This window comes from Hemibagrus wyckioides, linkage group LG09 (genome assembly GCF_019097595.1).
Source record: "Hemibagrus wyckioides isolate EC202008001 linkage group LG09, SWU_Hwy_1.0, whole genome shotgun sequence".
Taxonomy (NCBI): Eukaryota; Metazoa; Chordata; class Actinopteri; order Siluriformes; family Bagridae; genus Hemibagrus; species Hemibagrus wyckioides.
In genome coordinates this window covers 26,190,697-26,262,785 of record NC_080718.1, presented here as the reverse complement: position 1 = coordinate 26,262,785, position 72,089 = coordinate 26,190,697, and the positions used below count along the sequence as shown (strand labels likewise).

The following is a 72,089-nucleotide window of genomic DNA, read 5'->3' as shown; positions in this document are numbered from 1 at the left end:
AATTCCTTCAAACACCTCTGCCGCTAGCCGTGCCTCCTTTAACAACACATTCTCCACCACAAAGACATATCACAACAATTCACAATATCATATTAAAAATACATTAACACATTACCTCGGGTCCAACCCTGCACGGAAACTAAATATACTGTTTCCTGCAGTGACACTCCGAGCATCCCTACCATGCAGACTTGTTTTCCATATACAACAGCAGTATCTAGGGACAAATATTCCACCTGCGCAGGAATTTTCTCACATACCACCTGTCTCAACCGACAGGAATTTTCTCACCCACACTTATTAAAGCTTAAACTTCAAGACGTCTGTCTACCCATTCTGATCTGCTTTTTCGTTTTCACTTCCACCCTCTAGTTCTTGGCGTGAGGCCAACTGCCTACACCCTCCCCAGGACCGCTCTACCACAGACCACAGACAGAAATTTAATGCAGACTTTGAATATAACAGGTGTCCGCTTACCTATCTGTTCTGATGCCGGTGATCTGTAGTTCGTAACAGTCACGGTCCTAGTTCAGGCTTCGGACTCACGTCAGCCTTCCCATGCATGAATTCCCGGGTTCCGGCACCAATAAATATGTAGGAACTCAGAGTCCCCTCTGAGTGGACATATCACAGCGTGGAATCTTTAATTGTGCCTATTTCTATTATTTCAATAATCTTATCAAATTAAGTCAAATACTATCAAATACTTAAATACTTTGCCAAAAAGAAGGAGATCTCAGTCAGCAGATGAGAAGAAGCAAGAAAAAATATTTCTCGACACAACATATAGTGCTTATTTCATTTTACTGTGCTGTACAACAGGAAACACACATATTTACAATATTTTACAAGTTTCCGAAAGTAGACCAAATGCAGGGCTGGACAACGGGGGTGCTAAAGAAAAGAAACCAAGTAAAACAAAAAGATGCTTCCCTAAAGCCGCTTTGTAATATATGTGCTTGTTCCTACATGTTGCACAGTGTATGAGCATGCTCTTACACTATCTTACCTGTCCCAGCCCATTAGCACAAGACAACACAAACACACAGTCATACACAAACTTTGATACATGATACCCAAGAATACAAAAAAACAGCGATTGCACACGACAATAAAAAGCGTGCCCCAAATGTGGCAACAGACTCTCCCTTTTATAGTCTGAAACATCTTCCGGATGCTCTTTCGGGACGGTGTCCATGCAACTTGGCGAGGAGAGAAGGACTTGTACAGGTTAGCTAGGCAGAGGGATCGAGATGGGAAGGATGTGCAGCAAGTTAGAGTTATTAAGGATAGAGATGGAAAGGTGCTCACAAGTGAGGAGAGTGTACAGAGGAGATGGAAGGAGTACTTTGAAGAGCTGATGAATGAGGAAAATTAGAGGGAAAAAAGAGTAGAAGGGGTGAACTCTGGAACAGAATGTAGATAAGATTAGAAAAGATGAAGTCAGGAAGGCTTTGAAGAGGATGAAAAGTGGAAAGGCAGTTGGTCCTGATGACATCCCGGTGGAGGTCTGGAAGTGTCTAGGAGAGGCAGCAGTGGAATTTTTAACTAGTTTGTTTAACAGGGTTTTAGAGAGTGAGAAGATGCCTGAGGAATGGAGAAGAAGTGTATTAGTGCCGATCTTTAAGAATAAGGGTGATGTGCAGAGTTGCAGCAACTATAGGGGGATAAAGTTGATGAGCCATACAATGAAGCTATGGGGAAGAGTAGTGGAAGGAAGGTTCCCTAGGTTAAGGAAGGTAGTGGAAATTTGTGAGCAGCAGTATGGCTTCATCACAGATGCAATTTTTGCTCTGAGAATGTTGATGGAGAAGTATAGGGATGGTCAGAGAGAGTTGCACTGTGTGTTTGTAGACTTGGAGAAAGCGTATGACAGGGTGCCAAGAGAAGAGCTGTGGTACTGCATGAGGAAGTCAGGAGTAGCAGAGAAGTATGTCAGAGTGGTGCAGGACATGTATGAGAGGAGCAGGACAGTGGTGAGGTGTGCTGTAGGTCAGACAGAGGAGTTCAAAGTGGAGGTGGGACTGCATCAGGGATCGGCTCTGAGCCCCTTCCTGTTTGCTATGGTGATGGACCAGTTGTCAGAGGAGGTCAGACAGGAGTCTCCTTGGACAATGATGTTTGCAGATGACATTGTAATCTGTAGTGAGAGCAGGGAGCAGGTGGAGGAAAACCTGGAGAGGTGGAGATTTGCGCTGGAGAGAAGAGGAATGAAACTCAGTCGTAGTAAGACTGAGTACATGTGTGTGAATGAAAGGGAGGGAAGTGGAACAGTAAGATTACAGGGTGAAGAGGTGAAGAAGGTACAGGAGTTTAGGTACTTGGGGTCAACAGTCCAGAGTAATGGACAGTGTGGTAAAGAGGTAAAGAAGTGAGTGCAGGCCGGTTGAAATGGGTGGAGAAAGGTGTCGGGAGTTCTGTGTGAATCAAGGGGAAGGTGTACAGGACAGTGGTGAGACCAGTCATGCTGTATGGTTTAGAGACAGTGTCACTGAGGAAAAGACAGGAGTCAGAGCTGGAGGTAGCAGAGCTGAAGATGTTGAGGTTCTCTTTGGGAGTGAGACGGTTGGACAGGATTAGGAACATCAGAGGGACGGCTCATGTTAGATGTTTGGGAGACAAAGTTAGAGAGGCCAGGTTAAGATGGTTTAAGATGGGACATTTTCAGAGGAGGGAGAGTATATTGGTAGGAGAATGTTGGACATGGAGCTGCCAGGCAGGAGGAAAAGAGGAAGGCCAAAGAGGAGGTATATGGATGTAATAAATGAGGATATGAAGCTAGTGGCTGCAAGTGTTGAGGATGCAGAAGATAGGGATAGGTGGAGAGAGATAATTCGCTGTGGCCACCCCTGAAGGGAAAAGCTGAAAGAAGAAGAAGAAAGGCAATTTATTTATTATTATTAAAAACAAAGCCATCATAACAATAACTAAAATACATGCCATGTCAGCCAAATATAGTATAGAATTTTAACACTGTGCACAGTTTAAAAATATTAACTTGCACGTTCATTACACATGGCCAGTTCCAGTTTGAATCCGAATACAGAAACAGATATGAATATTTTGATGAGAGGCTACAAGGAGGCAAATGCAGATAAATGTTTTATTAAGACAAGCAGACCGACTAAAATGTTTAAAAGGCAAAAGCAGGGTCTAAAACAGGCTAAGGTCAACTGATTAGCAAAAAGTGGTATCCAGGCTAGGCAGAAATATAGAAATCAGGAAATGGAGCAAATGTCAAAGCCATGTTAGCATATATGGATAAACAAACACTTCACAGACAAAGGATAAACTGATTCTATCCTTCACAATGATTGAATGAAAGTGACTTGTGAGTGTATTGTAATTGTGAACAGGCGTGAGTGACCATAATAAAGGAGATTGTGAACATGAAAGCACATGTTGGTTGGGTGGGTGCTGAAGTCAGGTGCAGCCATTTTTGTAGGACATGATGAACTTTGTGAAATGGAGTTCATGACGTTAGTGGACCTGACACTAAACAGATACTGATGGCATTGCACTGTTTTGTAAACATTTTATTTAATACTGATGGCATTTCACAAATGTATTTTTATGAACATTTTACGTGACATTTTTTACGTTTCTGAATACTACTGTTTCATAATCTGTCCCAAATGAAGTGTTTTTAGCATTTATGTGTCTGTTTTCAGACATTATACTTTGAATAAAAACATGAAAGATGCATTTGTAATGTATTATATATAGTATATAGACTCATTCAAATATTTTTGTTCATTATCTGTTTTTTTATCTCTGCTTAATGCTTTACCCACATGCTTTCCTTCGTCTTGTGTGTTATTTGCTATGTGCGTTAACAAGTTATAAAATTTATAACTGAGCCTAGATAAACTGTTTTGTTATACTGCATACTTATGTACATAGGTAGATATGAATATATGATGAAAACACTGTTGAATGAATATGACAAACTATTCATTTATTATTTTTATTAGTTTATTTGTAAATTACTTTGCAAAGACATTTGTCCTTGCAACTAGTTCTGATTGACAGGTTGATATATTTATGGTATGAATTACTTTTTTAAGTACTTTATTCAATTTTTTTAATTTTTTGGTTACAATTGTAACCAAATGATTAATGAACAGAGTTGTAACACTTCAATTAACATCCCAGACAAAGAAATAATCCAACCATTGAAATGACTACATATTAACTAAACTTTTTTTTTTTTTTTCTCATTTTATTTCATTGTCTGTAACACTTATCCAGTCTATTCCCGGGTCACGGGGAGCCTCCAAATCCCTCCAAATCATAATTGTAATAAAACTGATTCTATGTGCATTTAGATAATAGTAAGTAAAAAGATCAACTTTCAGGCATAGCTAACATCCACTTTCTGCTTTACCTGAGCAATAACATTAGTGATGGAACTATGATTGATGAAGTTGTCTTCTTAACAAATGGCAATATTTTTTGACATTTTGCCAGTTATTCATTATTTAATATTAAACATGAGCTTAAGACTAATAAAAGCCTGATCTTTAGTGATTTGATTCCACACATCTGGATACACAGCTGGCAATGCTTTACAATTTTCAGCAAATTCCTTATTGAATTTCACCAGCACATACTTCCAGTAATCTGAGGCCTCTATAGACATGTCAGGTGCAATGTGCCAGTCTGGGTAGTATTTCCGGTAGTCTTTGTAGGGATGAGGTTGGAAATCCGTTTCATGGTTTTTAAATGTCCCATTGCCATGAACACTAGATGTACAAATCTCTTCACAAAGGATTTTAGTCTTAGAATTTCTGTACCTGCCAAGTCCTTGTGGTCTGTGAACAGTTGCATGGTGTAGCTGATGTTCCTTTCCTCCTGCCTCACATGGTGTTCTGCAAAATGGACACTGCACTCCACATCCAAACACCCTCTTGAAAAGCTCATCTTGTGGTTTTACTGACACATTTTTCAGTGTTTCAGTGATATCAGTTGTTTCTGAGATCTCCTTTGCTATTTGCTGTTTCAGGTCATCAATACATTCATAAAGACTTTTGGTGAATGGATCACAACAGCTTGTGTTCTGAAACAGGACCCTGTCCACTGTACTCATGGGTATTGAGAGGACATCACTCATAGTTTTACAAAGATTCTTGATCAAAATTGTGGTACTTTCTACAGTATTGGGCAAAGGAGACCCATTGGGTTCAAGCTTAGATGTTTCCACTGTTTCAGTCAGGTTTTTAATCATGATTTCCAGCTTCTTTATTTTTAATTTTTGCAGAGATATGTCTTTGGAAAAGCATTGAACAATGTGATTGTATATCCAGTCTTTGACATAATTCTTGTAATGTACAATGTATTCTGTAAATTCATGGAAGTTTGAATTTTCCAGCAGTTCCTTCTGAATTGTGTACTGAAACAGTGTTCGTGAACCATACTCAGTAGATTTACTCTCCAAAATTGCATCAACAATGTCAGGTCCAATGGACTGATCGATGTACTCAGTCACTGCTGGTTTCAGACAGAGCTGAGTAAATTCTTGAGCTTTTCTTTGGCACTGATCCCTCTCTCTGTATAAATCAATAAAATCAGAGAGATACCGATTCTTACATTTCTCTAAATGTTTTAATGGATCTTGCTCATTAAGATACTTCCTGTGCATCTCTGTGAATTTCCGAGAGGCAATGCCACAAATGTGCAATTTCAGATCAAATTCAAATTTGGTAGTGTATTTGGTGCCTGCTCTTTTGAGATGTTCATCAATTTCATCAAGCAGATCTTTTGTAAATGTAGTTTGGTAATCACCTTTGGATTGTGTGAACTGTTCAATCATCCTGTTGCAAATGGTAATGACATCAACTGCAATGATCTGTAGATCCTGCTTTGTACTACGGTGTGCATATAGTAAACCTTTTAATTTTCCCAATTTCACATGTTCTTTCTTGGCCTTGAACTGTTCTTGCCCATATTCTGTCAAATTCTTAATTGTCTGCAAATATTGTGTGACATTACGATGTCCAAAACTTGAACGAAACTTTATGAAAACATCATGAGGAACATCTTTTGCTGTAAGACCAGTGACATTTTCCACCTCACGACTCCACATGCTTTCAAAATCTGCTTTGAGATCCTCGTCAGACACCTCATCTTTGCGACCTTTGTAGTTCTGAGGTAGTTGCAGGATTTTGTGTTTAATTAGATCAGATTGCTTATTTTGTATGTCTTCTACTTTCTCCTTGTTTCTTCTCTTCTCATAAACAGCTTCAAATCTCTTTCTCACTTCATCTGTCATTTCAGTCTGCAGAGATTTAATGCTTTTAGTAAAATCAGTTTTGTACTTTTCCACCAAATGCACGTAATGGTCTCTCTGTTTATAGTAGTCTTTCAGTTTTTCAGTTATTAATCTGCTTTGAACTGCAAGCTCTTCATGTATGTTTTTCTTCAGTGTTTCAGCAATTTCTTGAATAGAATTTGTTTCAGCATTAGACAGTTGAACTTCTGCACTAGAAATCAAATTGAAGATATGTCTTCTGAAAGACCACTCCCAGTCTGAAAACTCTTTGCAAAGGTTCTCATAGGCATGGGCCACAAGAGTGTTTCTGAAAGTAAAGACGAAATTCTCAAACTTCACTGCCTTCCACAAGCTACTTGTCCATTGCAGGAACTCTGGGATCTGGACAGGTTGTTCATCCATTCTTTCTTTAAGCATCTCTGTTACGACCCCGAAGTAGGCCTAGGGGAGACTCACATAATAGTGAGTAAAAACTGATTTCCTGCTTTTGTTTTGGGCAAAGGACCTACACAGTCAACCAACACCTTTTCGAAAGGTTCTCCCATCACAGGAATAGGGTGCAAGGGAGCAGGAGGAATCACCTGGTTTGGTTTTCCTACCTTCTGACATGTCTCACATAAAGCACAATACTTAACTACGTCTTGGCGTAGCCGTGGCCAGAAAAAATGTTTCAACACTCGGTTGTATGTCTTGGTAACCCCCAAATGTCCAGACCAGGGATGATCATGGGCTACACTCAAAACCAAGTGTCGATACTTTAAAGGAACCACAATCTGAAAAACAGCATCTTTAGTTTCATCTACTCTAGAAGTCCACTTGCGCATCAACAAACCGTCATCTAGAAAGAAAGCCACTTGTTTCTTGTCCACATCATTAATGTCAGGTATCGCAGTAAAGAAGGAGTGTAAACTTTCATCACAATGTTGTTCCGAAATTAATTCATTTCTAGTAACACTTTTACTAGACAAGGGGCCTGTAAGCAGCTGGGTTTTAACATCTGGCTGAACTAATTCCCCAGAGTTTTCTTGTGTGAAAAATGAGTCAGAAAGATCCAAAACATCACCAGAATATTTTGCTTGGGACCGTGTTACCACACATGAAGAAAAAACCTCTGGAAGTTTCTCTGCCAGATCATCAGATTGGCAATCAGCACAAACCTCAGACACTTCCACTACTGGAACAACTTTCCCACCGGCTAGGTCATTACCTAGAATAAAATCTACACCAGTAACTGGTAAAACCGGCCGAACTCCAACTTTAACAGTACCAGTCACAACACCAGATTTCAAAGACACATAATGCAAGGGAACACAAACATACCCCATCTCTAAGCCCTGGCAAAGAGCATAAGATCCAGTAAATGTGTGTTCTGATAGGGCAAGTAAGCCTTCACGAATAAAAGACTGAGCTGCTCCAGTGTCACGTAGAATTACAATCTCTTGTTCCTTACCTTCTAAAATAGACACACTACCACGAGAAAGAAATGGTTTGTAGCATTCATCTGCACTTACCACAGACTGTTGAGAAATGGTTTTCACAAACCCCACACCTTTTGGTTGTTTGACATCAAGACCAGAACTCTTTTCCTGTCTCTCCTGCTTTTGTTTCAAGGCAAAACAATCAGCAGCCACATGACCAGGCCTGTGACAATAAAAACAATCAACATTTAATGATCTTGTCCTGTTGCGACCAGGGGAACTCACTGGTCCTGGCTGTTCTGGTTTTGGCTTCTGTTCACCTGGAATTGGTTGCTTAGGTTTAGATAAGAACAACATTTTGTGTGTTAGGATAAATTCATCAGCCAACACAGCAGCTTGGGACAGAGTGTTAACCTTGCACTCATTCAAATAAACTGAAACCCGTTCAGGCAGACAATTTTTAAAATCCTCTAGAAGCATTAGTTCCCTCATTGTCTCCTGACTGTTAACCTTACTTGCTGCAGTCCACTTATCAAAAAGGAGAGCTTTCTCCCTAGCAAACTCCACATAAGTTTGTGTCTGTGTCTTTCTGAAGTTCCGAAACCTCTGACGATAAGCTTCAGGTACAAGCTCATATGCTCGAAGAATTTCAGCTTTTACCGTGTCATAATCCATACTATCGGGTACAGACAGTGAAGAACAGACCTCCTGAGCTTTTCCAACCAGCTTACATTGGAATAATAATGTCCACAACTCTTTTGGCCACTTTAGAGAATTAGCAATTCTCTCAAACACACTAAAGTATGTGTCAATTTCAGTCTCTCTAAAAGGCGGCACGAGTGCAATGTGTTTTGTAATGGCAAAAGAAGGGCTCGAATCCACAACTCCTCCTGGAACGGGTACAACTGGAGGGGGAGCTGGAGGCTCAGGCTTAGGAACGGAGAGAGAAGGCAGACTCGGCTGGGTAGAAGACATGGGAGTAAACTCCTTTACCCTCAGATCTAATTCCCTGAACCGAATTTCCCTCTCCAAATCCAGCTCCATACGACGGATCGCGAGCTTTAATTCATATTCAGCCCTCCTTTGCTCCGCACGCTCCTCCTTTTCCAGTTCCAAGCGCCTTACGCGCACCTTTACACGGGCACCCTCTCGGGACCCAGAGGTCTGTGGAGAAAATGGTTCGAACCTAGGTAAAGTTGCCTTAGTCTTGGGGAGGTGCAATGTAGACTCCCGTTCAACAGCCTCAACAGGAGTACTTAAGCCAACAACAACTTCAGGGTCAACTGAAGGACCTAACAGATGCAACTCCACCAGTTTTTCCAATATAAGCCTTTTAATCTCTTTCTTTACGAGTTGCCTTGACACAGGAAGTTCAAAATGGGCTGCAATTTCTAACAAATTGTCCTTTCTACAATTATCCAAACACTCAAGAGAGGGAGCACTCACAAAGGCCTGCAGATCAAATGTAGCCATGTTTAAAGCGGTAGCAACTACAAGTCCACGTTACCCAGATAACCTAACCACACACCAAGCACGATAACCACCAAATACACGGGATAGACAAAAATATAAGGATATCCCGGACGAGCCCCCAATTGTTACGACCCCGAAGTAGGCCTAGGGGAGACTCAGGGTCAGCAACCGGTGGTTTATCAAGCCGATAGTGGGTGAAAGAGTCCAAACCGGGTCTAAACAATGACACACAGTGTAGACTGGCTGAATAAAAAAAAAACAAGGTTTCGCGACACAACCTGTAGTGCTTAATCAGTTTACTGTGCTGTACAACAGAAAACACGTATTTACAATATTTACAAATTTCACAAACAAGCCAAACATGGGGCTGGACAACGGCGGTGCTGAACAAAAGAAAACCAAGTAAAAGAAAAAAATGATACTTCCCTAACGCTGCTTTATTTTTAATACATCCTGGACTACAAACAAAAGTGAAACCAAAAACCTGCCTATACTGCGCTTCCCTTACAAACTTAAATACAGGGGGTGGCACCTGCCCCTTTCCTAAAGTGTCTAGACAGTGTGACGTCCTACGTGTTGCACAGTGTATGAGCGCGCTCTTTCTTACCTGTCCGAGCCCCGTCAGCACAACACTACACAAACACACACAGCTGTACATACACCTCAATACACCAAGTATTTAGACAGACAAACAAACCACGCGATTGCACACACAAGCAGAAACAAAACGCCGCGCCCGATGCGGTGTCAGTGTCTCGCTTTTATAGCCTGACTCTTCTTCCGGTTAATCATCCGGGGCGGCGATAGCGCGACTCGGCTCCTCCCATCAGTGGCAGGTATATGGCATGCGGCCAACTGCATCACGTTCCTCCCAATCGGTTACGCTGTAAACAAAGCCATCATAATAACCGAAATACGTGCCGTGGCACGTAACAATCTCCAAAAGGTTTTTCTTAAAATCAAGAACAGCCTCACTGTAGCCTGAATTAACTGGTGCCATTGGTGGAGTACCATGCCATAAACCTGGTATATACCAGCTATTCTTTTCCACATCATAATCCAAAACATCAGTGAATTTCTTCACATCAGGCTGCTTTTCCATCTCAGCTGCAATCACTGTCATCTCATTTAACTGGTCCAGGAGCTTTTTTCTGTCTGTCATGTTTTTCTCATGTGCTGAAACACCACCAACATTTTGGTGGACAAAGTGGCAGACTGTTTTTTTACCAACTTCCTTCATCCGTAAAAAAGCATGAACTGCTATCTGCAAGACGTCCTTCATCTCTGTGGAATTCTCCATTGCTATATTGATGATGGTTACATCACTAAGACCAATCACAAATGTGGCCAATTCATTGTCATGCTCATAACTGTCTTCCAGTTGTGCCAGTGCTGGTGATTTCAAACCCTCTGTATCAATCAGAAGGACAAAGTCACAAAGTAACTCTTCCTTCAAGTCTTTACCCACAGGTATGAGAATCATGAATGCTCCACGTGTGCATCGTCCACTACTTACTGCAAACTGAACTCCAAACATAGTGTTGAGCAGTGTTGATTTACCAGAACTCTGAACCCCTAACACAGTTATAACCATCAAACGGCTCTTCTCCCCAACCATCATGTGAAAATCCATGAGAACATCACTCACCCATTTCTCTGGGATATTTGATGCATCTCCATCAAGTAATTCAAGAGGAAACCCAGCTAGGAGCAGTTTGGCAGCCAGAGTAGGAAGACTGCTTATTTTATCAGATTTTTTTTTTAATCAAATGAAACAGCCTCATAGATTTGTCCCATTTCTCTCATGTAATGCTCTATGCCAAGAGAACAATCAAGAAGTTCCTGGTCTAATCGGGCTAAAGCATCTCTGTCTTTCTTTTGTTCACACTGTGTGTATTTATGTCGAAGTTCTGACATTTGTTTGCGTGATCGCATGTCCAGCTTTAATCCCAACCATCTGAGAAAAAAGGCTCGCTCAGTATCATCAGAGGTTGACAATGCCTTTATTAAGATGTCCATTGTTTCTGTGATTTTGTACTGGCTTTGTTTTTCTCGAATTTCATCTTTTTCTTTTTGAAGTTGGACTTTATACTCCTCCAAACTCAGTTCCCCTGAATGTTGTAATCGGCATTGCTCTTTCTCTATCTGTCCCAGTCTTTTCCAGTTTTCACTTTGCAGTGGCAGCTGTGTCTTTTTATATTCCACTATGCGGCAAACTCCAATATGTTTCACGATCTCCTCTGCTCTTTCTTTTGCTGACACAAAGGGTCTGCTTTCATTTTCATCAATTCCAAGACCTAATTCCTGAGCAGTTATCTTCATATACTCGAATTCATATGCTATGTGATGCTCAGCTAGTACTTTTTTAATGGCAGAATTGATCAACATTGAGAATGTAGATAAATTCATGTTTTGACTTTTCTGAATGATGTGATCTCTTTCCAATTGCAGAGTATTAACTGCTGATGTAATTGATGACTTCATTTTATCATTCATATATCCCTGATTGTTGACCATAAAAAAGAATCTGGAATTAATTTCTTGTAAAGCTTTTGCTCATTTTCATCAACACTGTCCAGGAACACAAAGACAGCTGTTGACACCTGAGTAAGGAAATTGAACTGGGTTTCAAATGTGCAAACATCTCCTCTTAAATTAGCAATAGCCACCGGCTCAGGAAAGACATCAATGTTTTTGTTTCCACATGGCAGACTCCAGCAGATTTCAACCATGCCATTAGCGATTAATCTTGGAGCAGATCCTCCAATCATTTCTCGATGGCAAAAAAATTCCTGGTGCTGCTGTGAATTGTTGAGCACTTGGTTCAAAACCTGTGACTTGGACAAGCTGCAGTTGCTTAGCCTCACAAATGAAATCATAGGAATTTTTGCATGAACAACACTGTCTTCAACAAACCCTTTAGATTCTGACATTGATTGCAGACGCCATTCTATCAAGATACCTCTAAGAGCCCATAACATAAGAGTGCATTGATTATGAACTCCTTGAGGTAACACAAATGGGACTGCAAACTGGCACATTGACATTTTAAGTGCCATTTCTTGCTGAAGGAAACTGTCAGAACAGGTGAAGAGTGCAGTAAGTACATCAAGAAGATCTGGAGTAGTATCGCAGCTCTGCTCAGCAAACAATTCATATTTTTCATTATTTTCACCGGGTACACATATTACAGATCTTGAATTTGAATTGACCATCAGCAGTTTGCGTAGGGAAGCTTGTGGTATTTCTTGCAGTGAGTGAAGTTCTTCATCAGATAAATTGGCACTGTTGATCTCCAGCAAAGACTTTAGAGTCAGCATGTTTGGGTAGTAATTTGAAGTCCAAGTGTTTTCAGAAATGCAAGAAAATCATCTGAAACTAGACATATTTTATATTAATATTAACACAACTATTATTTATATAATTTATATAATTTATTATCTCTATATTCGCTTCTTGATAGAGTTCTGCTTAACTCCCCTTTCTCTCCTTTTCCTCTGAGACAAAAGACTGAAGTATGTTTTTTCTTTAGTTTCAGGAGGAAGTTCATTGACAGCATGGAGTGGAGCTTATAGTATATTATGGCAGGTATGGCTACCTGGAAGGGAAATTTTCTATTTTCTTTTTTCCTATTGCTATTATTTGCTTTATTTTGTTTGTTATTTTGTTTTGCATTTTCTTTCATTTTTGTGCATGGGCTATTTAACCTTTGATGTTGGTTGCCCATGTGGTTATTATTCTGGCCGTATGTGTTTATGTGCCTTTTTTAGTTACAGTGGGCCAGTGCGGCTGCAGCCAGTTGACCAAGTGTTGGTTATTGAAGCTGGAGAAGATAAGTAGTTGCTGAATAATTTGCATGGAGTTGATATAAGCTAATTGTAGAGTTCTTACTAACAGTAATTTCTTGCTTTCTCTCCCTGGCTGAAAAAAAACCGTGGGCTAGTGTGGCGAGCAGACTTTACGGTGGTGGAACTTACTTCCCTTATCATGTGCTGTCACTCACCTAGGGTGTCTTCCAGTGTAAATTTAGTGTGCTCACTTGTGGTGTGCCATCCAGGAACCCCTTTCCTTTAGAGTAGCCTTTGGGCTGGGATACAGCCCAGTGGTCCCTGTGTGTGCATGTGAACCGAATGTTTGTGCTTAGCTGGTGTGTTTCTTCAGTTTTGCTTGTGATGATTTTGGTTGTGCATCTTTAATGTTTGGACTTTTTATTGTGTCAATAAAGATCAGTCTTCTTTTTTGGAGATCATATCACTGCTTTATCAGTGGGAACGAACCGTGTTGCCTATTTTGGGTAAAGTTGTTTTATTCATAAAAAAGTGTTTGCTGGGGCAAAATACCCAGAGTCTACTTTTTTCGTTCAAAGATATACACTACTCACAAAAAGTTAAGGACATTCGGCTTTCGGGTGAAATTTCAGGATGCACCAAAAATGCACTATAACCTTTCCAGGTGAACTTAATTTGACCTTCTCTACACTTTTGAATGCACATGTCCAACTGTTCAGTGTTTCAGTACTTTTTGCAGAACTTGCTGTTCTCTAACAAGGTGCTTAACGGCAAAATTCACAACTGGTGTTTGATCCATGAATCCACCAATAAATTTTCTGGTTCCATTAGAATTGGTATTTAAACAGTCCTCTTCATCATGCTGTTCACATTCTGACATCATGAGACCAAGACCACACCTAACAATTGATCAACAGTACCTCGCCATTGTGAGGCTTCAAACAGGATGTTCTCAGAGGGAAGGGGCCACTGAGCTTAGAGTGTCACAGAGTGTCATCAGCAGGTTGGGACAGAGATACAGAGAGACTGGAAGAGTCACAGAAAGGCATAGAAGTGGACATCCTTTGGCCACATCCCACATTGATGGCCGCTTCATTGTGAAGCGTGCCCTGCGGAACTGGGTGATGAATGCCACTCAAGTCCAGGCACATTTAAGGGAGATGAGAGGCACCCAAGGGTCATGTCAGACCATTCGAAACCATTTACATCAGCGTGGTCTGCATGCTAGACGACCTGCAAGGGTACCTGACCACACCACCAGGCACAGGCGTCATCATCTTGCACGGGCCAGGGAGCATTTACACTGGACGAGGGACCAGTGGGCCTCAGTTGTTGGAGATGTCAAGGAGAGCGCTATGCATCAGCCACTGTTGTGGTGGTGTTACAGTCTGGGCAGGTGTGTCTACTCAATACAGAACTGCCCTCCATCTTGTGAATGGTACAGTGACAAGCCAATACTACCTGAATAACATCATTAATCCAGTCATTGTGCCCCTGCATGAACAACACAGGCCTAATTTCATCTTCATGGACGACGATGCTCCAGCTCATCGAGGTCGCATCATTAGGGAACGGCTGCTGGAGGCTGGGGTACCTCAAATGGAGTGGCCTGCACTTTCTCCAGACCTGAATCCCATAGAAAACCTATGGGATCAGCTGAGACGCCGTGTAGAGGCTCGTAACCCCGCACCCCAGAACCTCAATGACCTGAAGGCCGCCTTTAAAGAAGAGTGGAATGCCATGCCTCAGCAGACAATAAGTCGACTCGTGAACAGCATGAGACGTGGTTGTCAAGCTGTAATTGATGGTCAAGGACACATGACAAATTATTGAGACATTGACATTTCTTGTTGTGGTATACCCACCACTGTTGTTGGCTTTTGTTTCAATAAATTGTTTGAGATGAGTAAAATCACCATTGCATGCTTCTACTTAAATGCCCCACTTTCATGATATAATATCACTGTAGCGTGAACTTTTTACGTTAACCATGAATTTCACCCAAAAGCCAAATATCCTTAACTTTTTGTGAGTAGTGTATATGTAGTGAGTCACACAGTTGGATTGTGCTTCAAAACCGAGCTGTAATGTTTTTGAAGTGGGGTGTGGTTTAATTGCAATATGATTTTTGAGCATATACTGTATATATTCCGTGGTATGGGGCGCCACCTGGTGTGCATCATAGCTTTGGGACAGCCCATTTCCAGTATCGCTCAGGGCCGCCTCTGTGTTTATGGTATGTGTAAAGTGGCTGCTTGGCTAATGCTAACTAGACTGCTTTATTTTCTTCTCTCTTGCCTTCGTAGTGAACGTGTTCCTCTTGGAGCACGGTAAATTTAGTTTTAGGTTCGATATTCGCCAGATATTCACCTAGGCTGCTTTAGGGACTGTCTGCAAATTTACCTCTCAGTACAAAACAAAGTTCAATAATTAATACAAATTATGTTTACAAAGCCATAGTAAATTACTTGTAGGCAAACTGACTGAAAATAGCTGAAAATAGCAAATATGTTACCTTAGACAATACCTCTCCTAATGTAAATACAGTACACAAATGTTTTTAGAGAAGAAAAATACAGAAATTCATCAAAAGGGATTTTCCATGTTTCAAAGGTTGTAGTACATTTGTAGTTACAAGACTGACTTACTACAGCTGAAATGTTTGCCAATATCACCCTTACTCTACACACAGTACACAATTATTCTTAGAAAAAATTTACTGTAATTCACCAATAGGGTTTTTTCATGTTCCAAGGGTTGTAGTACCTTCCTAGTGGCCAGAATGACTTACTACAGCTGAAACTTTGACAATATGACCCTTACTGTATGTACAGTAAACTAATATTTTCTTTAAAAAAATTACTGTAATTCACCAAAGGTTTTTTTTAATGTTCCAAAGGTTGTAGTACCTTCCTAGTGGCTAGACTGACTTACTACTTACTACAGGAACAAGTTTGCCAATATCTCACTTATTGTATGTACAGTAAGGGAGATATTGTCAAAATGTCAGCTGTAGTAAGTCATTCTGGCCACTAGGAAGGTACTACACCCCTTGGAACATTAAAAAAAAACCTTTTGGTGAATTACAGTAACTTTTATTATTGACAATATTTGTGTACTCTAAGTACAGTAAGAGTTATATTTGCAATATCTGACCTGCAGTAAATCAGTCTTGTATCTAGGAATGCACTACAACATTTGGGGTATGGTATTGGTAAATTAGAATTTTTTTTCATAAAATATTTGAATAATGTACATACAATAAAGGGGGTATCTCCACTTCTGGAGAATTACAGTATTTTTTCAGGAAAATATTTGTGTACTGTACATACAGTCAGGGAGATATCGGCAAATTTTTACCTGTAGTAAGTCAGTCTGGACACTAGGAATCAGTGGAGGACCGTGCATTTCACACCTAGGCCTTCACTGGTGTCCTTCCTGAATTAATCCATCTCTATACCATCATTATGACCCCCTGACATTTTCTACTCAGCCCTCCTAAAATTCTGCGATATATAGAAACACTGTATATGGGCGGGTCGCTGCCTCTGACTACTCCAACTATCCAATCAAAGGATGGGAAATTGCTGTCATAATCATATGCCTGCTAGATGGCCCCAGTGACACCAACTCGAAATCTGATTGGTTAATGAAAGTTTCATTGCCACTTATTTTAATCTTCGGGAGCCTGCATTTTTAATTCTGCAGGCCTTACGGCCGGGCAACACATGATGTCAGCCACTGGCTGAAATATGATTGGATAAATACTCTTATCATAAATATACACTACTGGAAGCGCAACCGAGAGAAAAGCTATGAAATGTAGAGAATAGACTATCGGAAATAATTTAATAAACATTCATGGAAAATATATTAAATATATTAAAATGCAAGTCAGTGATTGAGATCACTGCTGTTTAGGCCAGCAGAGAAGGCCTTGCTGGTCCTGACGGTCCACCACTGTTTGGAATGTACCACAATCTTTATGAACATAATTGTGTACTGCACATATATGAAATAAGTTATTGAAAAAATGTCACCTGTAGTACATCACTATGAGTAATACAAGCTTTACAGTTTGACAATGTGTTATTTTATATGGTAAAAGTGACTTTTATTAAAATACATCGGTCGTTTTAAACCCAGTCGGTGGAGTTTTCAGACGGTCCCTTACGCATAAATAGTCCGTCAAAGCTTTCTCTGGTTTAAATTTGCTGCTACAATACGCTTAGGCAGTTTTTATAAATTATTTTCATGTCGATATAAAGTTGTTGCATATTGTTAAAACTAATCGTGGTAAAGGTAAATTTGTAACAGTGTCGACTCTATAGAACAGTGGCAATCGAAAGCAAATGTCTGGCGAATATCGAACCTAAAACTAAATTTACCGCGGCTCCTCTCGGTTGCTTTTTCCACCGATTACCATATTAGCTCGCGGGAAATATTTGGCATCGGAAGTTGCTATCTTTATTAATGACGCTGCTGTTTGTTTGTTTTTTATCGACGCTGCTCTCTTGGCCATCACGGCTGTTTCTGCTCGTCGGTGAGTTTCTTTTCCTCGCTGCGCGCCGTCTCGTGCTGGTGCTACGCGGACTGCGACTCTTGCTATGTCAGGTGTAGTGTCTTGTCGTTTTGTGTGGCATGGGTAATTTTTTATTTGTTTTAAATTATTTTCTTTTTTGTGAATCTCTACGGTCATTCTGCCCAGGATTAGATTCCGTTCACTACTCAGACTCGAGTTTTGAAAGTGAATGTTTCCAACGCTTTGTCCTATGGGATTTAGTTTTTTTCTTTTTCTTTGCGCATTTGTTGGTTGTATATATTTTCTGTAGTTTTTTGTGCATGTATAATTGTTTTTCTTTCCTTTGTGTTCCCTAGGAGTCAAGTCCCCAGGGCAGGCCTCAAGTTGTCCTTCCTGTTTGGTGGTGGTGCTTCCTTCACTGCGTGCTGTGTGGCTGTGCGTAATCTTACTGGTGTGCGGTGCGAGTGCTGAGTGTATTTCCCGAGGTACCTTTGAGTAGATAATTAAGGAAGTTGAAGCTGGGTTGACTCTGGCTTCTAGTGTTTGCTTATTTGTGAACGTGTGTGAAGACAAGTGGGTGACAGTCCTTTCTGTTTTTTAATTGCAGTGATCTCTTGCCCTAGTTATTTTTAATAAATTGCGTCAATGAGTGGTATGTAATAAACGGTTTTTGTTGATAAAGTATTGTGTTTTTGTACTTCTGCATTCACTACTTTGTCTCCTCTTGTGAACTAACGAAACTGTGTGCTTACCTGAATAATTGTTCAAGGGTTCCCTGTACCTAACAGGGTGGCGTAGTTTAGTTTTACTTGGTTTGCTGCATTGGTACTATGTAAACTTGGGCCAGGCTCTCCCCTTTCACTACATATAACATATGTAGTGTGTGTGGGTGTATGTGTGTTTCTTTCATGCCTTATTGTGAACAGCTCAGTTTTTACTCACCTTTGAGCTGCACTGAATCCATCTGTGCTGATTTCAAGCCAGTCTTTTACTGAAGGAAAAACATTTAATTAAGCACATGTAGTTGGAGCTGCCAATTGTATAACAGTTAATTTGTAGTTGATTAAAGCAAAGTATAGCTGCATATGTATAACATATGCATCAAAGCATGCATAAATATTTGAATGAACAATACACAAAAATGAGATTGTGTAGTAGTTCATACTTTTATCGGTGTTCTCAGTTGCGTAGCTCCACCATAGATTTGGTTATTAGAGATTTTCTGAAATCCCTGTAGAGAGAAAAGCAGAAATTGATGTGATGCATTAAATGTTATGTAAGGATTTGTAATACTATGCAGGGCTAAAACACTACACTATTTGGAGATGCATTTCAAAACAGAAGTGCTTCTTTATGCCACTTGTTCTTTTCTCTAAATCTTTTTTTTCTGTGGGTAAAATGGTTCGTAAACTTGATACTAACTTCCAGTGCTTGGATAAAGACAAAGTTATGTGTTTCAGCAAAGTATTAGTATAGTTGAAGTATGTAAAGTTGTAAAGGTGGCCTTTCAGTTACACCAAGTGCAGCAGTAAATGTATTAACTATTCCAGTCTCTCATTTGAAGCTGATGGTAAGGTAGCATTTCTTATTTCATAAATAGCTAAGATTATAATTTTTAAGATGGAAAAAACTAGTTTATGCTTTTGTCATGTCTGATTTGGTCTATTTTAATAATTGCTGTCAGGATGTTTCAGTAAGTGTATATATATATAAGCTCCAATTATTATAGAATGCAGCAACCAGTGTTATTACTAGAACCAAAAAATTTGATCTCATGACCTCTATCTTATCCATACTGCTTTGGACCCTATTAAAATTATTGAATGTGAGCCCCAATCTCTCTCTCTCTGTCTCTCTCTCTCTCTCTTTCTCTCACACACACACACACACACACACACACACACACACACACACACACACACACCCCCTGGAAGTTAATCAGACTCTAATGCTCATACTCAAGATACTTTTACACTTAGCACTGGCTATCTCTCTAGTACACACATGTGGATGAGTGATGACTCCTAATTCTAACATTTGGTGTCAACCAGAGGAGTATGGGTTCTCATTTAAATCTCTTTCCTTTTAATGTTCCTTTCTTATATCAAGGTTTCTGTCTTGTGTAGATTTTCTTTGCCGCCACTGCCTGCGCTTCTCTTTAAGGTCGTTTGCTTATCTAGGCTTCGGTCACAGAACCAGATCTGATGTTCCCTTTTTAGTGAGATCAGTCACTCACCGAGTCACTGTGTGCTGGTCACTTTCAAATAGTTAAGCTAACCCACAATAATATCCAGCAAGCCCCATTAACTATCTCACCTTCCTTTTGGTCTTGGCTTGGGTCAAAACCCAGACACCATATTTCCACCAACACAATTGCACAGTTCTTTGGGTTCACTGCTTGCCTAAGCACTCACAGAACAAGCACTCACAGGCTTAAATTGATATAACCCAAACTGGGAGCAAAAGGCAATTTATTCTCAAGATTTCCCTTCATCGAATTCAGTGATGAATAAAAGCAGGCCACGCCTAACCATGCAAGCAATTTATCAATGCAAGGCACTGAGTATGTGTCAAATTCAGACAGTGTGTTGACTTTCTACACAAAGTCCACACCAATCCTAAATGAACCCTCCATTTTGGAATGGAGGGTTGCAAGGCTTCTGCATGTGCAAAAATTCAAAAGGGGGAAACCAAGTGAAGGCTTGTGGGACCTCTCATATGGCTAATAATAGGGGCTCCCACCACTTATTCCAATTCTGTTGTTGTGGACTAACCTAAAAATAAAATTTTTCAGCATTTGATGGTACGCAAATGGTAAGTGGTTTTGTTAATTGATTTAATCTATCTAAGAAGTGCAAAACAAACTAACAAATATGAAAAGGAATAAGGAAATGGAAATAGGAAATAAATCTGAAAAGGAATAAGAATTCCAAAATAAGGAACATCATTCCCATGTTCATATACAGGGGAATGAAATCTCTACTGCGCAGCCATCAGTACTTCCGTATACCTTGAGTGACAGATGTCTCTTCCAATCAATTCAGTGTCTAAATTGTAGTTGTGTTTTCGGTTGTGTTATTTTGTTTACTGGTTTGTTATTTTGAGTTTGGATTTGTTTTTCTGTTTTTGCATTTGTTATTTCGTTTTCTAATATTATTGGGTTTTGCACTTCTCGGCCACCGTATTAATCCTCAGCAAAGCTTGCAAAGTTGTTTTTGACAAGAAAGACGTGCCCTCATCAGTCAGGATCTTTTTTTTAATGCCTTTTTTGTATTTATCTCCTCCGAAAAGGTGTCTTTCTTTTGAAGACTTTTGACGGAGCGACTGGCAGTGTTGGGAAATAACTAGTTACATGTAACGGCGTTATGTAATTTAATTACAAAATAAATGTAACAGCAATTCGTTACTGAGAATAAAAAGTGTAAATAAATTACAGTTACTTATGAAAATGTTAAAGATTACAAATCTGACTATTTTCTTTAAAAACTAGGATATGTTAAATGATATTAATTTGTTGTTAGAGTTTGTTAAAGCGGTGCTCTTCTGATGATTTTGATTGGTTCTCTGGTTTGAATTTGCGGCGCGTCTGCCAATTACGTTAATCCACATTGCCGCTGAAAGCTTTAGGCTAATACACTGTCTGAGAGTTACCACCATGGCGAGTGATAAAAATGCATTTCAGTCCTGGAAATTTAAAAATAATTTAATCCTGAAATCCAGTAAGGGGCAAATATAACAGTTCAGTGGGAAATTTGTTTGCCGGCTGTTAAAATGCTTTCAGCATCAAAGGCTTCAATGTTGAACCTGAGGAAGCATCTGCAGGTATGGAACCTAGCCTTTCTTTATTTTATAAAAGCATATGGTTTTTGTCATTATTGTGAGTGTACAGAAATAAAACAGACCCTTTAGTTTCGAATGATATATTACTCGTTTCTGTATAATAAAAAAGTGACGGCATAGTCAGTCGATTTACTGAAGCTGCTCTGTGGAAAAAATCCACTAAAACGTGCCTGCAATCTATGGTTCAGTTTTTCACTGAAAATGCTTTTTCAATTGCTTAAGCAGTATAGCAGTCGAGAAAGTACTTTAAATCCACTCATGTAAATTCCAGATTGCAAAGGGAAACGTTTGAAGAAGAGGCTCAAATATAATATAAATGCTTTGTTAAATTGCTCAGTATTTAGTAACATTCACTGTTCTTAGAAAATTTTATTTCTTTATGCACTATATAGACTCTGGGCAGAGTGCAAGAGACATATATCCAAGACTGTTTTTAATCAGTTTATAAAACCACATTTTAAAACTTTTTTATATTTTAAATTTAAAAGAATTAAGAAAAAAACTAAAAATACAGACTCAATGCAAACAATCTTAAATAAAGAACATTTTCTTTCTTCCCATTTCCTTTTTCAAACATGGATATAAAAAATGTTTTAATTATTCAGATTATAAACCACCAATTAAAACTTAAACTTAAAAAAAATGGAACAATAAAAGAAAATGTCACAACAAATGAAAATGATCTGTAATGTAGAATATTAGGTAGTTTCATATTTGCTAACTTAAGGTACTCCATAAAAGACACAAAGGAATGTTCTCATGATTGTGTGCTATTCTGTTGCAGCTGGTTAGGAATCAGAATCTACACTCCAAAATCGAAAGCAGATTATATAACAGATTTTTACTCTTAAAGTAAATATGGAGAAGCAAAACAAACAAACAAACAAAATAATTGCTATCAGATAGCATCATTTCCTAGAAACTGCTCAGGATTTTCTGGGAACTGGAGTGAGTGAGGGAATAACTTTTGAGATGTATGTTTAATTGGGAAAATGAGAATTAAAATAAACCAAAACTAATGTCATATCTCACCTTCTGCATTTGTGGACAGTCCAAATAGATACCCCAATGGCTCCTCTTGCCAAAAGGTATAATATGAACTTCTTTGTACATGTTTGAAGCTAATGCTCACTTCAGTAGTTAACCCCACCTGCATATTGTAGGTGATTGAACATAACTGCTGATTCAGATGAGATTTATGTCATTGATCACATTTGTTTGCAATAAATTCTGATTGTGGGCTAATTTGGTCATTTTGGAGAGTCTTTTATTTATTTATTTTTATTTTATTGCAACAGAAAAAAACTAATCTTCATTTGAGTATTGGTTAGTTTTAATGACTGCCTTGAATTGATTAATTTTACTGCTCATATATTATTTCTTTTCAGTGTTTTAAAATTAACTACAGTTTAATGTGTAATTGAAGAAACCCAGAACAGAGTCCACATTGCGTTGGTATTGTTGCTTTGAATACCCAAATCCTTACAAAGCAGAATCCAGCTGGAGCTGGGCTATCTCTGGATGCCTTAGGATCTTCACAGGGTTGGACTCTTCTCACTAAAGGTCTACTGGAGCTGGAATCTCTAGATGCCTCGGGATGGGTAGAAAAAGGGAAACAAGTGGACAGGAATTAGCATAGCTGCTGTTCGTAATATTAGCAAAAAAAATATAATAAAAAACAGGGTAACATCCATCCATCATCCACCCGCTTTATTTCTAATTAGGGTCAGGGGGATCTGCTGGAGCCTATCCCAGTGCACATTGGGTGAAAGGCAGGGGTACACCCTGGACAGGTCACCAGTCCATCACAGGGCCACACATAGACAACCACTCGCACTCACTCCTATGGGCAATTTAGAATTACCAATCAATCTAATGTAATGGACTGTGTGAGAAAACCGGAGTACCCGGAGTAAACCCACGCAGGCACGGGGAGAACATGCAAACTCCACACAGATTCAGGGTAACATACAGTCCTATATACTATACCCTCTGGAAAGTGTCAGCAGTCCACAGAATTACAGTATATGGGATGGTATATGACCTACAGTAAAAAATTTTGCTGGAATAAAAGGAACTGTCTAATACACTAAGCTAAAGTTTCTTACTGCAGATGGTACTAGGGCACCCAGACCAACAGGGCCCACATGATTTTGAAAATAGTTATGGAAAAATGTATACTTCCATTGTATTAAGTTTTATTGGTTCAGAAAGTCCCAAGTCCCCCTTGTAGTCTGAAAGGAAGAGAAATTGCAAACTACATAACTAAATTAGGTAAATATTGCTGATGACTGATTTAACATACTGTACATCAAAGAAGCAGAAAAAGTAGTGTTAAATGACTTGTAAATTGAATTTAATATAATTTTTTTTTCCATTTATAGTAATATTTCTTAAGAATATCTGGTCATTGTAACATGTACAACGAAATTAAAAAAAAATGCTAACCAGTCAGTGCATCATTTAGAATACTATAGAATTTAAAAAGAAGCATAAAAGAAGCCAAAATAAATAGGTATCTAGAATAAATAATGGTCACATAAAATAAGATTAGAAAAACACACAACCATAAAGTCATCCATCATATTGCACAATACCTTGTTGCACTAGCAGAATGTTATGTTTTGGTTCTATTGAGTTTATTATTGATGTGGAATAGAAGCTGTTTCTGAATCTGAATTGTCCTTGTTTTTAATGATCTGTACAGTCTGCTTGATGGCAGAAGTACAAATAGATGGTGTCCAGGGTGTGATGTATGATATTCAGTGCTTTTTTTGAGACAGCAGGAACTGTGCAGTTCTTCCAGAGTGCAACACGACATGACAAAACAGGTTCCCTTTTGAGGGAACTTGATGTTGCATCATGACTGACACTATGGGAACACTTTGTCGAGGAAGTGTGAAGTGTGGACGGGTTACTGGAAGCCCCCTTTGAGCCCATGGAGTCAGCTTCAGAAAGGTTTCTGACCCTTTAGACGGCTCTGCTTTTAGCCTCCCTTAGACGGGTAGGGGATCTGCAGGCCCTATCGGTTGCCCCCGCTGCCTGAAGTTTGCCCCTGGCATGTCCAAGGCTATCTTGCACCCCAGGGCTGGATAGGTGCCCAGGTCCCAAAGGTGCCCAGAAGGTGCCTTCTGCATTCTGCCCCATGAGTCGGCGGAACAGGAGAGGCTGCGCTTGCTCTGCCCAGTCAGAGCCCTTAAGACTTATGTCCACCGCTCCAGCTCATGGCGTAGGTCCTCCTCCTTGTTCGTCTGCTTTGGGACCCGGAACAAGGGTAATCCTGTCTCCAAGCAGCACTTGGCACCATGTTTGGTAGAGGCCATTACCCAGGCCTACGAGGTGCGTGGCATTGCTTTGCCTCTAAGAGTCAGGACTCACTCCACTAGGGGTGTCACCTCATCCAGTGCCCTGGCTAGGGATATTCCCCTCCAGGAGATCTGTGCTGCAGCAGGCTGGTCCTCTCCACACACCTTTATCAGGTTTTATAACCTGGACCTGGACCCCACTCCTGGGTCTCTGGTCCTTCAGGGCTAATGTTGTCCTGTTCCTGGTCCGCTTGTGCTCTCTCACGGCCCCCAGTCATCAACCGGTGTATGGCGGCACGGGTATTGACTTTTTCCATAGTGTCAGTCATGACGCAGTGTCGAGTTCCCTCGAAAGGGAACTACAACAGGTTACATATGTAACACTGTTCCCTGAGAAGGGAAGGAGATGCTGTGTCGCTGGCCACACCCCGAGCGTCCTTTTGCGCTTCCTACAGACAAAGGCAAGCTGAATGGATGCGACACAGATGCCCTTATATGCAGCCTTATGCTGCATGCTCCTCCATCACGTGTCCTATCTGAGCCAATCTTGTTCCCTTCTCAGTAGTTTGTTGTTATCAGACAGCCTTAATTCCTCTGATTTTTATATTTTACATGTATGTGTTTAAACATTTCTTTGTCATTTCAATATTAGGTCTATTTTTTCATTAATTTTTATAATGAAGCCTAGCCTAATTAAAACAGCTAAATATAGTCACTCTTCAATATATATTTTCTTTTTTACTTTATATTTTCAGATTTTGCAGTAACTAAAATTAGAAACTTGAAGAAATCATTAAACATTTATAAAAACTAAAGTGCAAAAATTTACTAAAGTAACTCACTTTCTGCGGCCAATGATGGCCCACATACACACTTCTGCTTTTAATCCTACACATGAGTGGTTTGTTTGCTTTTCTTGTCCAGTAATAGTACTATACCCTTGTATATCCTTGTGAAACATACAAGGAAACAAAGAATCAAAAAAACACAAATACATTTTTACTTTCATATTATTTATTTTACACTGCATATCATCAACTTTATTCTGTTGTCTTAATGTGGCAGAAGGATGAACTGTGGTGGACTGATGGTGCCTTTTTTAGGGTGACATGACAAAACAAGATTATCAAACAGCCTTAATTCCTAGGACTAGGGCAGAGTGTGCACGTCACTGTCAGTAGAGTAGAACAAATACTTTTATTGCCTATGCATTCTCCATAATGTCTGTGTGAATAAAGCAGTACCAGACTATGCAGATCCTGCATAGGATGAGGAGAGGTAAAAGTCCCGATACTTCAACAGGCAAATCTCATAGTGCATCAAATAGCGACAAGGAGGGAAGCTGGGACATCTCTATGGTTTAGCTTGATTTGCTGTGCTCTCAGTAGCCTTGTGCATTTTCAATAAAAGGCAAAAATGTGATGGCAATAAGTGTTGACATTTAGTGACAGTAAATCTAAATAAAATAAATAAGAATTAGCCAATTTGAGGAGGAAAAAATGTGCCTCCCTTGTGGTTTTCAAGGTCACACACTACAGGCAGCTCTTCTGTGTTCACTCTCTAGATTGACTTCATTTATTGCTTGGGTTTACCTTTGTAATAAGGATCTTTCTGTTTCTAATAAGTCTGAATTCCTTGCTTGTCCTTGAACCAATGTGGAAGATGGGAAGAATTCTCCAGAACATTTAAATAAATTGTTTAATGATTAATCTGTGGCTATTTATAAGTTTTCTGTAAATGTCAACCCACCTATATTGGTTAATTTTCAATAATATTTATCTATCATAAGAGAGAGTAGAATTGGACTGATGACACTTCCCATGGGTCCTGGGATCTTTTGTTAGAATAATGAGAGAATTCTCAAAACAATGCAAGAAAACAAAAAAGCTGATGCATCTTTGTTTTCACTGAGAGAGTTCCGGACACCAGCATTCAGCTAGATGGGCTCACCTTGTTTCGGGCCAACAGAAATACAGCTTTGTGCAGCAAGGCTCATGGTGGTGGCTTCTTAGTCTACATCAACATGTAATGTTATGGAATACCCATAACTAAACTGAACTGAAAACACACACACATTTAATATACATCTGTTTACACCTCCACTCATATAAACACTGTCTACATGCTACTTTACACATTAAATTCCATGCTGTTTTGTACAGCTGTGTAATGTTTCTTGATCCAGTAAAAGAAACTGTTCTGTAACAAACTGTTTATATATTTTTGTTCAGGACAGGTACAGGAACGGTAACAGTACATTCTAATTCTCCCTAGTTACCTACACACTTCCCAGGTACAGTAAGTGTAACATTTTTGACACCAAGCAGTTAGTTGGATTAAGTACGGATTATGGATTAAAGATGAGTGGGAGGGGTTTTACTTTCAGAGTTGGGGGGTGTGTGTGTGTGTGTAGGGCTGTCAAAACCAATTAAAGTAAAATGACTTTCGCCCGCCAGTGTTTTAACTGGAAAGCCACTCAGATACTCTGTTGGCCACCATGTTTAAAGATGAGTGGGGATTTACTTCCAGGGTCCACGTGTCTGTGTGTGTGTGCGCGTGTGTATATAATATATATATCCTTAAAATGCTAATGGCTATCAGAGACTCTATTGGTTTGATGGAATTTGAGTAGGTGGTTTTACTTCCAGAGTTATGTAAATTGTAAGTTGATGAGTGGGGATTTACTTCCAGGGTCCACATGTCTTTGTGTGTGTGTGACTGTAAAACCAATTAAAGTAAAGACTTTAGCCCTCCACAACGTCTTAGCTGGAAATCCATAGTTTGGGGATAATATGACCAATATACAGAAGTCATTAAACACTCTAGTCATTAACCTTTGACCTTTTTGATGATTACTTTTTAATTACTTTATAATTGCATATCATTAATATTTGACCTTTGACCTGAGGTGTCAAAACCAATTAAAGTTACGACTTATGCCAGCTATTTCTCTCTAATGGTTACTGTTATTTACAGTGTGTAAATAACTCACAGGTAATGTTCCTTCACCTCATTTTGAGTGATGAAGTAAGTGTTCAAGTGTTTTGAATGAAATTATAACCTTGTGGTATCTAAATATTTCATCATATCACATGAAGAAAACTGATATTACGCCTGCCGACTACAGTATTTTGTCACACAGACAAAGCCAAAAAATAATAGTAGAGAGAGTATTTCAGTAAATAAAAATACACAGACACACAGAACGGAATGAAGTGATAAATATGTGGTTTAATAATCCCAGTAATATCCAAATTAATTCAGGTCGGAGTAATCCATCAGGTCCCACACAGTATATCCTTCAGCATCCAACTCAAGGATTCCAAATTCCATTAAAAGTGAAATGGTTTATTATTGAGGGAAAACTCTGAGCTTCCAGTGGCATAATATCCAATACATTTTTAATCCATTGCATCCATTGTAAGCTTTGTAGGTTTCTAAGAAATCCACCCGAGATTTCAGAGAGAGTAGAGAAAAGTAAAACTTTGAGCAGCTGAACCATGGGAGGGCTCCAGGTGTTATATGGAAGAAACGAAATAAAATTAAATACAAACTAGTTGGTGAAAATGGTATAATAACTCATAATAAAATGATTTAATGACTAATTTGTCGGACTGTCTGCAATATGAAATGAGAAATGAAACAGACAATAACCAGATTTACTAACCAACAGTTATATTTAAAGTTGCAATGTCAACTAATAATATTTTTGTTTAGTTTATGGGTTTGTTGCATTCCAGAAAGATAAGAAATATTTGCTGGACACATTATTAGACACAGTCAAAATGGGGTGATTTTTATTATAAAAGCCTATAGAATTTTCTGGTAAGACTTTCATTTAGTAATAATGGGAAATTATATAAAATGTATATATACTGCTTAGCATTTTTGGAAACCCCAGCAGAGATATGTTGATATAAGTATAAATAAAAGCACAATTCTTGTGTGAATTTGTATAGAAATATGGTTTTATACTGGAGCTTTGGAAGAGTGTATAAGTCAGGCTACTTGGAGCTGTATTTTATATTTGTTTAGAACATCTTCCTAAAGGTTAAAGGAGCCCAAACTACATGGAGGTGAAAAGGCAGGCCTGAAAATAAACTCCACTTATATTTTAATTAATTATAATGACTGCATTTAAAATTTTTCAAGGAGTATAATATAATTAAGACACTCTAATGTATGGGGTCAGAATTAAGACTTAACACATAATATTTAATTTATTATTAAATTAATTAGAAAAATTGTAAATATTTCATTATATAATTACACAGTCACCACTTTAATGATGGGAAAGTTTCATTGCCCAACAGGTCAAAAGTGGTCAAAGGCACTGAAGTTCACCAATAGTGTGGAGTCTGCTTCATAATTCACCAAGAATTACTAAACATGTGGAAGCAAGGACTTCACAACACACTGAAATAAATGTCTTTCAATGGGAATTATATCTGGTCTAGACATCAGGAGGAGTAAAGCAGATGGTTGTTATCCGTGTTTTTGTGGTTCAGTGCTGAAACATCTTGATGTTCTGAATGCTGATGGTGTTGTAGCTTGAAGAGGCTTTTTGGTCAACAGTTTGTAGCACCCAGTTAACCTGGCTTTGCCTTTCACTGAATCGCTTGTTGACTTGAGCTGAAACAAAACTGTTGCAATGAAATTAAACAAAAAATATTAAAAATATTTTTTTAAGGAAAAGTAAATTTCTGTGATTAAATATTAACGAGTAAGAATATAAGTAAGGCCAGCTAAGAACTACTCTTAAAAGCACATTTTTAAAAAAAAACTCACTCGGGTAAATGTAAGGGAGTAAATGAAGTGTGTTACTAACCCACCTCTGGCATTCGGTAATCTTTCCATCCATCCATCCAGCCTTTCCCATTCATCCACACCCTACATCCTGCCTGCCCCTCCATTTCCTCCGTTTATCCATCCATCCATCTAGCCAGCTAGTCCCAACCATCCATTCATATTTTTGTGCTTCACATTACTGAAGAAAACATCATGCTGGTTTAAGATAGTTGAAAACCATTCATTCATAAAAGATCAAATAAAAACTCTTAAAGGTATTTCATGGATTGTGGTATGTATTTTTCAGTGTGTTTGGTATTTAATACATTAGTTTTGTTTTTCTTTGTGCTCTTAGTTTTGATATTGCTTTGTGTTTTTTCTTCCTGCATGTCACATTCCTCACTCTTGTACAATTGGATATTTTTTATTTATTATTATTATTTTATTATTTTTGCTGGGTTTTTTTTCCTTTTGCTCAGGGACGTCATATTAAAATTGGTATACATTTTAACTATTGTGCATTGACCTATCTCAAAATAAGGAATAGAGTAAATGTAAGAAATGCATAAATAATCATAAAAATGTGATGAGACAAAATTTGATTATTTTTTGGCACTGTAAAGACAAACATGTAATCCAATACATAATGCAGAAGCAGAGTGAGTAAACAGAAAACAGATCAGAAACCTGAATATCAGTCAGTAGAGTAAACAAATCCAAAAATGCAAAAACCCAGGAAGCAAACACGTGAACAAAAACAGCTCTGTAAAGCAGAGAACTAATCATACTCAGCGATGTGCTGTGGTGCAAACACACAAACACGTGAACCGGAAATTCTAAGACTCACGAGACGCTCTGGCGGTGTCAAGGGGGAAGTGCAGCTGGTGTAAATACATATGTCTTTCAAAATATCGTCTTCCAGACAGCACCGAGACTTTGGCATACAGAAATGGGCGTTTCTTAATCACTACCCGTCCTGACGTGTGCTTCTGATACATACACATATAGACCTCGCATAGCTCCACAGACAGATCTCTCTGAATTTCTGATCCTCATCAGCTACACAAGCTGCTTCTCTTCTCTCTTTGGACAGGAAAAATTCCCTTGTCTGCAATGCAGGTACTAATTTCTATTTCTTATCTAGTCTTTGGTGAGAAATGAGAATGTTGTGGTACTATAAATAGATGGAAAAACAGAGATATTAAGAGTCTTGTGTACTCAAGTGAGAAATTTAGGAAGATAGAAACAAGCGTGATATTTTTTATTCATTATGGAATTGATGTACAGTCATCAGTGGGTTCTTGGTGATTTAAACAGCAATGCAATGTGAAAGCAGAGCACAGTTGTGATCTGTAAAAGTCCAGGTAATTTCCCAGATAGTCATGTTTTGATCCTAAGGTTTAATTTGATGAAATCTGGTGAAGAATAAGGAGAGAAAGAGTGAAGGAAAGGGTAAAAGAGAAACGAGTAGACAGAGAGACAGTCTCCTCTATCATGTCTGTATGTAGCTTCAGTAGCCATAGAGACCGAGTGAGAGAGAGAGTGAAAGAGAAAGAGAAACAATTAGACAGACAGACAGACAGTCTTCTCTATCATGTCTGTATGTAGATTCAGTAGCCACAGAGAGAGAGAGAGAGAGCTAATCTACCATGACTGTCTGTCAGCAGCAGCAGATTCACAGACAGATGGACAGACAGAGATGTTAGAAATATTTTATCGAAATGTTTAATGTTTTGTGTATTTTATTTCTTCTTATTTTCACTTTTCCCCCAGAGGGATGTGGCACCATGTTGGGATCTCTCGGTCACAGTGCTGCGAGCGAAGTTCAGTGCTTTACTTGACTACTGTGCGTGTCTCAGTCAGTCCTTTATCATTCTCATTCACATCCTTTAAATCTGTTCAGTTAAACTTAACCTCATAGAATACCATGTGTATCGTTGACATGGATCTGTGTTTTGGAGGAGCTAAAAACCAGTTCTTTAATCTATGGAATGTTCAGGTGGAGAACACCATGTGCTAAAATATGTTATGGAACGATGATCATAAGAGAATAAGTGCATAGGTCATCTGCATATTTAAACTAATGGGTAGTAGTAAATGGACTCTGATAGTCATTCGTATAGAGAATATAGAGAAATGGACTTAACAAAAGCAAAGCAAAAAGTCCTAGATGTTAGACAAAATCATAACTAGTGAGCAAAATCATCCCTTGGCTGTGGCAAGGAAAAACTCCCTTAGATGGTATGAGGAAGAAACCTTGAGAGGAACCAGACTCAAAAGGGAACCCATCCACATTTGGGTGACAACAGAGAATGTGATTATAAATTATTATAAACACCGAAGAGTGTGATTATGAACAATGTCCTTTGTGCAGTCATGTACAGTCAGTTGTGTGATGCAGATACAGCATATGTAGAATGTTAGTGTGTATATTAATTAGGAGTTTGTTGTCATCCTCAAAGTCCACATAGGGTTGGCATTGTTGCTTTAAATACCCAAATCTTCACAAAGCAGAATCCAGCTGGAGCTGGTCCATCTCTGGATGCCTCATGATCCTCAGAGGATTGGCCTCTTCTTACTTAGTACACATCCCTAGGGATGTGTACTAGGGATGTGTACTAGGGGGGCCCAGTATTAAGAACAATGGTGGGAGACAATGAATTGTTCACTTTTACCACTTGCGGGCTGTTAGACAGAAAATTATCAATGTAATGAATTAGTGGTGATGGAACTTACAGGGCCTGTAATTTCTTGATTACCTTATGACACTGAATTGAATTAAAGGCAGAACTAAAGTCAGTAAAAAGAAGTCTAGCATAATTTCCAGGGGTGTCCAGGTGTTGAAGCAGACGACAAGACAGTGTACCTCTGTACCTCTTTTCTGCTTGTATGCAAATTGAAGACAGTTTGGTGAAACATATGGAAAAATTATATTTTTGAGTAATTTCTCGAAACATTTCATTATGATCGAGGTTAATGACACTGGCCTGTAATGATTTAATTCTGATGGATGTGATTTTTGGGGGACAGGAACAACAATTGATGACATCCATGTAACAGGTATTTTTGAAGTAAAGAGAGAATGAAGGAAGAGAGGATGAAGAATCAGAGTTAATTCCAGGGCACAATTTTTCAAGACCCAACCTGGAATTCCATTCAGCCCTGGAGCCTTATTCGGCTTGCACTTAATGAGCTGGAAATAGATTATATATATATATATATATATATATATATATATATATATATATATATAAAACATACTTTGGCAGATGTATCTTTTGATAGCTTGGTTCTACCATCAAGTCAAAAATAAACTTTTCTGTCAGAAATAAACTTTACAGGATTTAGAGAAGTGTCTTGAGAATTTGAACTCAGTTTTCTATGAACTTATGTGACTAGCAGGTCTAAGATCAAGCTTTGTTTTTTCCAAGGTGCTTACACATTGTTTTTCTACTCACTGCAGTTTCTCAGTCTGACCTCTATGTGATCTTGAGCATGCCCACAGTCTCGATTCACACTATGAGAACTAAAAGCATTCCAAACTGCAACTTACCTGAGTGGAATGAGACCTTCCACTTCCGTGTGAACAGCCACATCAAGGTGAGCTGCCTGGGAGAGGGGTTGATCTGATCTCATCAAATAAAACTGACAGCAATATTTTTAATATTCCTGATAAGTTATGTGATGCTTTCTTAGTCCTTGAAGTGCTACAAAAATTTGTACACTTACTGCTTTTCACTGTATCTAGAAATCAAAAAAGTGGTTCTCAAAAGTATCTTATAAATCATATACTAACTACCATTAGTTATAATTCTAACTACTAAATACTATTTGTAAAACACAGACTTTAATGTGTAAAAAAAAATTATTTCTTCATCTAGAATATTCTGGAGCTAAACGTCTATGATGAGGATCCCAGCCGAGACGACCTGTGTATTAGGCTCTTCTTTGACATCAGCACCCTCATACTGGGCAAGAAGGAGACCAAAGTCTTCATAACTAATGAAAAGGTCAGTATGTAGTTTTATAAAATACAGCAGATGTGCTGATACTGAAAAATACTCAACAATAGACTGCTATTATTTTGTCACTGCACTTTGTTCCTCTTATATGAAATCGATTGATCATTTATAATGACTTATTACAATAATAATTTTATTCTGAATTTTGTTATATTCCTTTAAAGCTGTTTTGTCACAATATTTGTTGTTAAAAGCGCTATACAAATAAAATTTAATTTAAAGCCCTAAAGGAATATAAAAATTCAGAATAAATAAATAAGTTTAAAATTAAAACATATATTTGTCTTCTCAAACATTCACTTTTTAAGCATTTAAAGTTGTTTCATGTTTTTAAAACATATTAAAATATACTGTATGTTCCCCCACCATTTTTATTTCTTTAGAAGTGCAGCTTAATACATTTTTGAGAAACTACAGCCCAGTCCATTAGATTTTTGAGAACAGAACATTTTTATTATGTAAGTCTTTATTATTGAAACGCTAACACATTAGAACAAGTGCATTATATAAACTTACACTAGGTTACGTATGTAACTCGGTTCCCTGAGAAGGAAACGAGATGCTGCGTCATGGCTGATGCTATGGGAACGCTTCTATGTGGAAGCTGTGTCTGAAGCTCTGTGTGAAACCATGCCGATTTATTAGCTCAGGTAGGTCATGTGACAAAGTGAGTGCACCAGCAAGACCATAAAAGGGCATCTACGTCACATTACTACAGCTTCTACTTGTCTGAAGGAAGCACAAGTGGACGCCCGGGGTGTGGCTAGTGACGCAGTGTCTTGTTCCCTTCTCAGGGAACTGGGTTACATACGTAACCTGGAGTAGTTCCCTTTCGAGGGAACTCGACACTGCGTCATGGCTGATGCTATGGAAACGCCAATACCAACGCTGCCACGTGCCAGGAGATGTCTGTCTCGGAGGTTGTGAAAGCGCAGAAACGAGCCAGGAGCAGAGCATCATTAGCCCTGTAAGACCCAGGACACAGGAGTGGGTCCAGGTCCAGGTTATAGAACCCAATAAAGGTGTGCAGAGAGGACCAACCTGCCGTAGCACAAACATCCTGGGGGGAATGCCCCTAGCCAGGGTGCTGGACAAGGCGATACACCTAGTGGAGCGAGCTGTAATCCCTAGAGGTGAAGCCACACAGCACACCCCATAGGCCTTGGAGATAGCTACCACTATCCAGCACAAGGTGCTGCTTGGATATCAAATTGGCTTTGTTGCAGCCGCCAAGGCAGACGAAAAGGAAGAGGACCTATGCATTGTGCTCAAGCAATAAGCGTAGGTCCCAAAAACCCAAACTAGGCACAGCGGGTGCAGTCTCTCCTGCTCCGCCAACTTGTGGGGCAGAAGGCAGAAGGCCTGCAGAAAGTGCAGATGACAGGCTTATAGCAGAGCAATGTACATGGTCAGAAACTCCTCACAGGCTGACTCCATTGGCTCAAAAGGGGCTTGCAGAAGCCCCTCCATGACCATGTAGAGGTCCTAGAAGGTAGGCACAGTCTACAGGAAAGCCTCAGCTGCCTGGCACCAGAAGATGAAAGATCAAAGAACAGGCATGGCTGCCACATATACCTCAATGTAGAGGGTGACAGGCCCTCAAAGAGGCATGTCTGCAGGAACTCTAGCACTGTACTAATAGGCAGTCAACTAGATCCTGACAACACCAATTACACCAGAGACGACAGTTCAAAATAGTCTCCACAACCTCAATTGGGAGAACGGCGTCTAGGAAACTGGTCCCCATCAGGGGCCAGGCCAGAGGTTCTAAAACTCAGGGTTGAGGGGAAGAATTGCCCATGCATCTAAGAGAGGAGGTTCCTCCTAACAGGAATCTCCCAAGGAGCACCAACCAAAAGGAAAAAGAGAAAGACACAGGGCACAGTGAGTCGACTCCTCAAAGGCAAACATAGCCACTTCTGCCCAGTCAAAAATTGCCACCTAAGGGTGGAAATGCAATTTCCAGGGCCTCAACCCCTGCCTCAGACTTCCCGATCATGTGCTCTGGAGTGTTAAAAGCTCTCAGCAAGAGAAAGCTGGTCTCTACCTAGGGCCAGATCTGGAGCACCAACCTGAACAGGGGGTGCAAACACAGACTGTCCTAATGATTGAATAAGGTAAAAGGTAGCCCCTGAGTTAAATAAGAAAGTGTTTCAGCACTAGAAACATAACCCCCATCTTCAGGAAATCTGAGTGCCATGGGTTGAGGCCTAGGGTGTTCAGGATTATCATCGCAAATCAGTCCTGGGACCTGATCTGCAAGACCCTGAGTGTTAACATGCCGGACATGTATGATTCAGCATACAACTCGGAGCACACAGGTCTAAAATATATATATAATCTTCTTTTTCCCTAGTCTAGACAGATAGGACAAACAATCAACACAAACATACACAGAGCGCTTCCTGAGGACAAAAAAAACTGTAGCAAAGCTTTCATGGTCTTGCTGGCACTCTCCGCTTCGTCACATGACCTACCAGAGCCGATAAATCAGAATGGTTTCACACAGAGCTTCAGACACAGCTTCCACATAGAAGCGTTCCCATAGCGTCAACCGTGACGCGGCGTCGAGTTCCCTAGAAAGGGAACTGTGCTTTGCTGTGCAGAAATTATTCACAATTGGAAGTTGGAAAAAAACAACCCATTATTAATAAGTGACTTTCTAAATTTGTGTTACATGTGCTGAAAGTTATTAGAGCAGTATTTACAGTTCAGGCTCTATTCAAATGTTGCATTAAATAATAATTCTTCTCTACTGCCCAAACTGCAACTTAACATAAACATATAAATGTATAATAAAAGGGACTGTATAATCACAACTAAGGGAGTTTTATCGTTTTAATATTTTAAATGTGTAAATATTTTGGTGAAATATCCTCCATTGTGTTCAGTATGGATGTTGTCATGATCAGCTGTTAACAAGCTGCTGACTGTGTTTGCAGAAAAAGGATGAGCTGTGGGTGGATTTCAAGATCACAGAGTGGTAAGTGAAGGATAAATCACTCCAAGTACACTCAAACCTCTGCATATGAATTTAATCCGTTCTTAAGGCGAAAATATGTATTGTGAAACAAATTTTCCCATACGAAATAAATGCAGATAATCCGTTCTAGCCATCCAAAAATATTAGCAATATTACCAATACGAAGCGTATGTAAACTGTATGGCTGCTTACAAAGAACTGACCCAAGCCAAGCTTCCATGTCAAGGCTCTTCACAGGAAGTCGTGCCACCAATCTTGGGCTAAAAATAGAACAGAGCACCCAAGCCACCAATTTGTCAACAAAAATAACGCCCCAGAACTCACCTAGCTTTAGAACGCTTGCTGAACGTAACGTTGGTATCATGGGTAGACTCTTTAGAAACAGCTTTTACTTTCATAAAATTTGTAAATTCGCTTCGGTTGTCTTCGCATGGCTTGCCACGTTTTGAACGGCTCCTAAATGTTTGGTTCGGTTCATTTGGATTCCGGAAATACTTTGTATGCCGAAGCAAATTTCTTGCAAAATTTCGATTCTTAAGGCAAAAATTCATAAGGGAGGGCATTCGTATGCCAAGGTTCCACTGCACTGTCAATGCCATTTAAATTAGAGTTATTCACTAAACAGAAAGATGTAAATAAACGCTTGGCGGCATTGTTACTCAGTCTTTAAATGAAATTCACACCATGTTTAAAACTCTAAACACTATTTCATCTTATTTGAATGTATACTGTGCAGATAGATCTGAAATAATATTGCATGATGTGCAGAGATCATTTTCAATTTCCATTTTCATCAGGGTTGTATAATTCCTCACAATTTTTTGGTTGGATTTATATTCCAATCTTCAGAGTAGACTTTTCAAGGCTCTAAAAAATTAACTAGCTTAGTTATTTTTGAGCAGATACAATCTCTAAACTTTTCTGATTTGTAAAGAGATTAATGTATTCAACCACACACCTGACTGTAATATTTCCACATTAGACAGTAGTAAGAACAATAATTTATTAAATGCCACATTTTCCTGAACTCTGTCATGGTGTCAAAAGTCAGAGAGAGAAGAAAACATACCTGAGACTGAATACCACTTGATTATCCAGATGAACTATAATCATGTTGTACAAACCACAAGTGGAAGACTTTAACTGGTAAGAAAATAAAAAAACAACTTGGGCTTAATTAGTAATATTGCACATACAATAACTGCATTGAACACATTAAGAGAATGTTAATTGCCAGGTGGAATATAATAGTCTTATAAGAGTATAGAGATATAAGAGTCTTATCTTGAGGTCAGGAGGTAGAACTGAGGCTGAATTCCACATATTTATTTCACATAATGAAGTGGAATTTAGTTCAGCTTAATTGTTTTTGCAGAATTCATTAATTCATTGCATGAAAAACATATTTAAAGATCTTTCATTGGCAAGTAAAATAATTACAATCAAGTGTTAGAAGTGAGTAAGAAATTCTGAATATCAAAGACTTGTTTCTTTACTTTAACTCTACTTGTCAAGAGGATACTGAAGTCAAGTTAATAGGTTTCGAAAGATAAAACCTAAAGTAATCAATTGTCTTGACTACTTGTGACCTGAAACGAAGCGTGTCTTCATGTTGAGTTGCCTTAAAGCAGCAGGTGAACTTTTGTTTCACCATTTTGAAGTGTTTTAGTGTGCAGGAACACACGCTCGTTCACATTCACCTTCACACCTATGGGCAATTCAGTGAAATACAAAATGCCTTGCTGGTACATTTTTGGGAGGTGGAAGGAAACCCGAGTCACGAATACACAGAAACTCCACAGAGACTGTAACAGAAGCTCATTAATCAATCTGGAGACTGTGGTGCTGCCAGATGGTGATGATTTCCTCTGCAATACCAGTGACTAAAGAGACTTTTTTTATTCTTGTATTGCAGCCCTGAAGCTTCTCGAGAATATCTCTCCAATGGAGTTCTTGTAGTAAGCGCTATTTCAATTAAAGTTACGCAAAACATATTGTACAATACCACAAATCACAACACAACACATTCCACATGCACTTCTGGCACCTCAGCATGTTTGTTTTTAATTGTTTTTAACAAAAAAAAAAAAAGAAACACTTTAATGTACAACCACAGAAATGACAGGTAGAGGATAGGGCGTACGTCCAGTCTTTACTGCAACACATACTGTAGGCTCATCAGTCTGATCACACAACAAAACAGTCAATTTACATCTATAAACATAACGTTAGGGTTTCTTTTAAAAATGGAGTATGGACAACAGCCAATCATGAGGCATCTTATATGCATAAGACCATTTTTTCTGCTTTGTGACACAGCATGTAAAGATGTGACAACCATCATCATGGACCTTAACTCAAGGCGAGAGCTGGCTCATAGAAACAAACAAACAATCAAACAAACAAAAACAGCTCCAAATAAAATATAATTTTAAAAAAATAGCCAAGTTGACGTTTTTGACTTTAAATTGAGGAATCAGTAAACAGTGTAAACACAGGATTTTAATCTTTCAGTGTGGTTCATTAGCTCCTTTTTTTAACCCTTTAACCTTCTGTCTTTTATACTGTTAAACTTGCAGATTCATGTCAAACATTAAATACAGCAGAGATGCTTCTACTTCGCCACAGATAGGTAGATCATACAGGAATCAGGTGGACATACCTCTACCTGAATTTATATGGATTTAGGGGGAAACCATTAATGAAATTTCTATGTATCAGAAGATTACTGTGATTTTAGGCGGCGCCGCTGTCCATTGTGGAGGTGACGATTGATAAACTACCACCTGAGGGTAAGAAGATTAAAACTGTCTGTCTAACTGTCTGTTAAAACATAAGTCTCTCTCATCATCAGCGACCTTGCAGTTTAATTAAATGAAAACACTCACAGTTGTAGAAGGCATGTGGTATTGAAGCACTGACCTCCTTAATGTGCATCTGTGTGTATTTTAGTCAGAAAGAACATGATGTTAACATTGCGAGGGGCATATAACGAAGATCAAGTCGTCTCCACTTCACAGGAACGCAACCGCATGCAGACTCTTCGCTACTTCATTAGCAAAGACGTGGAGCCCAAGATTGAACTTCAGGCGGTAGATGATTTTCTTTAAATGTGCTCCTAAATTATACTAAACAATAGATTTCTGATCAGGGTAGAACAAAGCAGGAGAGGCTGCTGAATACTGCAGTGTGAGATATTTAACTTTTAACCATTCTAGAAATAGTGGTAGTCTTCTACACTTAAATATTCGATTGGATTATATATTACTTTTGAGTCTGGTTCCAGTGAACATTTCTTCTTCAGGTCTCAGGCAGATTTTCCCTGCCACTGTAGCCTCTGGCGTTCTACTTATGCATCTAATAAACCTGCATCTTGATTTCTATTAAGCTGCTCTGTACTGTTAAAAGAGATGTAGGTATAAAATGTAATTTATTTTAGTCTTTGTTATATAATCACATGGTTTTTACTATATGCCTGTTCATAAATGTGTTATTTGTTTCGGATTAGGATGGGAAGGAAGCAAGGACAGTTTCTTCCCCACCGTCCCTGCTGTCCTCTGCGTCCACATCAGAGTTCACCTTCTCTTTTCCTGCAATAAAGGTGATGACTGACAGTAACATTACCATAGCAATGGCGTAATTCTTTTTTTTATAATCCGGCTTTATTTAAGTGAGGTTTCAGAATTTGCATTCTAATATACATGCACAGGCGATAGCATATTTGCCATCAGAGTTACTGCATTATTGTATTTTTTTTTTTTTTGCACGTCATTTTTCGATTTTCTAAAATGCCAGCAGATTTTGCTTAAGAAAGCTTAAATAATGTATAATTAATATTATTTTAAAATGCCATATAAGACAGGGTTCCCCAACCTTTTTTGTACCATGGACCAGTTTAATACCGGACAATTTTTCCGTGGCCTGGGGGTTATAGGGATTGATAGGGGAAGCTAATTTTAGCTTCGTTCACACTTTGCATTGTCAAAGTGGTCTTTTTTACACTGCACGACTATCTAGGGTAGCATTTGGTCTCTGCTGTGTTCACATAGCATGATGGATCGGTGACAGGAGGTTTCACACTGCATGACTTCGCCCACAACTCTGTCTGGTCCGCAAACTGCGTTTCACAACCAAATGTACGCGAAAAATGATAAAGAAATAGTGCAAGATCACACATTCTCGCGCGAGACTGGAAATGGAACCACGCAAAAAGTTCGCGAGCCAAATGTACGTTCTGATATAACTATGTTTAAGATATTTTTTAGGATAAAAACCTATAAACTCTATTAAACTATATTATTGTGCTCCAACCGAAGCCATGCTTGCAGATATTGTGGTCTATAACTCCTTCCTGAACTGCCCACTGCCCCGTATCTCACTCTCTCATTGGCTGTAGGTCATCGCCGAGGAATTTTTCACTCAGAACTCTTTTCACCCTGCAGGATTTTGAGTTACCAACAGGTCCAGATATTTAACATGTCAAATATTTCACGGGCATCAGCAACTCTCTCAGACTGCGTCTTTGGTAATTCACACTGCACAATCGTCACTCGCGTGCACAAGGTCTGATTTGCCTCAGATTTCAGGCATTTGTCGGCAATTTCACAAAACAAGTCGGCGACTGAAAATCAAGGCTAAAATCCTCCAGTGTGAACTAGGCATTACTGATGTATAGAAAAACCCATGGCTGCATCAAAAGCGGGAGTGAGGCGCGTCAGAAGTGGCAATTTTTGGCAAATACATGTACTGTAATTTTAAGTTATATATGAAACTATAAGTTTGTTTCTTTGCGGCCCGGTACCAACAGCCCGGTGATCCACAGCCCGGTGCCGGTCCGCAGCCCCGCAGTTGGGGACCCCTGATATAAGACATATTAAAAACCATTTTTTTCAAGAAGAGTTAAAATCAGAAGGTATTTCTACACTGTTTTGATAAACTACTGAAGAACAAATCAAATTAGAGTAAATGTGTTTGTTTTACTCTACAGGATACAGTCAATTTGCAGGTGAACACAGTAGACTGGTACATCTTGTTAAAATCTTTTTATACGTTAACACTTATCTGTTTATACATTAATTATTACCTTAATAAACTGTCACATATAATAAAATGCCTATATGTGTAGCTCTGTAAAGGACATGAAGGTGCGTATGGATTTTGACATACCTGCTGAGGAGAAGGCGTTTCTGGTGAAGAGGAGAGAGGTGGTTTCTCGTGCACTGCAGAAAATACTCAAACTCAAATCTTCCCTCGATCCCAGTAAGGTAATAGACTGCTTTAAACACAAATATATTGAAACATTATTAAATAAGCAAAAGCATTGAATAATTTACAGCTAAGATGTAATCTATAAAGCTGGAAATCAATAAATGTTCCTATTTGGCACTTTGGAGCAGAAGCTACATAAGTGTATAAGAATTTCTCTACTGGAGAAAATACTCCGAGTGTAATAAACAGCCTACTTGCCATGTAAAACAGATCATATGTATAAACTTTTGTGGTCAGACTATCAGATCAATATATTTCCACTGAAATACTGAGATACCATCGTTCTGCAGAATAAACTGCAAAAATGTATATTATATAGTCATATCATTTGGCCTCATCTCACCAAGAAATCACATATCAATATGGATGCTATAATAATGCTACCGAATCAATAATATAGGCTAATATAACTAAATGATTACGGTTGGAATAGCAATATCCACCAACATGCTATAGTAATTAGGAAAGATTTGTCATGTCACTGCCACTGATTATATTGACCATTATATAGACCTAATTTCAGGTTTTTACTGCAAATATTTGAAGTCGGGTGCCCTATCTTAGCCGTTTGTAAAACTTAACAGCCGTTTGTAAAACTTTGCTAGCACCTGTGCTAACATTAAACCCAAAAGGAGCATAGCATCCAGATATTACTTTTAACATGCTGATAAAATGAGTAGTTAAACTGTAAGCAGAGTAAAAAATGTGGTCTTACTTCGCCAAAAGTCGGATATTATCAGCTTTAAAAGTTGAAACAACCTCTAAGCTAAATACAAATACATTGGATTTAAATGTCCCACCCTCCAGCTCAGGAGGGATTATAAAATAGTATAGTATAATTTTATAATAGTCTTAAAATCTTTCAGAGTAATACTTAACCTGTTAAAAATCATTCCATAAAATAATTTTTAAATGACATATTTCCTTTTAAAAAGAGTCAGCAAATGTTTGCTAATTTGCATGTAAGAAAAATCTTTTTTATCAACAATTTTACTCAGAATAGTGGTTATAAAATTTGGTAAGAAATAAACATTTTTTCCCACATGGAATGCTTAAGTGCAATTTAGGCATTGAAGACATTTATGCCGTGTTTGTCTTGAAGTGTAAAAAATCAGAGCCGTTTAATAATCTGAAAAAAGTAGTTTAATGTGAAAAGTTCATTATTTTTCAATGACAGAACATCCCAAAGTCTTTTATTACTCTCATTCCTTTACAGTTTGCCAACACTAACAGTTAACTACATGTTGTATTAATTTTCTCTGATTGTAATCAAATATTCAGCATGTCTGTCATGTGCCAGTAAATTACAATTACAGCTTGACTGTACAGAGCCTCAATGAGACTCAATCAACAAACACCCACTTGTTTAATTCCAACATACAGCTTCTTGTCTAAGTTGTTACTGTGTAAATGAAAACAAAAATACTATATTCATTCATGTTCATTAATTAATTAATTTATTTATATTCAGTATACTTTTTATGCTGGTCAGTGTATCATTGGATCCAGAATCTTAGTATCCTTGATGGAAATACCCCTGAACACCAGTCTGTCCTCAGGACGCTTAAACATTTAACATTTAATGTTTTGTGGAGTTGGGAGTAAACCAGAGAACACAGTGGTAAACATACACTGACATGCAGAGATCCGTAACCCAAGCTTAGAACTGAACATAAGATCCTGGAGCTGTGAGGCAGAAATGCTACCTTCTGAGCCACTATCACTCCCAGCTAACACATTCAATATATAAAATGACCTGGATCAATGGGAAAAACATGTCAAATAGTGAACAGAACATTAGAACATGAAAGGTTTTTCTCTGTACAGGGTGGTTTACTCACTTTGGGTTTGTGTACGTGGGATTGTGTATGTTTAGGTGCCAACAGTGGCTGTGGTGTGTACAGGAGGTGGCACGAGGGCCATGACAGGCATGTATGGCTCTCTGAAAGGACTGCAGCATTTTGGCTTGCTGGATGTCATCAGCTACATCACCTCTTTGTCTGGCTCCACCTGGTGGGTACTAAATATATGACAGTCACTTAAACAGAGTCCACATTTTAGATTTACTTTGCTATTTAATATGATTAATCTCAGCGATCATAAAAACTTACAGGTGTATATCATAAAAATGTACAGGTATTTAGTACATTTGAATGAGATCTGCATGAGAGACTTGCTCATGTTGATGCAAAATAAAGCAAATTTTCAAAGAGCCAGCAAAAGAAAATATGATCAATCGAAGTAACATGTTTTAATAATTCATGATAGATTGTTTTATTTTTTATGGTGTTTTCTCTTTGGGCCTACATTCAAATTTGCAAGTATATGAAACTAACATCTCTTTTTATACACCAGGACTAATGCTTATCTGTACAACGACCCACACTGGTCAGAGAAAGACCTGGATGAGGCAATTAATTCGGTGAAGAAGGAACTCTCAAAGGGAACCAAAACTCTGTTCGGACTGAGACGGATGTGGTATTATCACTCAGAGCTGCGTCAGAAAAAGAAGGATGGTCATCCTATCTCGCCGATCGACCTGTGGGGGCTCATTATAGAAAATGCTATTTATGGAAAGGTCTGGTTTCCTGTTGATAAAATTGTGATCCATTTTGCTGTATAGGTATGAGTTGTATAGGTTTGAATTCAGTCTAGATAACAGGGATAGATAGATAGATAGATAGATAGATAGATAGATAGATAGATAGATAGATAGATAGATAGATAGATAGATAGATAGATAGATAGATAGATAGATAGATAGATAGATAGATAGATAGATATTGTAGTGTTAAATGCACTACAAATCCAAAATCTCTACAATCCCAGATTAATGTCACCCACATCTAGCTCTTCTTCTTATTGAAATCCTTTTTTTTTTGTATTATAGAGCAAATTAAATTATATTTATGCTTAATTTATATTCTTATACATTCTAAACCTATAGAGCAAGTTTGATTTAGTTTACTCCTACATGTTAATTAATACATCAACTAGCAAACATGTCCTAACATGTAATTATGGTGATTGTTATTCATGCATGAATTTATAAGAATGGACCTATAAGATAGTGAAGGTTAGTTCTTCATTAGTTCATGATTTATTTATATAAAAGTAAACATTAATTCAGGTATTATTTATTTATTGATGATTTATGTGCCATTATTGTAAGGTGTTACCAGTTTATATGAATAATGAAATGTTTCACACAATATTTCCTTTTCTTGCTGCAGAAAAACAAAGCTAAACTGTCTGACCAGCAGGAGGCAGTCTCTGAGGGCCAGAACCCTCTGCCAATCTACACAGCTGTGAACATGAAGACGGATCCTGTAGGCTCCATGATGGCTGGTAAAGACCGCACATTAAACCTGAGACTTGTGTTCTTCTCTGTTCTAAATGACATGTTTCCATCACGGGGTTCTGTCAATGGAGATATCTATGGAAATATCCATGGGAAATCTTTTGATGTGCTTTCCTATAGGTTAAACTTTGTCCCTTTTTCCCCTATTAGTTTTGGATTTGTTTATACATGTGTTTTTGTTATCTTTGATCCTTAGAGTAGTTTATTTGAAGCGAAATTCATGTCACACAATATTTTATTTTAAGTCTTTCGGTTACATAATGCCATTTTTGTTTACTTCAAGAAAGCACATTGTACACTGATCATGTTAATATCAAATAAACTTGTAAAAACTTGTAAAAGACTTGAAGTAGAGTACAGTTTTGGCCCTACAGGCACAAATAAAGTTTAACTTGATAGTTTTTACTCCTATTTTAACAGAGTGGTGTGAGTTTACTCCATATGAGGTGGGATTTCCCAAATACGGAGGCTTTGTGCCTGCAGAACATTTCGGGAGCGAGTATTTCCTTGGTCATCTGGTTAAGAAACTACCGGAGATACAAGTCTCCTTCCTTTTGGGTCAGTCACTGTCACATCACTATTTCTCATTCTCTGAATTCTCATGAACTCATTATGAGACATGGTGTCCAATTAATACTAATCTAACCAACCAGGCATGTGGAGCAGTGTCTTCTCTGTGAACCTGATGCTGCTCTGGAAACATGTCACTGGAAAGATGCCGCCCTGGACCTCATGTCTGGGGGAGGATGTGTCTAGCATCGGTAAGCAGCGGTATTACTGAGTCTCACACCTAGTCTGTGCAACTTTCTGTGTAACATTGCATAGAAGAAAAGATAATCACTGAAAAAATAGGTCAAATCTAATCTTTTTTTTTTTGCTCAGTCATTTGCAGGTTGATCAAATGTACAGATGCTGTAAGCCGACAGAATAAATGTATTTATACAGAAGTTGAATATGTCCCTATACTTCAGTTCATTAGGACAGTTTATCTTGCATCAAGTGTTTTCAAGTACAAGTTATCTTTGAAATCAGAGAGTTAACTAATCTTCAATGATGTGTGTTCATGGTGCGTAGAGACAGATGATGTTGACTCAACCCTGGATACCACGGTGCTCACTTCGGAGCCTTCGCTATTCAGCAACTTAATGCACAGGCGTCCCATTATCTGCAAAGTGTTCAACTTCCTGCGAGGATTCGTACTGCACAACAAGTACCGTGAAAGCTCCACCTTCAACACCTCGGAAGGTCAGATTATTCACATTTATACCATGCCTCTCCTTGTGGTCATTAATGAAATTATGAATATCGTCACTTCATATTTTTTTTACTTCTTTTTTTGTTTTCTTTTCCTCGATTTCTTCAAACATCCCTTTACTGGTTCCATTGATTGAATATTGCCTCATAAACCATTTCCCAACACAGGAAATTGATGATGAGGGCTGATAATTGTTAGTGTGCCTGACTTAACAGCATTAGTCCTCCCACATCTGTACCAGAGCAGTCTGACCTTCGCTCCTTCACTCTGTCACTTCCACTAAAGACAGGAGACTAAAAAGTCTAGACATAAAATCTTATCTATTCATTTGTTAGATTTGTATTGAAGATTTCTTGCAGATTGTCACAGTTATACAACATCATGGATTTCAGCACATTATGATTGGCAAAATATCACTATTTCACTGGGGTTGAAGATGCTGAATTAATCAGAAAGGTTTTAGGGAATTTCTTAGTATGAGTTTTGTTATTGAGGACAGATTTCATTTGATGAGATGCTTTGTCTTATGACAAAGCATCTCATCAAATCTTTGTCCTTCAACAAAGCTTTGTCCTTGACTAAGGAAATTTAATTGCTTGATAATGTTTTTACTAGTTTTACCCTTTTACCTTTTTACCAGTATGCTGGTGTTTCATTCTACCAGTGTAGTGAAAATCAACTTATGGGACATTTTCAATCAGTATAAACAAATGAATGATTTTATTTCCACAAATCTGATATAAAATAAGTCAGGACTCTTTTGGATTTCAGTGTGAGATGTGTTTTTCCCTCTGTTGGATAACCTGACACAGAATTTTAGTGGTAGTTGAAGATAAACACCTTCAGATTTTAGCTGCTTATGAACAAGCACTTGGGGCATCTCAGAGAGCAGAAATGAGTTTGAGACCAACATTTAGTTTGAAGAAAAGCGTTTTTGTTTTTTTCGAATTTTTCTGTGAATATATTGCCCCTAGTACACGAGGGAAAAACAGGAATCCTTATGGAAAAACTATAAAACATTAAAGCCCTGAGAGTCCACTAATCACCACTGTGGGATGTGCCATGACAGATTTAGTGCTAACATGGGAACAAAAAAATCAGGCCTCTGGTAAAAGAGATTATAAACGTTAATAAAACATTGCTAAAAGTTTAAGTTGTATAACTGGCATGAAAATTGAAAATGCTTATTACCACCAGTTATCATGTCAATGGCACAATGCCTTGAATTACACAGTTTGGTTTAATTATTACCGTACGAAGTTCATAAGTCGGTACATATTTAACATTGTAAATATATAAACTCAGTTAATTAACCAGAACATTAAAATGTCTGTGTGGACAGGCTTCAGCTATGTCCACACATAGCCTTTTCCTTATGACTATAAATAACACTATTATTAATATCATACGATATCTGGTGCAGGCCTGTTTAACCCTATGTAACATTCTTGAATATATTAGAGGAAAGTGAAAATACTAAGTGAAGTTCTGTAAATTCCTGTGTTCTTCCATGAGCACATCTGAATAAATTGGTGTAGGGTTTTGATATTTAGCTAATAAGCAGAAAGCACGGGGAAACACATGTCATAATGTGCATACCACTGTCATAATCATCTGCACAATTAGTGGCAATGTGGCCTTCATGCTGCTGTTATGTAAACATTTGCCCTTTCAGTGATTGGCTAGCAATCAGATTAATGCCATTTTGTTCCACTGCCAAATGCACAGATGATTTGTGAATGTGTGTTTGGGTGTGTGTGTGGGGTGGGGGTGGGGGGGGGCACATGATGAGCAAATGACAGTCTGTGATTAGTATGAAACAGACATCAAGGAGCATTTCCTGTCCTGTGTTGATGTAAGCTGTAATGATTGATATAATGATTATATCATTTCTGTTCTGATGGTGTACTCTTTCCAGAGACACATCTGGACGCGTTTCCGAACAGGCTGACCCCGATGGACCGCACCCTTGGCCTGGTAGATGCTGCATTTGAATTCAATTCAGCCTTCCCTCCTGTGCTGAGGCCACACCGACACGTCGACGTGGTTCTGTCTCTCAGCTACTCCTGGGATAAAGATCATCTAAAGGTGAAAAAATGAGCAGAACTTCATACTTCAGTCATATAGCATTTGATGCCATTGTGAGCATACTTTCACTTTCACTTTCACTTTAAACCAGGCTTTAGTTTTTCATTACTGATTTCTTCCGGATACCAGAATCAGGATCAATTTCATTGGGCTAGGCATTCGTCACTGGTTTACAGTAATACCAAAAACATTGGACGTACTTTGACGTAGGACAGTAGCGAAAACACAAAACTAATTCATGATTTACAGTTTACATAAATCAGGAGAAATGGACAAGTGTAAGGATTTGAGCGAGTTTGACAAGGGACAAATTGTGATGGCTAGACCCAGGGGCGTATCTAGGATTTGAAAACATCAGGGGCTGAGCCCGAAACATCAGGGGCTAATTGAGGAGAGGGGGTAAGCAAGAATAACACGTTTTGTAAGGGCATTTTTATGTAATATTGTTTAATAACAAACACAAATCAACACAAACAGTATGCAACTTTAGAAAATTTAATTCAATCTTTTTTCTGACTCCTCCCATCATTTCAGAGTCTTGCTACTAAAAAAGGAGTTCATTAAAGTCATTACATTTTCTCTCACACAGGTATGCCATGCAATATTATCTCTCTTACTGCTTGTGTGTGAAGCTGTGCCGTGCAGATCCTTTATTATTACTATTATTTTCCAATAATCTATATTATACATGCACCTATTATTTCATTCCTGATTTATGCTGCCACTACTGTATGAATTATTCTTTGTTTATTTTTTTTATTTTTTACAGCTTCTCGTCTCTTAACGTTCTCTCATCTCTCATTCTCTCAGCTATCTTACTGCTTGTATCTTGTCTACTTCATGCTCTTGATGACTTTTCTATACTATTTTTTTGAGGATGGAATCATCAGAGAGTATCTCTGAGCCTCGAGCAAAACGATCAATTATCATACTAGTATTTCTAGTGCTGAGAATTCCTTTATCAATTGACAGAACAGCCGAATGATGGAGTCTGTTCTGGTCCATTGTTCCCCTAAGTCATGTCTGTATTTTAACTTAAATACTGCATTAGTTGAATAATAGAAAGTCATGAGGTTCAGACTGTAATGTCTTAGTGATTTAACAGTTTATATTTTATTTAGATCTATCTTTAGGATGATTTAATTTAGGGCTTTTGTTCGTCTTAGGTATGGAATAATATTCTAAAGGGTCCTATATGTCAGGGGTTTTCAGAACCAGAGACAGTGGGCCTCCTTTTTCACACAACATACATTTGTTAGCCGACTTTAATCAACAGTGTTAACATTAAATATTAGAAGTTAGACTTTTATCTGAATAATAAGATTGTTGTGTTTTCTGACATTTTTTATTGCTGTCCCGTTTAAGGGCTGTAAGGTATTTTAGTCACGTGGTGTGAAAGCGGCGCCGCGCAGACCGACAGGTGTAGGACATTAAAGTATCGCGAGAGCAGTTCTAGAGCATATTCGAGCACACACTCTCGCGGTATTTTGGCGAGAGCGTGTGTGTGTGTGTGTGTGTGTGTGTGTGTGTGTGCGCGCCCATGCAGAGAGAAATGTCAGTCAAAATCGTATGAAGTAAACGGCAACAGTGCTCTAATAAAACGATCAACATTTCATTAATTCCTCTACACTCCTGTGGAAAATTCGGGATAAAATATTCGGGGCTAGATTAAAAACATCCGGGGCTCGAGCCCCGAATGAATAGCCCTAGCGACGCCCCTGGCTAGACCACTGGATCAGAGCATCTCCAAAACTGCAGCTCTTGTGGGGTGTTCCCGGTCTGCAGTGGTCAGTATCTATCAAAAGTGGCCCAAGGAAGAAACCGTGGTGAACAAAGTACACACAAAGTTCTAGGGAACTAGAACATATTGCACATAATAAGATATTGAACATGGTGTGATCCCATAGCAAAATTCTGTTGCTCAGAAAGATGTTTTTCTAGTCTCATGAGACTGAATTGAGCTCATTACAAGCTCGACTTTGTATTTTCTATTTCTCCTAAGGGTGGCTTAGGAGAAACAAAGAGACAAGACAGAGGTGCAACACGAGTCTTACTTAAGAAACATTTGAGAAATCTGAGACATACATGAGAAACAGAACTACATTTGAAGGAGAAGAAAATGAGCCATATTTAACACCGTAATGAGATTAAAGCCAGATATAAATGAAAAGCATGAAACACAAATAAGAAATATAGTTTTATTTAACATATCAAAAATGCTCAGTTAACAGCATACAATATTAAGCAACTAACAACACCTGAAACTGGTCAGTGTCCATGCCATATACATATATATATGTATATGTTGAGTTGATATTGAGATATGTCTGCTACTGATGCTCTGTAAAGCCTTCATAACGGCTCTAATCTGAGGTGCTGTTAATTGGTGATTTCTGAGGCTGGTCACTCTAAATGAACTCCTCCTCTGCAGCAGAGGTCAGTTTTGGTCTTGCTTTCCTGGGATGGTCTTCATGTGAGCCAGTGTCATCATGGTGCTTGATGGGTTTTGCAAATGCACTTGACAATACTGTTCTTGTAAGAACTATTCCAGAACACCTGACCTTCGTGTCTTAAAATAACAACTGACTGTTTATTGTTGTCGTTACATATGGATTACTGAAGTCCATGTGTGTTATTTCATGAAATCTTCAGTATTGTTCTAAAATGTAGAAAATAAGTCACTGAACAAAAAACATTGAATTAAAAGGTGTGTCCAAACTTTTGACTGGTAGTGTACATTTTATTTGTATATCAAATTTAATACATAGTTGATTTATTTAACACATTTTTGCAAGCAGAAAGTTCTAATTGCACAAAAATAATGTACAAAAAGTTAATGATCTTGGAGCAATATTTGAGACCAAGTTAAGAACTTAACCCCCACCCACCCCCATAATGAGCCACATTCAAGACCATTTAAAGTTCTCAGGTATTTCTCAAAGACACAGTTTCTCAGAAGAAACATTTGAGAAGATGGAGAAAATGCCTAAAGTCTTAAATACTGCTCATTTCTGTCTAGGAGAAAAAGAAGAGGTTAACATGAGATCTCATCTTGGATCTTTCTTTGCTATGGGATATTGCACATAAGATATTGCACAAGTAATAATTATTTTAGTGATACACTGGCTGGATTGCTGCTTCACAGTTCAAGCCTCCTGGGTTTGATTTTAATGCTTTTCACACTGCTCTTAACCTCGAGTTATCATCACTCTAAAGCCTGCTGTAAGCACACATAGAGGAGTGTTTCACACTGCTAATTTAGAAGCTTTGCTACAAGGTTATGAAACCCTGCTCTGAAGCAGACTCGTCACGACTTTTCTTACTAGATGCTAAGCAACAGGCACACAATCAGAATTTAAAGTGTGTGCATTACACCACATGATTTGTACAGTCACAGAAACCCTGCATGTTGTACAAGGAGTTAAAATGTTTACTTTACATTTTATGTTATTTTTTGGTCTTTTATTTCATTGTTTTCCAGCCTTTGGGCATCTCAGTTTTTCGTAAATGATGTAAAGTTGCGAGACAAACCATTATTTTTAGTGGTCCAGTCGCACACCATGCCTGTTGATGCAGCAAATATGAAAAAAAGAACATTCACTTAGGTTTAGGTATGAACAGTGTGAAATGTCAGATTATGAAGAGACAGGATTCAATATTAATCCCAGGTGAAGTATGAGCAGTGTGAAACCTCACACAAGATAACCCAGAATTCTGTGTAGCTGCTTTCAAGTGTAAAAAGCTGTCTTGAGTCCTTGTGGTTCTCAGAGTTTCCTGGGATTGACTTGCCAGGATAAAGTGATTACTGGAGGAATGATTAAAAAAGATAGTTATAGTTTGATTTTTCAGCATTCTATGCCCTTAGTTCATTTTCTATATCTTTGACTAGCCAGCACTTGAGTCTGAATGAAATATTTATTTTTTCATATGCTTTGTCTCCTTTACATATTTTTTGTTCACTTTCATATGTGATAGGTCCTTAAGAAAACTCAGCAATACTGTGCCATCCGCCAGCTGCCTTTCCCAAACATAGACTTCAGCAAGTTTGAGAGTGAGCCTCCAAGGGAAGTGTACGTGTTTGAGGATGAGGAGAATCCCGATGCTCCCATAGTGGTCCATTTCCCACTGGTCAACATCACATTCAAAGAGAATAAAGCACCAGGTAAACTTAAACCCTTGACTCGGTTAGATTATTTAGGCAGTTTGTTACAGAAATAAATAGAGAAATGTTTTACTTTGGCACCATCTTTTATTTTATACAACTCTGTGGTTTTATTGAGCTTTAGTTCTCAGTGGTTTGTTAGATATGTATAAAGTGCATTTCCCAGTGGGAACTGGGGTGTAGTAAAGGCATAAAACGCAGAAATGGATCAAATGGATAGTGCAGACGCAGAGTGACAACCCCAAGCATAGAAACTTAAATCCTAAGGCAAAACCAGCATCCAAATAAAACAGGCAAAAGTTCATACAATGTGCAAAAGACTCAATATGGGCAAATCCAATCAACAAAAAAACAGAGCAAAATTAAAAATCCAGATAAACAGGAAAGAGCACAAGATCAAAAGACGCAGGTGGAAACACATGGAGCATTACTTCGCAAAACAAAAGTGTGTGTGTGTGTGTTAACCTGACAATCTGATATTCTCTATACAAAAAGCATAAAATGCAGTCATACTTTTACAATATGGACACAAACAAGTCTACACATGAATAAAAGAAATACCATCAACAGAATGACCACTGCAGGACAAACTAATGAATACACAATACACTGTACATAACATCATCAACATCAGGATGAACACAGATATTGAACTTGTAAGCGTACAAAGATTCATTTTTCTAAAACATGTATTAAGCCTACTTTAGAGGGACCTGTACTGCAGACCATCCATAATCTGAGCAGAATAAAAATAAAAAATGTTATTTCAGCTGTTTTAAGAGAAAAAGAAAGTGGTATGGGAACAACTGTTTACAGCTGACATGAAAGCAGGACTTAACTTGTCTCATGGATGCTCCACAACATTAAATGAACAAATTACGATGAGTTGCTATGAATAAATTTAGAAATGCTAATCATTGGGAAATTCCAGGACCCAAGGACAGTCTGAAGTGAAGTTTATAAATAATAAATAAGTTGAAAAATAATAAAGAAATATGAAAGAAAGAAATCCAGAGGAACAAAGCAGGAGCTGATACTGACATGGATATTTCCTCTGCAGGAGTGAAGAGACAGGGAAAGAAGGAGCTGAAGGCTGGAAAAGTCGACGTGAGCACTGGATCTTCTCCATATGTCACATCAAACCTTACATACAAGGCGGATGACTTTCAGAAATTGGTGGACCTCACCTGCTATAATGTCTCCAACAACGTAGACAGCATTGTGAGTGCTCTAGAGAGAGCTCTGAACAGAAAAGGGCTCGCTGGCAAAGAAAAGTAAAAACATTTCAGCTTCAATCAGCTACTTTAAAACCGTAGGTGGTATGTCATGTAATTTTAGAATTTCTAACTCTAAAAATCAAGGATGGCTGTAATAGATTGTGCTTTATTTTAAAATAATAATTGTAGCAGAAACTAAAGCTCTTACAGTTAAGGAAATGTCAGGAGGAAAAAGAATGATCCAGAAATGTAGCAATACAGTGAATGATCCAGAAATGTAATACAGTGAAACCTCAGCATATGAATTTAATTCGTTCTGGAGGCGAGATCTTAAGGTGAAAATATGTATTGTGAAACAGATTTTCCCATAAGAAATAATGTAAATGCAGATAATCGGTTCCAGCCACCCAAAAATATTAGCAATATTCCCAATATGAAGCGTATGTAAACTGTACGGCTGCTTACAAAGCACTGGCCCAAGCCAAGCATTCCATGTCAAGGCTCCTCACAGGAAGTCGTGCCACCAAGCTTGGGCTAAAAATAGAACAGACCGCCCACGCCACCAATCTGTCAACAAAAAAACACCCCAAACATCGGCTAGCTATAATTCGTAAACTTGTTTCGGTTGGTTTTCCACTGACGCAAACAAGTTTTGAACGGGTCCCAGACGTACGTGCAACTTAGCTGGTGTTCAGTTCGGTTTGTTCATATGCAAAAATGCTTCATACAGTATGTCAATGCAAAGTTCTTGCAAAATTTCAATTCTTATGGTGAAACTTCATAAGGGAGGGCATGTGGAGGTTGCACTGTACAGCTGAAATGACATAAAGAGATGATATAGTCCATCTTTCATGTCACTCAGTGTGTTTTATCCTGTTGTAACCCAATCCAATCTGTTACTCAGAGGGCATGATAAGAAAGTGCAGAAAGAGCTCTCCAACACATTTCCTATGAGAAATTACATTGGGCTAAAATGGATTTTTAATCCCATAGCTGCGTCTCTTACCAAATAATCTCCAAGCATGTTTGTATAATCTTGCATTTAGTTCTATTTCTATTACAGTAAACTTTTATTGTATTTTATGTGTGTTGGTTGACAAGTTGCACTTTTTGTCTTGTTAAACTTCAAGACAAGAAAAAAAGGCTGGTTAGGGTAGCTAGAAGTTATTATAGTTATAATTGCTTCATTGATGTTCTTTAAAATGCAGTAAAAAAAAATTAAAAATGAGAAAACACACACATTAAATATAACTTAAGACCTGATGTCCACTGAGATGGACATTAAACTTCAAAAAAAAAAATCCTGTGCTCTACAACTTTAAATTGTTTTCAAATTGACTTTACATATTATCATTTGACACTGTTAAAATTATAAACAGTGCAAACTGATAAAGCTACCATGGACATAAAATAGCATTTTAAAGGTGAAAAGTGTGCTTACTCCTCCTCTTGTTTAGTAGGTGAGCCATGGCTGTGTTGTGTGACTCATGAAGCTTGCTCATATTAAGTTAGGGGTCATAAGTTGATTGCAACTGGTCGATTAGAGGTCAATCAGTGACCTGGCATTTTTCAAATTCTGAAAAAATACATTTTTATTGGTTTACAGAGAAAAACATGTGATGTCCATTCCAATGGATGCAGGGTCTGAAAGGGTTAACCCAATTATTCAGTAAACCACTGTCTGTTATTTTAAGCTCTAAAGCTTCATACAACATGGATGATGGATATAATTTCTGGTGTCTAGAACAAAAAAAAACATTTTAACAAAAGCTGTACTACAATTTAACATCCTCTACATGCACACTCTGTATGTGATATACATATATTACATGTTACTCTGCATGCAGCTGCTAAAAATTTATTTCTCTCTTAAACTTTACAGCTAAGTAAGTGGGGCTCCTTTAAACACTGGTCTATATTAATCCATCATAAATAAATAAATGTCATTTCAGACCACACTTTGTGTCAGCATGCGCTTCGTTTCAGATTTAAACTCTATACGCTCAGCCTGCTATGGTTTATGATCTACATGTACCATATGGAGTGTAGTGTAGAAGTGAGTGAGGTGTACTTTTCTAGTAAAGGGAAAACACTACTATGACCATGGCTGGGAATCGACATAGACTCTTCTACACAAGCCAAACACCAGAAACTTTTTATAAACAAGATATAATTCTTTTGTGATTCTTTAGCTTAAAAGGTTTCCTTATTTGTCCCATGCTGAACGTCATGACATCACCCTTGTTGCAAAAGGCATGATGTGTGGGCTTTCACGTAAATATTTACACTCCGGACACTAAGCAGATGAAGGTCTCTTTGAAACAACAAATCAGCTTTGACCAGCTGAGTGTACTATTAGCCAAGATTAGAAATAGGTCTGTAAAGTGCCAAAGCAGCAGCAGCCTCAGCATCGTAAAACACCTCTCCTAGTTTGGGCTTTGTGTGTTTAGGAAGTCTCCTGGTGTTTAGTGTAGGGTCCTTGTACCGCAGACCATTATGGAGTTGTATTTCAGCTAATGATATAAATATATTTGTCTAGCTAATATGTGAGATGAAACAAAAACACTTATATGGCAATAATTCAGCTCTCAATAATCCAGCTGTCATGTTTGGAGAAAGAATTGTTGTACACAAGATCCCAAGAGAACCACACCCACATTGAAGCACAGTGATGGGAGCATCACTGTCTCTGCAAATGCTACTCTTGAATTACATGTCATCTGAGGAAATATTAATGGAGCAATGTACCAGGACACAGTGAAGTAGAATTTCAGCTCATTTGCCAACCTTGGGGAATTGAAGAACATTTCAGCATTAAAATAATATATTGTGATTTTGGAATATTATATTCCATATCAGTTTTGATTTTTACTCATATTTTTGTTTCAGTGGATACATATTTTTTGTTTATATTCATATTCTAAGTGTATGTTTGAAGTGGTTATATTGTATATATTGAATATATGTTGCATTTTTTAAACAGTGTGATTGACAAGAGTGGTGAAGGAAGAGCTTTGTTTTTGGTCAGTTTACATGACTACCCTCACAGAACAGTAGAAACGAGGTTCCTCCACTGGGTGGACAAACGTATTCTCCATCATAGAGTGAAGCTGCTGCACCTCTGAATTAAAAGAAGGACGCTGAAGTAGTTCAACTGGCCTATATAGATTTTTGTCAACAAATAAAACCATCAAAACATTCCCCAACCAGAAGCCATGACTGAACAGCTTTAATAAGAGGATGTAGCTTATAAATCAGATGACGCACAAACCTATAGTAATTCCAGGAGGGAACTGAAGAAGGGCATGAAAGAGGCAAATGCAAATACAAACAGCACATTGGAGGGCATTTTTTGAACAACAACATCTGTAGCATGTAAAAGGCAGTTAAAGCCAGCACTGACAACAAGGGTAGTCCCTCACAACTCAAAAATAACCCCCTTCGTGATTTCCTGAACAACTTCTTTGATTAAACATATGGTACAATTTATAGACAAGCATTAATTTTAAATAATTTTTTAACCCTCCACTCATTTTTATTTTTGCTCTAATGAATACTTTATTTATCTTAATGATGCTGCCAAGTTAATTATCCAGGCTTGCTAACAGTATAGTTAAACCTGCGTTTTCCACACCCAGAAATGAGTACTTTTCTATTTAAAAACACATTTTATGTACTAATCTTAAATGGAGAAGTAAAAAACTTTCCTTTTAATGCAGAAACGTTAATAATATTGTGAGTTTGTTAGCTAGTTCACTGGCGAATAAACAGACAAATATCAGCATTAGTATTCAGCTTGTGTAACTTCATTGTACTGATTAAAATCTCAAAAACCTCCTGTCCCTGTCCATCATCCAAAATCTATCTAAATATTATACTGTATAATTATTTAAACTTTCACCCGACTTCAGCAAGCTTTATACTCAATATGATATTGTGTACATGAAATGATTAACGAAATTCGCTAGCTAACATACATCTGTAATCAAGTCCTTTAGGGTGCTAACTGGTTAATCAGTACTCTAATCATGATTTAGTGACAAACCAGTACTCACAATTGTTAAAAGTGAACCATTAATGGAAATAAATATTATATTGTCGAAAATAAATTCTCGTTAGTCCAGCTAATCAACTCGGTTCAGGGTTTTAGCGTGTAATTTAAACCAGCAGCTAAGTTCACTAGCAGGTTAACTAAAATTGGGGGTAAATATTACATTTATATCAAATTAACCAAACAACTGTGCAATAATTACAAGAAACGGACGTTTTCTCGGTGAATAACATTAATCTAGTATTACACTCCTAATTGAAAAGATCGTCAGTGCGCTAGCACAAGAATTAGCATGATTAAGTGTAAAACCAGTAGCCAGGGTTGTTAAGTGACCTTCCGATGGGAGAAATATTTCATTGTGGAAATAAAATTAATTCTTAAAACAAAGTTTATTGATTTTATTGTGTAATTTAAACCAGTAGCCAAGTTCACTAGCATGAGGCTTATTCACAGCAACAGATGAGGTTGCTTGTGAGCTACATAACTTTAGATTGTTACAATGTAACTTCAGCTGGATTTATTGTAAAATCAGTGAGACATTAAAGTCACATGGTAGGATAAAGCTCCTCCTGCTTTGAGGAGGGTCCGTGTCCTCAGGAGGAGCTCTTGCTCCCCGGAGGCTGTGGTAAATGAAATAACCCACTCCAGCGGAGAGAGTGACCAGAACCGCAGCACAGGCAATCTCACCCAGGGTCAAGATCTTTAGGTCTTGCAGGAAATCCATCGCAGAGTCAGAAGTCCTTCGCCGGGAGTCGCTGTTCGTGGTGTTGAGATGTAGAGATGAGTTGTTGTAGAGACGATGTTTATCCGTTGCCTACGTATCCGTTACCTGTACTATTTGTTGGAACGCATCATCACCATGGAGACAGTTTAAACACAAACAATTCTAAGAAGTGTAGCAGTACTGTCACTTTAAGAGTGATCAGGCTGGGACTTGATTGGGCTTTAGTTCCGAGGGTATAAAATGAGCAGTAGTGACATCATTGGAAGCACCCCTACCTAGCATTGACTCATTTCCGGAATTCCGTGCGAATGCCTGTGAGGTAAGAGCCGTTACATACGCATGGTGAACTGGTTCTTATGCCGCGTTATTCAAGACTGCTTTATTTTTAGTGTGGACTGAGGAGCGGAACTGGAAGTTTATATTCATCGCTAGAGGGAATACTCGTGTGGGTTAAACTATCAGGTACGTTACTATTCTTACTAAAGGGTTGTTTAAGTTCTTTCATTAGCGTTCTTTAACTTGCCGGTATGTTTTGTGGCTATGCAGCTAACAGTTGGCTAAGCAACGTTGCAGCAGGCTTTTGGCTTTCATGTTCGTATGACCATCGGAGAGATTTGCTCCCGCGCTCGCTTGTGCGACCATTAAGACGCTGGACTAAATTGTGAGAAGATTTACCTCATCGTTGTAACCGATCAGCCGGACATCGCGATCTTGGCTGGTGTGGTGCAGCTACTGGACCAAGCCATTGGCGCAGTGGAATCTAGGAGAGTTGCGCCTTGGGTTTGACGTAATCCTTTCCTTCCGCTCTAGCTCGCAATGTTGGAGAACTGGGCAGCCCAATATTGATGGTTATTGTTTTATAATCCTCCAGGTTGAAGGGCTGAAGGTACAGCGTTAAGTCATAGCCGGAAGTGGCGTGTGTAGATGTGTTCGGCTCACACACATGACGTCACCATTTTGTGTTGTCGTTTAGGTTTCTGTTTCGTTTTCTTTTTCCTTATTTTCTTTTGCTTGTCTTTTTATGTATTGCTTTTAAACAGTGCTGTTCCTGATTTGGTTTATTCTTTATTGATTAGTGCATCTGCTTAATGTGTTCTGGGTTTCTGTTTGTATTACTATACATCAGTTGCTTTTGTTTTTGGTTTTCCTTATTTTTTTTTCTTTATTTCTTTTCATGATGTGTGCTGATAATTGTAAACATTGTTTCCTTTTTGGTTTGGAGTGAATGGTGGGTGTGTGTGTGTGTGTGTATGTGATTGTTTGAAACCTGCAAGGTGCTATTTTTCCCTTCAGAGTTGGGGCAGCCAGCGATAGCCAGAGTGTGTGCCTTTTCCGCGTGTTGGTGGTGTATCTGGTGGCTGCAGTGCTCACAGTGGTGTTGTGTACGTGCTGTGGTGTTGGGGTGCACGTGAGTTTGGTGTTCTCTGGCTTAGGGAGGCCAGCATCCAATTCTGGAGAGGTAAACTTAGTGATTGTTTGGTTGTTTTATGTATATCCCTTTTATCTGCTAATTTAAATAAAAATTTGTGTGGTCAACTCTGGTCTGATACCTGACTCAGCCGTAGCTAAACCTGTGTGTCCGGTGAAGCAGAGGGTGAGTCCCCAGTAATAGGCCCCCGGGGTGGCGTAGTCGGTTATTTTGAGTCATGCGTCAAATGTAAGCGTAGGGAGAACGGCTGGTGTTATCTAAGCCCAGACCCAAATCTAGTACCGCCACAGAAGCAAACACGCACGCACACGTGATGTCTAAGGTGAACAGATTCACCTAGATCGAGATGTGGGATTGTCTGAGATGCGGATTGGGGTCACGGAGATGATGATAACGATGATGATTTTTAAAAATTATTATTATTATTTCATGTTAGTTATCGTTTTTAGTTATTGTAATAATAAAGTAATTACTATTATTGTATTGTTCTTATTAGCACATACACTTTAATGCACTTATTCACTTACACTCATATATCAATATATACTTACTTAGATCGTTCCTCTATCTGTGTAAAGAGCTTTGTCAATATGAACATAAATGCATGTCACTAACTTTCAGAGAAATTGTAAAACAAATCCAACAATCCCTTTGCGCCATCTGCTGGAAAATCGATGAAATGACATCAAGTAAATCTTTTAGCACAGCACACTGGGACTCTCTAGGACATCCTTATTTCTTATTTATCCACAATTCATTGCCTATACTTTCTTTTTATCACTGTATTTTTTAATAAAGTCATAACAATTGTAATTTTTTATAATTCTGTTCATTCACACAATTTCAGTAATTTATCTTCAGTTTCACAGAGAAGCTGGATCCCATCCTGGAAAACTGGGTGTGAGGCTCCCTGGGTGGAACTCCAGCCCACTGAACAAATAAGATAGGATAAGAAAAAATAATTCTTTATTCATCCCACAGCAGGGAAATTTGCATAGTTACATAACCACATGACCTGTTGCATGTTGTTCCTCAATTCCTCTAAGAGCATTAATAAAATTGCTACATCCTTACTGATAAATTTTGTTACATCATCAAATCAAGTCAGTTCCATTTATGCAACTGGTGTATTTGATTTATATTTACTTGGGTTTCATCCATCCATCCATCCATCCATTTTCTATACCCGCTTTATTCCTTATTAGGGTCACAGGGATCTGCTGGAGCCTATCCGAGTGCACATAGGGCGAAAGGCAGGGGTACACCCTAGACAGGTCACCAGTCCATCACAGGGCTACTTTGGTTTCAAAACTCTAAAAATAAATATTATTAACATTAATAATTAATTAACTCACTCACTCATTCACTAGTGACAGAGGTGCCTAGATGTAATGTAGGATTCCTATGACCAAACAAATGCAGATGTAGTAATGTGTGTAATAAAACATTACAGGCTGTGCTGTTATGGGAAAACATGAAAATATATACACAGTTGAATAGACTAAGATTGCCTGTCAAGGCAAAAAAAAATTGTTCTTAACATTTTTTAGGTTTCTAAATACTACTGTATCATAATCTGCCCCAAATGAATTGTTTAAGCATTTATGTGTCTGTTTTAAGACATTATACTTTGCATAAAAACATGATAGATGCATTTGTAATGTATTATATATAGTATGGAGGACTCATGCAAATATTTTTCTTTATTATCTGTTTTTTACTCTGCTTAATGCTTCACCTACGTACTGTCATTTGTCTTGTCATATTTATTAACAAGTTATAATATTTATAACTTAACCTGGATAAGCTGTTTTGTTATACTGCAAAATCATGTACATAGGTAAATATGTGTGTGTAATGGAAACAGTGTTAGACTGAATGAAAATGATGAACTATTAATTTACTATTTTTATTAGTTTATTTGTAAATCACTTTGCAATGACATTTGTCCTTGCAACTAGATCTGATTGACATAACTATGTTCTGATTGATATATATAACTATATTCATGATCTAACTGCAGAAAGAATTTATACCATAAATTCATTAAAACAACACAAATAACATTAACAAAGTAAACATTTGTAACTAAATGATTAATGAAAAGAGTTGTAACATTTCAATTACCATCCCAGACAAAAAAATAATCCAATCATTAAAATGAACACACATTTACTACACATTAAAAAAAACAAAAACAAAACTGTGTATCATTATAGACAAACAGATATAATGTTTATATTATTAAATCTCGTAAATTCAGAATTGTAATAAAACTGATTCTATGTACATTTAGATAATAGTAGGTAAAAAGATCAACTGTCAGGCATAGCTAACACACCACTTTCTGCTTTACCTGAGCAATAACATTAGTGATGGAACTATGATTGATGAAGTTGTCTTCTTAACAAATGGCAATATTTTTGGACATTTTGCCAGTCATTCATTATTTAATATTAAACATGATCTTCAGACTAATAAAAGCCTGATCTTTAGTGATTCTATTCCATGCATCTGGATACACAGCTGGCAATGCTTCATACCTTTCTGCAAATTCCTTATTGAACATCACCAGCACATACTTCCAGTAATTTGAGGCCTCTATAGACATGTCAGGTGCAATGTGCCAGTCTGGGTAGTACTTCCGGTAGTCTTTGTAGGGATGAGGTTGGAAATCCGTTTCATGGTTTTTAAATGTCCCATTGCCATGAACACTAGATGTACAAATCTCTTCACAAAGGATATTATTCTTTATGTATCTGTACCTGCCAAGTCCTTGTGGTCTGTGAACAGTTGCATGGTGTAGCTGATGTTCCTTTCCTCCTGCCTCACATGGTGTTCTGCAAAATGGACACTGCACTCCACATCCAAACACCCTCTTGAAAAGCTCATCTTGTGGTTTTACTGACACATTTTTCAGTGTTTCAGTGATATCAGTTGTTTCTGAGATCTCCTTTGCTATTTGCTGTTTCAGGTCATCAATACATTCATAAAGACTTTTGGTGAATGGATCACAACAGCTTGTGTTCTGAAACAGGACCCTGTCCACTGTACTCATGGGTATTGAGAGGACATCACTCATAGTTTTACAAAGATTCTTGATCAAAATTGTGGTACTTTCTACAGTATTGGGCAAAGGAGACCCATTGGGTTCAAGCTTAGATGTTTCCACTGTTTCTGTCAGGTTTTTAATCATGATTTCCAGCTTCTTCATTTTTAATTTTTGCAGAGATATGTCTTTGGAAAAGCATTGAACAATGTGACTGTATATCCAGTCTTTGACATAATTCTCATAATGTAAAATGTACTTTACAAATTCATTGAAGTTTGAATTTTCCAGCAGTTCCTTCTGAACTGTGTACTGAAACAGTGTTCGTGAACCATACTCAGTAGATTTACTCTCCAAAATTGCATCAACAATGTCAGGTCCAATGGACTGGTCGATGTACTCAGTCACTGCTGGTTTCAGACAGAGCTGAGTAAAGTCTTGTGCTTTCCTCCTTGAGCATTGATCCCTCTCTCTGTACAAATCAATGAAATCAGAGAGATACTGACTCTTAAATTTCTGTAAATGTTTTAATGGATCTTGCTCAGCGAGATACTTCCTGTGCATCTCTGTGAATTTCTGAGAGGCAATGCCACAAATGTGCAATTTCAGATCAAATTCAAATTTGGTAGTGTATTTGGTACCTGCTTTTTTTAGGTGTTCTTCAGTTTTATCAAGCAGATCTTTTGTAAATGTAGTTTGGTAATCACCTTTGGATTGTGTGAACTGTTCAATCATCCTGGTACAATTGGTAACGACATCAACTGCAATGATCTGTAGATCCTGCTTTGTACTACGGTGTGCAAAAATTAAAGCTTTTAGTTTTCCGTATCTCACATGTTCTTTCTTGGCCTTGGGTTAGGGTTAGGGTTAGGGTTAGAAAAACATTAGTTCAGAAAAACATCATGAGAAACATTTTTTTCTGGAAGACCAGTGATGTTTCCCACCTCTTGTGTCCACATTGTCTCAAAATCTGCTGTCAGATCCTCATCAGTCACCTCATCTTCACGATTTTTGTAGTTCTGCAGTAATTTTAAGACCTGTTTTTTAATTCTATCAGATTGCTTATTTTGTATGTCTTCTACTTTCTCCTTGGTTTTTCTCTTCTCAAGAGCAGCTTCAAATCTCCTTCTCACTTCATCTGTCATTTCAGTCTGCAGAGATTTAATGCAATTAGCAAAATCAGCTTTGTACTTTTCTACCAAATTTACATAAGTCATTCTTTTTATAGTAGTTTTTCAGTCATTGATTTGGTTTGATCTGCAATCTCTTCGAGTAGGTTTTTCTGCAGTGTTCCAGCAACATCATCCATAGAACTGGTTTCAGCATTAGATAGTTGAACTTCTGCACTAGAAATCAAATTGAAGATATGTCTTCTGAAAGACCACTCCCAGTCTGAAAACTCTTTCCAAAGGTTCTCATAGGCATGGGCCACAAGACTGTTTCTGAAACTAAAGATGAAATTCTCAAACTTCACTGCCTTCCACAAGCTACTCATCCATTGCAGGAACTCTGAGATCTGGATAGGTTGTTCATCCCTCCTTTTTTTAAGCATCTCAAAGAGATTGTTCTTAAAATCAAGAACAGCCACACTGTAGCCTGTATTAACTGGTGCCATTGGTGGTGTGCCATGCCATAGGCCTGGTATATACCAGCTATTCTTTTCCACATCATAATCCAAAACATCAGTGAATTTCTTCACATCAGGCTGCTTTTCCATCTCAGCTGCAATCACTGTCATCTCATTTAACTGGTCCAGGAGCTTTTTTCTGTCAGTCATGTTTTTCTCATGTGCTGAAACAACTCCAACATTTTGGTGGACAAAGTGGCAGACTGTTTTTTTACCAACTTCCTTCATCCGTAAAAAAGCATGAACTGCTATCTGCAAGACGTCCTTCATCTCTGTGAAATTCTCCATTGCTATATTGATGATGGTTACATCACTAAGACCAATCACAAATGTAGCGAGTTTGTTGTCATGCTCATAACTGTCCTCCAGTTGTGCCAGTGCTGGTGATTTCAAACCCTCTGTATCAATCAGAAGGACAAAGTCACAAAGTAACTCTTCCTTCAAGTCTTTACCCACAGGTATGAGAATCATGAATGCTCCACGTGTGCATCGTCCACTACCCACTGCAAACTGGACTCCAAACATAGTGTTGAGCAGTGTTGATTTACCAGTACTCTGAACCCCTAACACAGTTATTACCAGCAAACGGCTCTTCTCCCCAACCATCATGTGAAAATCCATGAGAACATCACTCACCCATTTCTCTGGGATATTTGATGCATCTCCATCAAGTATCTCAAGAGGAAACCCAGCCAGGAGCAGTTTGGCAGCCAGAGTAGGAAGACTGCTAATTTTATCAGATATTTTGTTTGAACCAAATGAAGCAGCCTCATATATTTGTCCCATTTCTCTCATGTAATGCTCTATGCCAAGAGAACAATCAAGAAGTTCCTGGTCTAATCGGGCTATAGCATCTCTGTCTTTCTTTTGTTCACACTGTGCATATTTGTGCCGAAGTTCTGATGCTTGTTTGCAAGATTGCATGTCCAGCTTTATTTCCAACCATCTGAGAAAAAAGGCTCGCTCGATATCATCAGAGGTTGACAATGCCTTTGTTAAAATCTCCATTGTTTCTGTCATCGTATACTGGATTTGTTTGTTCCATATTTTTCATCTTGAAGTTGGACTTTATACTCCTCCAAACTCAGGTTCGACTGAATGTTGTAATTGGCATTGCTATTTTTCTATCTGTCCCAGTCTTTTCCAGTTTTCACCTTGCAGTGGCAGCTGTGTCTTTTTATATTCCACTATGGGATGAACTCCAATACGTTTCACTATTTCCTCCGCTGTTCCCTCTGCTGACACACAGGCTCTGCTTTCATCAATGCTAATGCATAATTCTTGAGCAATTCTCTTCATAGCCTCGATTTCATATGAACTATGAGGCTCACCCAGCACTTTTGTAATTGCATAGCTGATCAACTTTGAGAATGTTGCCAAATTCATGCGTTTGCTTTTCTGAATGATGTGATCTCTTTCCAACTGCAGAGCTTTAATTGATGACTTCATTTTCTCACTCATATTTCCCTGAGTGTTGACCACAAGAAAGCATTTGGATTTCATTTCATCCAAAGAGTCAAACAGCTTTTGCTCATTTTCATTATCACTGTCCAGGAAACAAAGACAGCTGTTGACACCTGAGTAAGGAAATTGAATTGGGTTTTAAATTCGCAAGCATCTCCTCTTAAATTAGCAATAGCCACCGGCTCAGGAAACACATCAATGTTTTTGTTTCCACATGGCAGACTCCAGCAGATTTCAACCATGCCATTAGCGATTAATCTTGGAGCAGATCCTCCAATCATTTCTCGATGGCAAAAAAAATTCCTGGTGCTGCTGTGAATTGTTCAGCACTTGGTTCAAAACCTGTGACTTGGACAAGCTGCAGTTGCTTAGCCTCACAAATGAAATCATAGGAATTTTTGCATGAACAACACTGTCTTCAACAAACCCTTTAGATTCTGACATTGATTGCGGACGCCATTCTATCAAGATACCTCTAAGAGCCCATAACATAAGAGTGCATTGATTATGAACTCCTTGAGGTAACACAAATGGGACTGCAAACTGGCATTTTGACATTTTTAGTGCCATTTCTTGCTGAAGGAAACTGTCAGAACAGGTGAAGAGTGCAGTGAGGACATCGAGAAGATTTGGAGTAGTATCACAGCTCTGCTCAGCAAACAAATCATATGATTCATTACTTTCACCAGGTACACATATTACAGATCTTGAATTTGAATTGATCAGCAGTTTGCGTAGGAAAGCCCAAGGTATTTCTTGCAGTGAGTGAACCTTTTCATCAGATAAACTGGCACTGTTGATCTCCAGCAAAGACTTCAGAGTCAGCTTGTTTGGGTAGAAATTTCTAAGGCCCAGTGTTTTCAGAAATGCAAGTAGATCTGAAAATTGAGATACATTTATATCAAAATTAATTTTACTATTTTTCCTCAGATCTGCTAAGGAATCTGAGCTTCCAAGTTTATATCACCCATGCTAATGTATATTTAGACATGTACGTTTTTACATTTGATATAATATAATTATAGTTCTTTAGAAGTATTTTAGTATTCAAATAGTCAGGTTATTGTACACATTATGTATGTTTTATGTTATAATCCAGTAATCCAGTTCTAATCATTTATATAGTTTGTAAAATAACATGAATAACAATATTGTGGAATTAAAAGTGAATTTGAGTTTCTCTTTTCCCAGCTTTCACGCACTACTGTGGCCACCGGTTTTTACTCACCATTTTGCTGCCTGGTCTCCATCAGTGATGATTCTGATCCACAGTCTTTTACTAAAGGAAACAAGTTTTTTAAGCAATTGGCAAGTATTGTTAATCAACACAAATATAGTATAGTATCATATGCAATTAATCAAAAACAAAAACAAATTGATATTTCATCTGTATCATCTGAGTCATCTATAAGTTAGTAGGTTATAACAGATTTTCAGACATCCCTGTAGGAAAAAAAAAACATGACCACTACACCATTTAGACATGTATTCCAAAAAAGAAGTGGTTCTTTATTTAGATCCTGCTTGCAGTTTTTCAAAAAGGCTGACATCAATAATTTTAATATTTATTATGAACAGTTTCACAGTGGATCCAGTGTCCATCCTGGAAACAGAGGGCATGAGGCAGGAAAACACCATGGATGAGATGCCAGTCTATCACAGGGAACAGTCTATTTACAGCTGTGAAGAGGTAATGCTACCCCCTGTACCACTTTGCCACCAATGTCACTACTTTCATTACAAAATCTTTTGGGATAGGAAAAAATGGAACAAATAATTCAGATTGGTAACACCCTATTTGGAAAGGCCACTTGTTTACATTCTGCAAACAGTTAACAAATCATTTACAGCCTGCGAGCAATTATGCTTATCATTTTTAGTAATTATTGGTAGCACCATATACAGCACCTAAGGGCTGTCCAAAATTCAAAGCAAATCCAAAGTAGTATGCAACTAGAAAGATGAAAATATTCTATTTGAGCATCCACTTGTTCCATGGGAAGGTGTGCCCTCAAATTGCCAAGTCAATGGGCATTGCAGCGTGCTATAGATCAAAGACCAAACAGGAGGTGTGAGAGTTCTTGGCACTGGGTGGCTATTAATATTGGCCAGTTTTGTATGTTCTTACCTTATTTTTAGATATCACTAGTATTCAAAGTGCTTCAATCAGGAATCACCAGAACCAATCCAGTACTCAAAGGTGAATGGACAGGAGACTTGCCTAATGGATGAATGGAGAGAAACCAGACTCAAAAGGGAACCAGTATTGTACCTCACATCCATCGGTAGACCATAGATGACATTTCCCAAACACAAAATAATGACCCCATGCTTCCTGAATGCCCTCTGATTAAATAATTTGTTCCACAGCTCCATGAACCATGTAAGACCAGCTTATACATTAGGTCTACCCTTTGCTCAGGACATTCCTATACATCATTTTAGTGATCAAACAGATTCTGGCGGCTTTACCTGAACCATTATGTGACACAGTTTGTCCAATATAGGCAAGTATGTGCACATTCAGGAGTCCCTTGAAACCCTCTCACTGTCCTGTTTGAATCCATACCACATCATCACTGGTCTCAGTTCAAGATTCAAGCAATAAATTTCATACCTGTATGCCAAGGTTACACCATAGCCCTGGATGGACTGTCCATCTGCATTATCAAATCCTACCTGTGCTCTGGTCTGGCTTTTTAAATGTTGGTCCAATCTGGATGAATATCCTCAAATTAATTCTGAGAATGTACATTTATGCCCATGTTCATTATATAACTCTAATGAAGCATATAAAAGGAAAAAGGAGCAACATAAATATTGTTTTGACAATACAACTGATGTTTATTTATTTTCTTTATTGGCATGTCCCTTTAATCCTGTTTTCATTAGTATTAAAAGAGTAAATGTATTAAAAGAGTAAATGTATTAAAAGAGTAAGTGTTAAATTGAGATATTTTTCTCTACAAATAACTGAACATTAACTCACGTCTTAGCTCCTTAAAAGAACGACTCGGTACATTGCTGGTCAGAACTCCTGAACTGTTGTTCTACAGTTTGATGAAGCCATCAAATAAATTTCCCCTCAGAATTGTTTTTTCTTTATTAAACAAGCAAAGCACTTTACAGTTCTCTGTTCCCCATTCACATCATTGGAATCCCCACAAGCAGGCCAACCACTTACCATTTTCACTTTCTCTTCCTGGTATGTTTTGCGTCTCTCACTAGTACAACTTTCCCTCTGAAAGTTCAAGACATTAAAAGCACAAGACATTCATCAACTATCATTTACTGTAAAAGGCTGTTTACATTGATTGAGAATTAGTGGATAGTCAGTTAATAAATATGGACAAAAATACCAAAATAGTCTGTATTATAAATAACAGTGTTTCATGAGGGAACCTGTATTTGGTCTTTTGGCCTGTGTCTGAACAACTTGTTAGCAATTTCAACAAATTGCACATTCTAGCCTGATTGTATGTATGTAAATGTACAGTGGGTGAACCAAGTATTAAACATGTCACCATTTTTTTCTTAGTAAATATATTTCTAAAGGTGCTATTGACATGAACTTTTCACCAGATATTGGTAATAACCCATGCAATCCATACATGCATAGATGTCCATAAATTAAGTTATGTGTAATAATGTAAAATGACACAGGGAAAAAGTATTGAACACATAAAGAAAGGTGTGTTCTAATTACTGATTACAATCAGTAATTAGAAAGCAATCCTGCCCCTTGTCAGTCCAAATTAATATCAGCCTGTTCAGTCCCAACTAATGGCCTATGAAAAGGTGTCTAATTACCAAAGTGTCATACAACAAATATCTTATGGTGGGTAAAAGCAAAAAAAAAAAAAACACCTGGAATTAGGCAGGTACAATTATTTCAAATAAAACAATAAGATAACAATGCACTCAACCACCATGACCTGTACACACGCTCACCACACAAAACTCCATTGCTGAAGAAAAAGAATGTTAAAGCTCGTTTAAAGTTTGCTGCACAACATTTGGACAAACCTGTGAAATACTGGGAGAATGTAGTCTGGTCAGATGAGACAAAATTGAACTCTCTGGATGCAATAATACACACCATGTTTGGAGGACAAATGGCACTGCACATAACCCCAAATTCACCATACCAACAGTGACGTTTGGAGGTGGGAAGATCATGGTGTGGGGCTGTTGTTCAGCTACTGGCAAACTTCATATAATTACAGGAAGGACGAATGGATAAATGCACAGAGACATTCCTGATAAAAATCTGCATTCATTTTCTATGCAGCGGTCTGTTGGGGATGTAACATGAAGGTGGCAGAGAGAAATAAACTGGACAAACTAATCAGGAGGGCTGGCTCTGTGCTTGGCATGGAGCTGGACCCAGTTCACATTGTTATTGAGAAAAGAATGCTGTCAAAACTCCACTCAGTCCTGGACAACCCTTCTTATCCACTACACAGCATGCTGGTTAATCAGAAGAGCACATTCAGCCAGAGACTGATCACTGCCAAGTGTAGCACTGAGCGCTTTAGGAAATCTTTCATCCCTGTGGCAATAAAACTGTACACTTCCTCCCTTTCAGTGTTGGACATTTTCTTTTTCATGTGCAATTTCATGCACATTAGTGCTTTTAGTAATTATAGGCCTTTTCATGCACATTACAATTTTACCATTTTTTTCTATCATGTACAATACAACTGTACCATTATCACCTGTTAAAATTATCACCAAATTACAATCCTTGTGTGCGATATTACAGCTCTACACTAGTATTTGCACAGTATTTGTATTTATTTATTCTTTTTTACAGTTTATAAAACAGTGTATATATTTTTCTTTTTCTCTCATATTTTTATTTTCATTCGAGCAACTGTAACATGGCAAAGGAATTTCCCCCTGGGATTAATAAAGTTCTTTGAATCTTGAATCTTGAAACACCCATACATAAGCTCTATGTACAGTATACACATTTGACTGAAAACTCCAAATGAACATTGCTCTTTTAACAGGTTGTCAATAATAACCTATTTGGCTATTATAAAATGAAAATTATAAGCTTATATACATATATAAACTTCGCTAATAAGGGGGTTACACCCGCAACTTGTTTCTCCATACAGGAGGCATCTTGAAGCTGTCATTACCAACATTACAACATCTTGTAAAAATGTCATGTCTAGGATTATAATTGTACAAAAAGGCAGAGCAAATTTAATTGGACATATGAATACAACCATAAATAAGATGTTTATTTTTAATATTTTGTTTAGAATTATTTGCAGTCAATAAATACCTGAAGTGTAGAACCCATGGACCTCACAAAAGACAGGATTTCCTCATTTGTGATGCTTTGCCAGGTCTTTCTGCCTTTAGTATTGTCCTCAATAAGCGAAATGCATGCTAGATGGGGTTCAGATTAAGATTGCTCAAAAATTGTACTGTTTTTCAAGAAAACACACAGCAAATTAGTCTGAATAGGAAATATAGCAAAAGAACAGAACATGCTGATATGTCAGAGTTGATTTTGATGGAAATGATAAATGCTTTCTTCAAACTTTGCCTTTTGCAGCAAACACCTTCAAACACCTTTTGCAGCAATTACAGCCTGGGCATTCTAGGTGTCAATTTTCAAGATAATCAGATGAGATTTCACCCCATGCTTCCTGGAGCATCTCCCACAAGATGAATTATAAACTTTATTAAGCTGGTGCCTCTCATCTGACTTTGCTGAAACATATAACTGTGCATCATCAGCATATCAATGGAAGCTAAAGCAAAGTAGTGGGCCTAAAAGAACCTTGTGGAACACCAAACTTTACCAAGGTATATGTAGAGAAGTCACCATTTCCATTTATGAATTGATAACAATCAGTCAAATAAAACCTGAGCCAGGAAAAGTCTGTTCCCTTAACACCAACAATATTTTCTAGCTTATGGAGTAGAATAGTGTGATCAATGGTGTCAAACGCCACTCTACG

The 72,089-nt window shown here is 38.1% G+C and overlaps 1 protein-coding gene and 2 pseudogenes across 1 annotated transcript; 1 reads left to right on the top strand and 2 right to left on the bottom strand.

Moving 5' to 3' along the window:
* Window positions 1-4,052: 4,052 nt before the first annotated feature.
* LOC131359914 (up-regulator of cell proliferation-like) lies at window positions 4,053-12,889 on the bottom strand (annotated as a pseudogene).
* A 17,460-nt stretch (window positions 12,890-30,349) lies between these two features.
* Window positions 30,350-55,904, top strand: LOC131358878 (cytosolic phospholipase A2 zeta-like). The gene is made up of 20 exons (XM_058398275.1): window positions 30,350-30,524; window positions 31,179-31,251; window positions 32,869-33,005; window positions 33,287-33,415; window positions 36,370-36,410; window positions 38,326-38,368; window positions 39,151-39,202; window positions 39,363-39,502; window positions 39,919-40,011; window positions 41,398-41,432; window positions 41,536-41,674; window positions 43,555-43,691; window positions 44,034-44,256; window positions 44,912-45,026; window positions 45,460-45,597; window positions 45,693-45,800; window positions 46,114-46,284; window positions 48,213-48,382; window positions 52,358-52,544; window positions 53,605-55,904. The coding sequence occupies exons 1-20, from the start codon at window positions 30,519-30,521 to the stop codon at window positions 53,820-53,822; spliced, it is 2,355 nt and encodes a 784-aa protein (XP_058254258.1). The 5' UTR covers window positions 30,350-30,518; the 3' UTR covers window positions 53,823-55,904.
* A 6,507-nt stretch (window positions 55,905-62,411) lies between these two features.
* On the bottom strand, window positions 62,412-67,394 carry LOC131359913 (up-regulator of cell proliferation-like; annotated as a pseudogene).
* Window positions 67,395-72,089: the final 4,695 nt, after the last annotated feature.

What these genes read in the sequence shown, in the direction of transcription:
- LOC131358878 (XM_058398275.1), top strand. An exon ending in CAGTGCTTTACTTGACTACT is followed by an intron (nt 31,252 to 32,868) that starts GTGCGTGTCTCA and finishes TACTCACTGCAG; the next exon opens with TTTCTCAGTCTGACCTCTAT. An exon ending in CACCTTCAACACCTCGGAAG is followed by an intron (nt 46,285 to 48,212) that starts GTCAGATTATTC and finishes TACTCTTTCCAG; the next exon opens with AGACACATCTGGACGCGTTT.